The sequence below is a fragment of the Hibiscus syriacus genome, unplaced genomic scaffold (assembly GCF_006381635.1).
Source record: "Hibiscus syriacus cultivar Baekdansim isolate YM2019G1 unplaced genomic scaffold, ASM638163v2 tig00008013_pilon, whole genome shotgun sequence".
Classification (NCBI taxonomy): domain Eukaryota; kingdom Viridiplantae; phylum Streptophyta; class Magnoliopsida; order Malvales; family Malvaceae; genus Hibiscus; species Hibiscus syriacus.
The window spans coordinates 542,070-607,245 of record NW_024062150.1 but is presented as its reverse complement, the minus strand read 5'-3'; the positions used below and the strand labels follow the sequence as shown (position 1 = coordinate 607,245).

General features: G+C 35.1%; 3 pseudogenes; 1 reads left to right on the top strand and 2 right to left on the bottom strand.

Annotated features, from left to right (window-relative positions):
• The first annotated feature begins 21,878 nt into the window (after window positions 1–21,878).
• LOC120201933 lies at window positions 21,879–27,371 on the top strand (annotated as a pseudogene).
• A 6,798-nt stretch (window positions 27,372–34,169) lies between these two features.
• LOC120201831 lies at window positions 34,170–39,510 on the bottom strand (annotated as a pseudogene).
• Window positions 39,511–40,306: 796 nt separating this feature from the next.
• On the bottom strand, window positions 40,307–45,485 carry LOC120201833 (annotated as a pseudogene).
• Between the last annotated feature and the right edge of the window lie 19,691 nt (window positions 45,486–65,176).

The following is a 65,176-nucleotide window of genomic DNA, read 5'->3' as shown; positions in this document are numbered from 1 at the left end:
AAAGCTATTTTCATCTCTTAATAAAGGTATGTATCGATGCACTCTACAGTGTATCAATGCATTCCTTAATGTGTGCATCGATGCATTACCTGTGCATCGGTACACAAATTACATTCGATGTTTTCTTCTTAAGGGGGTGCATCGATTCACTTTTGTTGAAAACATTTTGATGTTTCGATATAACAAATTAAATTAAAAGAATTTTAATTTTGAAAATGACTTTTCTAAGCATATTCGATATATTAAATCGAATATCAAAATATTACTCAAAGTATTTCAAAGTTCATTTTAAATCCTTACTAAAGTGTAAAATTAAGTTTTAATCTTAAAATAATTTCAAAACAATTTTACAAAGTATTTCAAACCGTTTCAAAGCCAAAAAGTAAAGTTTGTCCAGAGGGAACCAATTCCCCCCCAAGGGGTACCGATTCCCCCTGAATGGTTTGGCTCCGAGAAATTCCACTATGCTCGGAGGGAACCGATTCCCCCCAGGGGTATCGATTCCCCCCACTGTTCAACAGTCGAATATTTGAATTTTACACTTAGGGAACCGATTCCCCATGAGGGGGTACCGATTCCCCCACGCTCCAAGCAGAAATATTAATTGTTTTCACACTTAAACGGCTCCAATAACTTCATTAATGATCCCCCAACATTCAGAAATGATTCAAGGTGTATTTAAACAAGCTTAGAAGCCATTGATCAACAACAAGAAACATCAAGCAACTAGAATCAAGAGAGAATCAAGGAGAAAGCATCAAACCTCAAGTTTGAGCATTTCAAGCCTATTTTTCATTCAATATTCATTTTGCTTTCAAGAATACTTATTGTGCTCAATTGTATCTACTCTTGAGTGTTCTTTCTTTGTTCTAGAATTGTGCAAACTTATTTGTCTTGTGAGGTTTTCTTGTAAGTTTGCAAAATTTGTAATTTTCTCTTTGAGAAAGAGTGTTCTCAAGAATTGGGGTATAATTCTTGAGGGTGTTGTAAGGTTATCTTTTTGGCCTCAAAAGAAAGAACAAATTAGTGAATTTGTTGGAAAATCCTTAGTGTAGATAGCTAAGGTAGTGGACGTAGACTTTGATTGAGAAAGTCGAACCACTCTAAATCGCTGTGCAATTACTTTCAATTTTCTGCAAAAGCTTCCACAAAATTTTAATTGCCAATTCACCCCCTCTTGATCGATTCCGTCAATCGATTAAATCAACAATTTGCATCATAGCCTAACTCATTTGAAGGTTTAATCGCCTCTTGAGTCGATTCGGGAAGAGTTACATCGATAATCAAAGTCATCAATGGCCTCTACTTCAAACTTTGACTCCGATCTCGATTCGATGCCCGTCAACAAGCCTCTTTTCTTCAATAGGGCTAACTATGCCTATTGGAAAAATAGGATGATGTACTTCATTCAAGCAAGTGACATGGGAGCATGGAATACCATAGAAGAAGGATACATCAAGCCTCTCACTCATCCAAGATTGTGGAGTGAAGGAGAGACAAGAATGTTCCAGCTCAACTCCAAAGCCATCCATATCATATTTTATGCTCTTGGACCAGATGAATACGGAAAAGTTTCATTTTGTACAACCACCAAAGAAATATGGGACAAACTTCAAGTCACTCATGAAAGTACCGATGAGGTAAAGAAATCTAAAATTAGTATTCTAACGCATAGCTATGAAAGTTTCAGGATGAAACCAAATGAAGATATTAAAGCTATGACGGATAGATTTTTAATGATTGTCAATGGTCTCAAATCATATGGAGAGATCATTTCAAATGAAAAGCTTGTGAGGAAGTTAGTCTACTCCCTTCTAAAATCGTGGCAATCAAAGAAGACGACAATCATCGAGTCTAAGGACCTAACGTCCCTAACTCTTGAAGAACTAATTGGTTCCCTTCTCACTCATGAAATGATGCTTGAAGATGAAATGGACCTCGATAAGATTGACGAGACAACAAAAGAGAAGGAGAAGAAGAAAAACATTGGAGTTGCTCTCAAATCCACAAAAGATGAGAGTGATTCGAATGACGATGATGATGACGAGGAAATAAATTATTTGACAAACGATTCAGAAAGTTGATGATGCCCAACCGAGGAAGAAAATTCAAACGTCATGAAGGCTTCAAAACTGAATCGAAGGAGAAAGACCCGATCATTTGCTATGAATGCAAAAAGTCGGGGCATGTCAAATATGATTGCTCACAATTGAAGAAAAAGGGTCAATCCAAAAAGAAGCACAAGGCTCATGTAGCTACATGGAGCGATGAAGAAGGTTCCGATGAAGAGGAACAAGAAGTTGCAAACTTGTGCTTGATGGCTATCGGGGAAGATTCTAAGGTAACCTCTAACTCATTCGATTTGGATGAATTATCTTATGATGAGTTATTAGAGGATTATAATGGGTTGGCTTCAGATTATAAGACTCTATTTTCAAAATACAAAAATGATATTTCAAAATTGAAAAATGAAAATAGTCTTATATCCAAGACCAACAATGAGCTTGAAAGTAAGATCAAAGAATTGCAAATCAAAATTAATGATTTTGAAAAGAAAAATACTGATTTGCATAACTTACTTTCAAAAGTTCATTATGATCATCAAAAGAAGATTGATGATCTTAAAACTTCTTTTAATAAGGTTGGAACAAAAAGTTTTGAAAAAGGTGAGATTTCAAAATCCAACTTTGTTAAGAAAAGTTTTAGAAGCTACAATCATAGAAGTCATCAACGAACCTTGAATGATAAAATTGTTAGGAGTATATCCTAAAGAATTCATTACTACTAAAGATAAGGATGTCCTTCATAAATAGATACCAAAGGGGACAAGGATTTTAGAAACTAATGAATGTAGACCCAAAAGAATTTGGGTACCAAAAATTAGAAATTAATCTATGTTTGTAGGAAAAGGAGCATTGCTACAAGGCATGATAAACAAATCCAAATTCATGGTACCTTGATAGTGGATGCTCGAGACACATGACCAGAGATAAAAGTCGGTTCATAGAGCTTAACGCCAAAAATGGAGGAGAAGTGACTTTTGGTGATAATTCAAAAGGTCACATTGAAGGTATTGGTACTATATGTAATACCTCCTCCATACAAATTAAAAATGTGTTATATGTGAATGGATTAAAGCCTAATCTATTGAGTATTAGTCAATTATGCGATAAGGGATTCAATGTCATGTTTGAAATTAATGGTTGTAAAGTCATTGACATTGCATCTAATCAGATTATGCTTGTTGGTCATAGAATAGGAAACATATACATGGTGCATTTAGATTCTATTGATATGACTAATTTGTGTCTAGTTGCTAAGGATGAGCATGATAGTTGGTTAATGCATAGGAGACTAGGACATGCTAGCATGAGTGTTTTGCAACGGTTAGTTCAAGGAGAATTGGTTCTAGGGCTGCCTAAACTAAAATTTGATAATGATAAAATCTGTGATGCTTGTGCTAAAGGAAAACAAAAGCGAGTTTCTTTTAAATCCATTAATGATGTGTCAACTAGTAGAGTATTACAATTGATCTATATAGATCTTTTTGGGCCAACTAGGACTACTAGCTTGGGTGGAAAACAATATGCATTTGTCTGTGTAGATGACTATTCTAGATATACTTGGGTTCTATTCTTAAGTACTAAAGATGAAGCATTAGAAAATTTCATCACATTTTCAAAAGTAATCCAAAACGAAAAAGGTTACTCTATCACTAGTGCTAGAAGTGATCATGGTGAAAATCTTGGATTTAATGAGTTTTGTAATTCTAATGGTATTAACCATAATTTTTCAGCACCTAGAACCCCTAAAAAATGGAGTTGTTGAGAGGACAAATCAAACTTTAGAAGAAATGGCTAGAACCATGCTTTGTGAAAATAATTTGCCAAAATATTTTTGGGCGGAAGCCACAAATACCGCTTTTTATGTTGTAAATCGAGTAATGATTAGGCCAATTTTAAAGAAAACTCCATATGGAATTTTCAAAAATAAAAAGCCTAACATTAGTTATTTTCATCCTTTTGGATGTAAATGTTTTGTTTTAAACAACGATAAAGAAAACCTTGGCAAATTTGATGCTAAAAGTGATGAAGGAATTTTTTTTGGGTTATTCCTTAAATTCTAAAGCTTATCGAGTATTTAATAAAATAACTTTAGTTGTAGAAGAGTCTATACATGTTGTTTTCGATGATAATCTCCTTCTGAGGAAGGATTCTTGTGTTAATGATGATGTAGGTATTATAAATATAAATGACGTTAGACATGACGTTGGAGAATCATCATCAAAGAATGAAACGAAAGATGAGAAAACTCATGATCCTCTCGAGAATCTAACCATTGAAGAAAGGGAAGTATCTTATCCAAGAGAGTACAACTATGTCAAGGATGGTGAGATTATAGGTGATCCATCCAAAGGGGTAACAACTCGATCTTCTCTTAGAAATATTTGTAATTATGTTGTATTTATTTCATGCATAGAGCCTAAGAATATTAAAGAAGCATTAAATGATGAACATTGGATTATGGCTATGCAAGAAGAGTTAAATCAATTTGAGAGAAGTAAAGTATTGACATTAGTTGAAAGGCCTAGTAATAAATCTACTGTAGGTACTAGATGGGTATTTAGGAATAAGCTTGATGAGAGTGGTAATATAATGAGAAACAAGGCTAGACTTGTTTCTCAAGGGTATACTCAAGAAGAGGGCATAGACTATGATGAAACATATGCTCCCGTAGCTAGGATGGAAGCAATTAGAATGTTATTAGCATTTGCATGTTTTCATGAATTTAAATTATATCAAATGGATGTTAAAAGTGCATTTTTAAATGGTTTTATAAAAGAAGAAGTGTATGTGGAACAACCTCCAGGTTTTGAAGATTCAAAATTTTTGGATCATGTTCTTAAATTGACAAAAGCACTTTATGGTTTAAAACAAGCTCCTAGAGCTTGGTATGAAAGATTGTTAAATTTTGTAATTGAAAAAGGTTTTTCAAAAGGGAAGGTTGACACTACATTGTTTTTAAAGCATAAAGGTAAAGATTTATTAGTAGTTCAAATTTATGTTGATGATATAATATTTGGTTCTACTAATGATGTTCTTTACCAAGAATTTTCTAAGCTAATGCAAAGCGAATTCGAAATGAGCATGATGGGGGAGCTCTCATTTTTCTTGGGACTCTAAATCAAGCAAAGAAAAGATGACATCTTTATCAATCAAGCTAAGTACGTCAAAGATATGCTCAAGAAATTTGGGCTGGAAAATGGCAAGCCTCATGACACTCCAATGAGCTCTTCAACAAAGCTTGACTTAGATGAAGGAGGTAAATGTGTAGATGTTAAATTATATAGGTCAATGATTGGATCTTTACTTTATCTAACTGCAAGTAGACCGGACATTATGTTTAGTGTTTGCTTATGTGCTAGATTTCAATCATGCCCTAAGGAATCACATTTATTAGCTGTTAAGAGAATCTTTAGATACCTTAAGGACACTCCTAGTTTAGGACTTTGGTATCCTAAAGACTCTAGCTTTAGCTTGCATGCCTTTTCTGATGCGGATTATGGAGGATGCAAATTAGATAGGAAAAGAACCTCTGGTACTTGCAAATTCCTTGGAAATATGTTGATTTCTTGGTTTTCAAAGAAACAAAATTATGTTGCATTATCTACCACTGAAGCGGAATACATTTCAGCTGGTAGTTGTTCTGCACAAGTTTTATGGATGAAACAACAACTTTTTGATTATGGAATTAAAGTAGGTACCATTCCTATCAAGTGTGACAATACTAGTACTATTTGTCTCACTAAAAATCCCATCCAACACTCTAGAACTAAGCACATTGAAATAAGACATCAGTTCATTAGAGACCATGTCACTAAGGAAGATGTAGTTCTAGAATTTGTTGATACTTTGCATCAATTAGTGGATATCTTTACAAAACCTTTAGACAAGGAACGTTTTTGGACACTTAGGAGAGAATTAGCTTTAACTGACCTATCTTCACTAAGTGTTTAAAAAATAATTTTAGCATTTTAAAGAATAAATGAAAAATGCTTATAATAGTAATTTCTGATTACATTCATTGCTATTAGTTAGGGGGAGTTTATGATTCTTGATGAAAAATTAACTTTATGTTCAAATGTAGTTTAAGGATTAATTTGATTGATTGAACATAATTAATTTTTTATATATAAGTTGCCAAAACCACTAGAGAAGATTAATTTAGCATTTTGAGTGTTTAAAATACAGATTTTTTAATTATAGGGCAGAGGGAATCGATTCCCCCTATGGGAATCGATACCCCCTGGGGTTCTGGTTTTAACACGGGCATAACCCAATATTTGCTCAAACCCTCTCTTCATTCTCTTCACGCCATTCTCCTCCTCTCTCTCCCCAAATCATCATTTTGATTCAAAAACAACGTTTCTTATATGAATTACTTCAAATGTCATCTTCTAAACCTGTTGGAATCATCAAATTAGTGCAAAAATCATCACATTCTCATAAAATCCGAAAATCTTCAAGGTATTTTTCTAAAACTTCTATTTTATCAAATTTTGAACATATAACTAGTTTTAAATAGTTCTAGATTGAAATAGTGATTGGACATTAATTGTTTAGTGATTAGAAACTAGATATTACAACTAATTTCATCAAAAACACAAGAATTTTCCAAAATTCTTTAAAATTTTCGAAATAAAAAAAATTGTTTTTCAAATTATTGTGTTTTGATTGAATTATGTTGTTGTTATGAAAACTATACATATATTGATTTTCAAAACCTTATTTTTCAAAAACTTTGCCTATTAGGATTAGTTTGGAGATCCTTGAAATATTGAGGACTCAATTGAGTTTTGGGATTGATTATATTGTATACATGTGTTTTATAATTGCAGGTTATTCATTCTATTTCGATTTTCTTAAACCATGTCAAATCCTAAACGTGTTAGGTCTTCATCTAGTCGTTCAAACCAACAACCAAATCCACCTTCAAATCCTCCTCTTATTCCTGAAATTCCTATTCCTAATCTCGTTGATCCTAATATGACTATCCAAAACTCGTGCTTCAATCATCTTGGTCCTAGAAATCATCGTTTTTGGTATTATCAATATTTTGACTCTTACAAAATTAGAGAAGAACATATCCCTTCTCTTCAAGCTATGATAGATATCAATTTTAGATATCTTCCTCTTTTACAAGAGTGAAAATTTGATAAACTTTGTGACCTTGAACCTATAGTTTACCATCAACTTGTTCGCATCTTCTATTCTAATGTAGTTTGTATTAAAAACTGAGCTCAAACCAAAACCATAGGAGTTCGTTCCTATCTCCTAGGACAATTCTTCTATCTTGACTCGACTTACATAACCAATGAATTAGGATTAGATAATGATGGTATATCAAATGAAAAACAGTTTTAGGTTCTCGTTATAAAAGAAGGGATAGTGCGAGTGTCTTAGATCTTCATGATCGTTTTGTTCATCTAATGATTTCTTGGTGGTTTCGACCATCCGGAGGTCGTTACTCAACTCTTAGAGCCTTGGATCTTTGGTGGTTACATTGTTTCCAAAACAATATTAAAATAAACCAACCTCAGATTATTTTTGCTAAAATTGTTGAAACCATAAATCTTGTTCGTAATAAGAAACTATGTTCATCTCTAGTTTATGGTTGCATTCTGAGTAATCTATTTTCTAAAGCCGGGCTTAGAGTTGGTCTAGATGCCGTCTTTCCTCTCAAGAAACAAATTAATCTTCTTTTCTTAACAAGAGCGGGATGTATAAAGAATAAAGAAACCGATGAATGGGTTCGATCTTCTGAGAATACTCCAGGGGCTAGTTCTTCACAAGCTCTACCAGAAGTTGACGACGATCCCGAGCTTGAACAATTAATGCAAGATATTGATGAAGCCGACGATGAGTCGGAGCAGCACGAGGAACAAGCTCAGCAAGAAGATCAAGTGCCTCCATATTTTCAATCATTTATTGAGACATTTGATTTCCGTTATGCATCCTTGGATTCTCACTTCACTTCCATAGAATCTCACTTCTCGACTATGGAAGCTCAACAATTGGAAATTCTCTGGGAGATGCGTGCAAACAATGAAGTAACCAACGCTCGTTTTAATGCACTCACTCATGAAATGGCAGCTATGGGAGCTCATTTCCCTCCTCCTGATCCTCCTACGGATGCTTAAACTTTGATATTTGTGTTGAGTTAATTGATTGACGGAATTGGCCAAGAGGGGGGTGAATTGGCAATAAAATTTTGGTGGAAGCTTTTGCAGAAAATTGAAAGAAATTGCACAGCGATTTAGAGTGGTTCGACTTTCTCAACCAAAGTCTACGTCCACTACCTTAGCTATCCACACTAAGTATTTTCCACAAATTCACTAATTTTTCTTTCTTTTGAGGACAAAGAGTAACCTTACAAACCCTCAAGAATTATACCCCAAATTCTTGAGAACACTCCCTCCCAAAGAGAACAATACAAATTTGCAAACTTACAAGGAAATCCTCACAAGGTAGATTGTTTGCACAATTCTAGAACAAAGAAAAAAACACTCAAGAATGAATACAATTGAGCACAATAAGTGTTTTTGAAAGCAAAATGAATATTGAATGAAAAATAGGCTTGAAATGCTTAAACTTGAGGTTTGATGCTTTCTCTTTGATTCTCTCTTGATTCTAGTTGCTTGATGTTTCTTGTTGTTGATCAATGGCTTATAAGCTTGCTTAAATACATCTTGAATCACTTATGAACGTTGGAGATGATTAGTGGAGTCAATATAGCCGTTTAAGTGTGAAAACAATTAATTAAAAATATTTGGGAGCGTCAGTGCATCGATGCATACCCATGGTGCATCGGTGCATCCGTGTAAAATTCAAATATTTTGACCGTTGGACTCTTAGTGCATCGGTGCACTCTTAGTGCACCGATGCATCAAGTGCATTCGATGTTTTAAAATAGCCAGAGTGCATCGATGCATGGCTGGTGCATCGATGCATTAAATGCATTTGATGTTTTCATAAAATCCTCAGTGCATCGGTGCATGGTATGTGCATCGATGCATGAAATGCATTAAATGTTTAATTTAATTCATGGTGCATCGATGCATGGATTGGTGCATCGGTGCATCACTCTGAAAAATTGATTTTAGGCTTGATTTTGGTTCAAAATACTTTGTGAAAATTATTTCAAAAAATATATTAAGTATAAAACACAATTTTACCCATTTAGTAAGGTTTGAAATTGATCTTAAAAGACTTGGAGTAATAATTTGATATTCGAGTAATTAAATTGAATATACTTTTAGAAAATCATTTGTAAAATCTTAAAATTCATTTAACTTAATTTGTTATATCGAAATACAAAATGTTTTCAACAATCTTCCCCTTTTTGATATAACAAAACATTTGTGTTATTTTTAAGATTTTCTAAACATTTGAAATCAATTTCAATTTAGAAAAATTACTCCCCCTTACTATAACATTTTCTCATTTTAAAAACATTTTAACACTTAACATTTCTCCCCCTTTTTGTTAAATCAAAAAGACTAAAAATCGATTTGAACAAGTTTTTGAAAAACATAGCCAATTGATTAAATATCTATATATATATATAGCTTAAGCTACTAAGATCACAATCAAAAGAGAGTTAGCCATTAGTTTCATAATCAATATTCATAATAAAAATGTGAAATGGTAAATTGGTTATATTTCAACTAAAAAATAAATGATGCATATGTTTTAACAAACCAAAATATATATAAAATATCAAACAGTCATCAAAGAAAGATAATCCAAAATGTTTTAACAATTCAAGTTCATCCCAAAAACAATCAAAGAAAGATAAGTCTATTCATCCAATGAAGGATCGGGAGAAGGAGGAGGGTAACGTGCTCTCATCTCAAGTGAGAGTGCATCCAAACGATCATTCATATCTTGTTATCGAGCTCCCAAGGTAGAGAGCTAGGACTCAATGAATGTGAAACGCGAATCCACGGACGCATACCGTAAATCAAATATCTCCAAAAACGAACGAAAATACGAAGGCATTTGTTCTTCTTGTGGAGAAGGTTCCAGTGCAGGCTTGTCATCAGGTACATGATCATCGATGTCTTGCATAAGTTGTTGAAATTCAGGATCATCGTCATCAGCCGGAGCTGGAGGAGGAGGAGCACGAGAGGAGCTAGAAGCAGCTCGTGAGGAACTAGCTCCCGGAGTTTGCTTTCTGGGTCTAAAAACTCATTGACCGATAACCTCGTCTTGCTTCCAATCCGCTTTCTTCAAGGATGTGAGATTGATTTGATTTTGAAGTGGGATAGGATTGTCAAGAGAAACGTCTAGACCAAGTTTGATAAAGAGGTTGCTAAGAAGACATTCATAAACTAATGTTTCGACATGTTTTGAAGGAACAATGTTTATGACATCAACTAGTTGACTGAAGATAATGTGGGGTAGATTGATTTTGATTTTATTTTTAAGACAATACATCCACCATAAATCCCTAGCACGAAGTGTGGAGTACCTACCTCCGGATGGTCTAAACCACCAAGAGATCATCAAACGGAGAAAACGATCGTGATGAGATCGTAGAGTACTAACACTTGAGTTTGGAACATAGGGATATTCCACATTTTTACTTTCATTATATACACCATTATCATCTAACCCAAAACGAAAAGTTATAGTCTCGGGGTCAATATTAATATATTGGCCTAAAAGATAGGATCTAATGGCAATAGTTCCACATTGAGTTTCATTTTGAATACATACCGCATTGGAATAGAAAATGCGGACCAATTGTTGATAGACGATGGGTTTAAGTTTAAACAATTTATCAAACTTCCAAGCTTTAAGAATCGGAAGGTATTCGAAATCGATGTCAACCATAGCTTGAAGCGAAGGAATACGCTCTTCACGGATTCTATAAGTTTGGAAAGAGTTTCTGTACCTAGAGTACAATTCATCTCTACGACGCTCAGGCATGTTAAAACAAGATCCTAATAGAGATGAAAGTGGAGGAGGAACGAGATTAGAAGGTTGAGGAACGGGAGGACGGTTTTGGTTTGATCGACTCGAAGATGACCTAGGACGTTTAGGATTTGACATGATTAAAGGAAATTGGAATAAGGAATGTCACCTGCAATTTGAAACACATGTATGCATAATCAATCCCAAAACTCAAATGAGTCCTCAATAATTCAAGCTTCTCTAAACCATATCCTAATGGGCATGTTTTAAAAACTATTTTGATAATCATAATATAGTTTTCATGAAAACAAAACAATTAAATCAAAAATCTTACTAATTTTTGAAATCATATTTTTTTAAAAGTTTCGAAATTAAAAAAAATTTGAAAAAAATTGTTTGTTTTTTGACAAAATTGGTAGTAAAATCTAGTTTAGAACCAACAAACAATCAATGCCCGATATAATGTACATTCTAGAACTAATCAAAACTAGTTCTAAAATTAAAAGTTTGTAAAATAGAGGTTTTTAGAAAAATACCTTGAAAATTCGGATTGAGAAGGATGAGGAGTTGTTTTGCACGATTTAATGATTGAAGCAGGTTTGTAAGTTGAAAAACTTGAAGATTCTGACAAAAAATCGTTGATTTTGAGCAAGAATGGAAATTTTTAGGAAGAGATGGACTAATGGCTTGGAGAGTTTTAGTTTTAGGGTTTGAGAAAATGAAGTAAATGAGGCATTTTAACCCAAAACCCGACGGATGCATCGATGCATGACCATGTGCATCGATGCACATTCAAGGTATGCATCGGTGCATCAACATGATGAATCGATGCACATTCAAAGGGATGCATCGATGCACTGTTAAGTGTATCGATGCACTAAGCATAGAAATGTCAAAAATCCGTTTAAAACACTCAAAATGCTAAATTAATTAGCTCTATTGATATTGGCAACTCAAATATTGAAAATTAATCATGTTCAATCAATCAAATTTATCATTAAACAAAAATTGAACATAAAATTATTTTTTACCAAATAACATAAACTCCCCCTAACTAATAGCAATGAATGCAATCAAAAATTATCATTATAAGCATTTTTCATTTATTCTTAAAATTGCTAAAATTATTTTAAACACTAAGTGAAGATAGGTCAGTTAAACCTAATTATCTCCTAAGTGTCCAAAATCTTTCCTTATCTAAAGGTTTTGTAAAAATATCCGCTAATTGGTGCAAAGTATCAACAAATTCTAGAACTACATCTTCCTTAGTGACATGGTCTCTAATGAAGTGATGTCTTATTTCAATGTGCTTAGTTCTAGAGTGTTGGATGGGATTTTTAGTGAGACAAATAGCACTAGTATTGTCACACTTGATAGGAATGGTACCTACTTTAATTCCATAATTAAAAAGTTGTTGTTTCATCAATAAAACTTGTGTACAACAACTACCAGCTGAAATGTATTCGGATTCAGTGGTAGATAATGCAACACAATTTTATTTCTTTGAAAACCAAGAAATCAACATATTTCCAAGGAATTGGCAAGTACCGGAGGTGCTTTTCCTATCTAATTTGCATCCTCCATAATCCGCATCAGAAAAAGCATGCAAGCTAAAGCTAGAGTCTCTAGGATACCAAAGTCCTAAACTAAGAGTGTCCTTAAGGTATCTAAAGATTCTCTTAACAACTAGTAAATGTGATTCCTTAGGGCATGATTGAAATCTAGCACATAAGCAAACACTAAACATAAGGTCCGGTCTACTTGCAGTTAGATAAAGTAGAGATCCAATCATTGACCTATATAATTTAACATCTACACATTTACCTCATTCATCTAAGTCAAGCTTTGTTGAAGAGCTCATTGGAGTGTCATGAGGTTTGCCATTTTCCAGTCCAAACTTCTTGAGCATATATTTGATGTACTTAGCTTGATTGATGAAGATGTCATCTTTTCTTTGCTTGATTTGGAGTCCCAAGAAAAATGAGAGCTCCCCCATCATGCTCATCTCAAACTCACTTTGCATTAGATTAGAAAATTCTTGGCAAAGAATATCATTAGTAGAACCAAATATTATATCATCAACATAAATTTGAACTACTAATAAATCTTTACCTTTATGCTTTAAAAACAATGTAGTATCAACCTTCCCTTTTGAAAAACCTTTTTCAATTAAAAAGTTTGACAATCTTTCATACCAAGCTCTAGGAGCTTGTTTTAAACCATAAAGCGCTTTTGTCAATTTAAGAACATGATTCGGAAATTTTGAATCTTCAAAACCTGGAGGTTGTTCCACATACACTTCTTCCTTTATAAAACCATTTAAAAATGCACTTTTAACATCCATTTGATATAATTTAAATTCATGAAAACATGCAAATGCTAATAGCATTCTAATTGCTTCCATCCTAGCTACGGGAGCATATGTTTCATCATAGTCTATGCCCTCTTCTTGAGTATACCCTTGAGTAACAAGTCTAGCCTTGTTTCTCACTATATTACCACTCTCATCAAGCTTATTCCTAAATACCCATCTAGTACCTACAGTAGATTTATTACTAGGCCTTTCAACTAATGTCTATACTTTACTTCTCTCAAATTGATTTAATTCTTCTTGCATATCCATAATCCAATGTTCATCATTTAATGCTTCTTTAATATTTTTAGGCTCTATGCATGAAATAAATGCAACATAATTACAAATATTTCTAAGAGAATATCGAGTTGTTACCCCTTTGGATGGATCACCTATAATCTCACCATCCTTGACATAGTTGTACTCTCTTGGATAAGATACTTCACTTTCTTCAATGGTTGGATTCTCGAGGGGATCATGAGTTTCCTCATCTTTCGTTTCTTCTTTTTATGATGATTCTCCAAAGTCATGTCTAACGTCATTTGTATTTATAATACCTACATCATCATTAACACAAGAATCCTTCCTCGGAAGGGGATTATCATCGAAAACAACATGTATAGACTCTTCTACAACTAAAGTTATTTTATTAAATACTCGATAAGCTTTAGAATTTAAGGAATAACCCAGAAAAATTCCTTCATCACTTTTAGCATCAAATTTGCCAAGGTTTTCTTTACCGTTGTTTAAAACAAAACATTTACATCCAAAAGGATGAAAATAGCTAATGTTAGGCTTTTTATTTTTGAAAATTTCATATGGAGTTTTCTTTAAAATTGGCCTAATCATTACTCGATTTACAACATAACAAGCGGTATTTGTGGCTTCTGTCCAAAAATATTTTGGCAAATTATTTTCACAAAGCATGGTTCTAGCCATTTCTTCTAAAGTTCGATTTTTCCTCTCAACAACTCCATTTTGTTGTGGGGTTCTAGGTGCTGAAAAATTGTGACTAATACCATTAGAATTACAAAACTCAGTAAATCCAAGATTTTCAAATTCAGTGCCATGATCACTCCTAACACTAGTTATAGAGTAACCTTTATCGTTTTGGATTACTTTTGAAAAAGTGATGAATTTTTCTAATGCTTCATATTTAGTACTTAAGAATAGAACCCAAGTATATCTAGAATAGTCATCTACCAAGACAAATGCATATTGTTTTCCACCCAAGCTAGTAGTCCTAGTTGGCCCAACAAGATCTATATGGATCAATTATAATACTCTACTAGTTGATACATCATTAATGGATTTAAAAGAAATTCGCTTTTGTTTTACTTTAGCACAAGCATCACAGATTTTATCATTATCAAATTTAATCTTAGGCAACCCTCAAACTAAATCACCTTGAATTAGCCGTTGCAAAACACTCATACTAGCATGTCCTAGTCTCCTATGCCATAACCAACTATCATGATCATCCTTAGTAACTAGGCACAAATTAATCATATCAATAGAATCTAAATGCACCATGTATATATTTCCTATTCTATGACCAACAAGCATAATCTGATTAGATGCAATGTCAATGACTTTACAACCATTAATATCAAACATGACATTGAATCCCTTATCACAAAATTGACTAATACTCAATAGATTATGCTTTAATCCATTTACATATAAAACATTCTTAATTTGTATAGAAGAGGTATTACCAATAGTACCAATACCTTCAATGTGACCTTTTGAATCATCACCAAAAGTCATTTCTCCTCCATTTTTGGCGTTAAGCTCAATGAACCAGCTTTTGTCCCTAGTCATATGTCTTGAGCATCCACTATCAAGGTACCATGAATTTGGATTTGTTTCATGTGCCTTGTAGCAATGCTCCTTTTCCTACAAACATAGATTAATTTCTAATTTTTGGTACCCAAATTCTACCCAAATTCTTTTGGGTCCATATTCATTAGTTTCCAAAATCCTAGTCCCCTTAGGTATCCATTTGTGTAGGATATCCTTATCTTTAGTAGTAATGAGCTCCTTAGAAACCCATATACTTCTAACGATTTTTCCATTAGAGGTTTTCTGGGGACCTCTATGATTGTAGTTTTTAAAACTTTTTCTAACAAAGTTCGATTTTGAATTTTCTCCATTTTCAAAACGTTTTGTTCCAACTTTATCAAAAGAAGTTTTAAGATCATCAATTTTCTTTTGATGATCATCATTGACCTTTGAAAGTAAATTTTGCAAATCTAAATTTTTCTTTTTAAACTCTTCTAGTTTGATTTGCAAATCTTTGATTTTACTTTCAAGATCGTTGTTGGTTTTGGATATGAGTTTATTTTCATTTTATAATTTTGAAACATCATTTTTATATTTTAAAAACAATTTCTCATAATCCGTAGCCAACCCATTATATTCCTCTAATAACTCATCATAGGATAAATCATCAAAATCAGATGAGTTAGAGGTTACCTTAGAATCTTCCCCAAATGCCATCAAGCACAAGTTTGCTACTTCTTGTTCCTCTTCATCGGAACCTTCTTCATCGCTCCATGTAGCCACATGAGCCTTGTGCTTATTCTTTGATTGACCCTTTCTCTTCAATTGTGGGCAATCATATTTGACGTGCCTCGGCTTTTTGCATTCATAGCAAATGATCGGGTCCTTCTCTTTTGGTTCATTTTTGATGCCTTCATTTCGTTTGAATTTTCTTCCTTGGTAAGGTCTCATCATTTTTCTGAACCGTTTGGCAAACAATGTCATTTCCTCGTCATCGTCGTCTTCATCTGAATCACTCTCATCTTTTGTGGATTTGAGAGCAACTCCAATGTTTTTCTTCTTCTCCTTCTACTTTGGTGTTTCTTCAATCTTATCAAGGTCCACCTCATCTTCAAGCATCATTTCATGAGTGAGGAGTGAACCGATTAGCTCTTCAAGAGTTAAGGACGTTAGATCCTTAGACTCGATGATTGCCGTCTACTTTGATTGCCACGATTTTGGGAGGGAGTAGACTAACTTCCTCACAAGCTTTTCATTTGAAATGATCTCTCTATATGATTTGAGATCATTGAAAATCGTTGAGAATCTATCCGTCATAGCTTTGATATCTTTATTTGGTTTCATCCTGAAATTTTCATAGCCATGCGTTAGAATACTAATTTTAGATTTCTTTACCTCATCAGTACCTTCATGAGTGACTTGAAGTTTGTCCTATATTTCTTTGGCGGTTATACAAGATGAAACTCTTCCGTATTCATCTGGTCCAAGAGCACAAAATATGATATGGATGACTTTGGAGTTGAGCTGAAACATTTTTGTCTCTACTTCACTCCATAATCTTGGATGAGTGAGAGGTTTGAAGTATCATTCTTCTACGACATTCCATGCTCCCATGTCACTTGCTTGAATGAAGTACATCATCCTATTTTTCCAATAGGCATAGTTAGCTCCATTGAAGAAAGGAGGCTTGTTGACGAGCATCGAATCGAGACCGGAGTCAAAATTTGAAGCAGAGGCCATTGATGACTTGATAATCAATGTAACTCTTCCCGAATCGACTCAAGAGGCGATTAAACCTTCAAATGAGTGAGGCTCTGATACCAATTGTTGAGTTAATCGATTGATGGAATTGGCCAAGAGGGGGTGAATTGGAAATAAAATTTTGGTGGAAGCTTTTGCAGAAAATTGAAAGAAATTGCACAGCGATTTAGAGTGGTTCGACTTTCTCAACCAAAGTCTACGTCCACTACCTTAGCTATCCACACTAAGGATTTTCCACAAATTCACTGATTTGTCTTTCTTTTGAGGACAAAGAGTAACCTTACAAACCCTCAAGAATTATACCCCAAATTCTTGAGAACACTCTCTCCCAAAGAGAACAATACAAATTTGCAAACTTACAAGGAAATCCTCACAAGGTAGATTGTTTGCACAATTCTAGAATAAAGAAAAGAACACTCAAGAATGAATACTATTGAGCACAATAAGTGTTCTTGAAAGCAAAATGAATATTGAATGAAAAATAGGCTTGAAATGCTCAAACTTGAGGTTTGATGCTTTCTCTTTGATTCTCTCTTGATTCTAGTTGCTTGATGTTTCTTGTTGTTGATCAATTGCTTCTAAGATTGCTTAAATACATCTTGAATCACTTCTGAACGTTGGGGATGATTAGTGGAGTCAATATAGCCGTTTAAGTGTGAAAACAATTAATTAAAAACAGTTGGGAGCGTCAGTGCATCGATGCATACCCATGGTGCATCAGTGCATCCATGTAAAATTCAAATATTTTGACCGTTGGACCCTTAGTGAATCGGTGCACTAAGAGTGCATTGATGCATCAAGTGCATTCAATGTTTCAAAATAGTCAGAGTGCATCGATGCATGGTTGGTGCATCGATTCATCAAATGCATTCGATGTTTTCATAAAATCCTCAGTGCATCGGTGCATGGTATGTGCATCGATGCATGAAATGCATTCGATGTTTAATTTAATTCATAGTGCATCGATGCATGGATTGTTGCATCGGTGCATCACTCTGAAAAATTGATTTTAGCCTTGATTTTGGTTCAAAATACTTTGTGAAAAATGTTTCAAAAAATATATTAAGTATAAAACATAATTTTACCCATTTAGTAAGGTTTGAAATTGATCTTAAAAGACTTGGAGTAATAATTTGATATTCGAGTAATTAAATCGAATATACTTGTAGAAAATCATTTGTAAAATCTTAAAATTCATTTAACTTAATTTGTTATATTGAAATACAAAATGTTTTCAACACTTTGCTTTGCTTGTTTGGATTGAACTTGGATATTTGCATTATTGTTAAAACATTTTGAATGCTTTTGGATTGTTTATTTTTGGTTGTTCGAACTTATGTTTAATACATTTGATTTGGATTTCGTGTTTATTTTGCATCTTTAGACATATATGACCAATTATCCATTACATGTTTATGAATATTGATTATGAAACTAATGGCTAACCTCTCTTTTGATTGTGATCTTAGCAGCTTAAGCTTTATATTAATAAATCAATTGGCTTACGTTTTTTAAAATTCTTGTTTAAAACGTTTTTATAGGGTCTTTTTGATTTAACAAAAAGGGGGAGAAAATGTTAAAGTAAGGGGGAGTAGTAATTTTCAAAATCAAAATTCATTTTCAAATTAGAAAATCTTAAAATGTTTTGTTATATCAAAAAGGGGAGATTGTTGAAAACATTTTGATGTTTCGATATAACAAATTAAATTAAAAGAATTTTAATTTTGAAAATGACTTTTCTAAGCATATTCGATATATTAAATCGAATATAAAAATATTACTCAAAGTATTTCAAAGTTCATTTTAAATCCTTACTAAAGTGTAAAATTAAGTTTTAATCGTAAAATAATTTCAAAACAATTTTACAAAGTATTTCGAACCGTTTCAAAACAAAAAATTATAGTTTGTCCAGAGGGAACCGATTCCCCCCAAGGGGTACCGATTCCCCCTGAATGGTTTGGCTCCGAGAAATTCCAGTATGCTCGGAGGGAACCGATTCCCCCCAAGGGTATCGATTCCCCCCACTGTTCAACGGTCGAATATTTGAAGTTCACACTTAGGGAACCGATTCCCCCCACGCTCCAAGCAGAAATATTAATTGTTTTCACACTTAAACGGCTCCAATAACTTCATTAATGATCCCTAACATTCAGAAATGATTCAAAGTGTATTTAAACAAGCTTAGAAGCCATTGATCAACAACAAGAAACATCAAGCAACTAGAATCAAGAGAGAATCAAAGAGAAAGCATCAAACCTCAAGTTTGAGCATTTCAAGCCTATTTTTATTCAATATTTATTTTGCTTTCAAGAATACTTATTGTGCTCAATTGTATCTATTCTTGAGTGTTCTTTCTTTGTTCTAGAATTGTGCAAACATATTTGCCTTGTGAGGTTTTTCTTGTAAGTTTGTGAAATTTGTAATATTCTCTTTGAGAAAGAGTGTTCTCAAGAATTGGGGTATAATTCTTGAGGGTGTTGTAAGGTTATCTCTTTGGCCTCAAAAGAAAGAACAAATTAGTGAATTTGTTGGAAAATCCTTAGTGTGGATAGCTAAGGTAGTGGACGTAGACTTTGATTGAGAAAGTCGAACCACTCTAAATCACTGTGCAATTACTTTCAATTTTCTGCAAAAGCTTCCACAAAATTTTAATTGTCAATTCACCCCCCTCTTGGCCGATTCCGTCAATCGATTAACTCAATAACTCCTTATGCATCGATGCACTAATTGCATTCTATGTTCATTTATTTGAGAGTGCATCGTACACATTGAATGTGTATCGATGCACACAACCCAGAAATGTTATTTTAAGCACGAAAATCCCTTCATAATTCTCTCAACACTTCATGATTCACCTCCTTAAATATTCCTAATTTTCATACACACACTTAAACTCATTTCTGCTCAATAATCACTTCCTTAAACTCAACATCCTATCCTTTATATGGCATTCAATAATCACACTCAATTTCCAACATGCTCTAATTCCAATTCTAACACCTTATACTTCTTAATTCCACTCATGACAGGTCAAATTTGGTCTTGAAATCTAATTAATATCTTTCTATCAAAATTTCACTTATTCTCTTCTTTTCTTTAATTCCATCTAACTCTCTTATCCTTGAATTTTAAGGTAATTTAAGCTTTCCTTAAGCTTAAGTATAATCTAAAGAAAAAAACCCAACTTAAATTTCAACTAATAATCAACTAATAAGAAATCTCACATTTGTCTTAGACCTTCACGAATGAAGAAAAGAGGAGGAGAAGAGAACTCTGGAAGCTTAGATTTGCTTCCTACCTTTCCACGTGGGTTAATATATAACCATAACCTAATTTAATTATTTCCTTACAAATGACCATCTTATCCCTCTAATCCTCCTTCCTTGTAATTCAATCCTACACATAAATTACAATTAAATCCCTGAACTTTTTACCTGTTTCAAAATTGAGCCCAAGTTTCCAAAATTTATATTTTAGTCATTGACCCGGTTGTTGGGATGTTACAAATTTGCCATACCATTCTTCCATCTTTGCAATTAAGTCCTAAGCATAATTTCCTAAAATTAGTCATTGAACTTTTTAACTTATTCCAATTAAACCACTAAAATTTTAAATTCTTACATTTTCTTTACTGACCGATGTTTGGGGTGTTACACTTAAATTTTTAACCTGAAATGGTAAATAATAGATTGAGGTTTGGAAAGTTTGGTAATACAAAATTACCGAAACTAAATGATAAGTATGTATATGGTAAAGCATAAAATTCCTTAGTGAGCCATACAACTACAGGTTTTGGTGAAGAGTTGAAATTTCATTACTTAGTTTTTCGGGCAACAGTCAGGAAATCTACAGTCCGGAGGAAACATTCAGAGAGATAGATTTAGAAGAATGAGTTGGTAAGTCTAGTGTATTCCAGTAAAACTAGAGAAAATGTAAGATAATGTAAAACAATAGTAGTTTATTCGATAAAACATATTTTAAAATCACATTAATACCCTCTAACCGAACATCGATATGTAATTTCCTAGAATTGCATCCATAAGGATTTACCCTAGGTCTATTGGACGTATGAACCAACCTAAGTAAGCACATTAGGTCCATAAGGACTTACCCTAATCGAAGCGTATGAGCCCACCTGAGGGGTGCCTCAGATATATAAGGACTTACCTTATGCCCAATAGAAGCCATCCTAAAGGAGTGACTTAGGTCCATAAGGTCTTACCCTGAGTCTATTGAGCCTAAGAGTCTACCCAATGGTCGTTTTAAGTCATTAAGGAATTACCGCTTGATGGAAGTTGAACCTGTAAAGACTTCATATCAAATCCCAGATAATATCCTAGTATGAGTTAGATTTAACAGTAACAGTAATATCAGAAATCATGAGTCAAATGTATTTTGTATCATAAAATAAAAATCAGAGATCGTGTTTTTATTTCAGATAACAATGTCATACTTTTAAAATTAGAGAAAATATTCATGTGCATAGGGAACACATTAGATGATCCAATTATTTTTCGGAGATACTTGATAATTATCAGAAAGAGAATGCAGAATTTCAGACAATATCTAACTACTTTCAGAAATGAGATAGATATTGAAAGATATTCAATATCTAACGGACCTAATCAGACATTCACGAAATATATACCTCAGTTTCATTTAAGATATATAATAAGGGTATTCCAAAACTTTTACACAAAAATTATTTACGATTCGGATTTATCAAAGTAATCCCATCAATTAGGCCTACATAGGCATTTTAGTCATTTGATTATAGGAGAGGTTTTTGTAAACCATCCTTATAAGGGTAAACTAGTGATTTGCAATATTCAAGACTTCTAACGACTTATCAGACTTTCAATCCAATCTAACTAAACATATATTAGTAATACAATAAGTACCAAATATTCGGATAGAGACGCTTCACGAATGTTTATTCCTTAGTATTCATTCCTTAGTATTCTAAAACCTAAATAGTTACCTAACTTAGTGGTAAAGACATGGGTAACCATGTTGCAGGTCATGGGTTTAACATTCAGTAGCCATTCATTTTCTCCTCCCTTTGTTTTTGTCATTATATGGTCAAAGGAAATTGGGTAAACTCGAGTTTAAGGCTTTGGATTGATTGGAAGTTTGCAGGAAGACCCCTAAAATTTTAAAGTACAATGATTTAATCCCTAAACTAAATTCATTTTAATTAAAGTAATTTAAGCCATAAAAATTGAGGCGTGACAGAACTCTCGACCTCTCTTAAAAGATTTAGATAAATTGCTTGGTTTTATCTAACTTTTTCATTATTTTCATTTTAGTCACCAGATTTGTTTTATACAATTTCATCATTTTAATCAGTCGACCATCAAATATATTGTCTATTAGACCTCTAACCAAAAATAAAACCCATTTTGACTAGTTATCTTGAAGCTCTCTTCGTATTAAAATATTTATCCTGATACATTTTTTTTATTTCTCTAAAATATAGTTTTAACTCAATTAGTTAAAATTGCATAAATTAATTTACTTTAGTGGTTAAAAGAATCATTGTTGTTCCTAGAGGTCATGAATTTAAACACCAGCAACTGTAGCGAGGTGATTAAGAATATTTAAAATAGATAATAATATATTTTATTCATATAGCTTGTAACATTTTTTTCTTGAATCCGATCATCAAACCCAAATTAAAAATGTCACAATACAATTTCAGAATATTAGGCTAAACTTTCATGCAAACAAAACCAGTGCAATTCCCAAAACAGAAACAAAATTTCCCTATTTTGCTTTGACATATCATAACCGATGGTTCTGTTGTGCCATTTAGGTATAATGGGATTTATCTGATCTATAGCTAAAAAAATTTACCACAAACTTGTGTCGATGCAACTTTATGTTAATACTTAGCTTTTAGTTATTTCTGCAACTTTATTTTACTCTAAACCTTTCTATTGTTCTAAATCTATAATCAAGTTGATGTCACGAGCTGATCAGAGAGAATGAGATATTTAGTTGGAAAAAGACGGCTGTACAACGGCAAGGAGAAGATGGAATTTAATAAGGACTTCAAATATTGGAAACGTGGATCGGTCTTGTGATGATAATATTGTATCCAAGTAAATAGGCCATTGACTTTTTTTGCCTCCAACTTTTATATTTGGGTGAGGGAGAATGTCCTGTCTAACTTCACATTTCAAATCAACCAACTCATTAAAGAAATGAGCATTATGTTAAAAAGTTTTGGGTTCGAACATCAACGACCGCATCAAGGGTGACTGAATGTTCATTATCAAATGATTGAAATTATTTAAAACATATACTACTTTATAATCATCTTAGCTTAAAAAACTTAGCCTTTCAAATGATATTTATAAGTTGTTAGGACAGTGATTTATGTTTGTAGACAGTTAATACTATTGAGTTTAATATGAATTAATCTGTTGGTTCAAATGGTAAACAGTTTGATATTATTTAAGTATCAATTTGAGTTAAAAAAATCATAGTTGGAATACTCACCCATCAAAATCAAGCATCTTAATTCCTCCACTGTTATGCGCAACTGAAGCCACCTTTGTAGCTTTGCACTGAAATACAGAAATAACCCATTGACTTCGTTAACAAACAATTGAGTTTATTTATGCAAGAAAATGAGCATGACATTACAGAAAATAATGCAAGAGTTACTTTTTTTTCTTCCTTTCATTGCTTTCTTTTCTTCTTTGAAAAGTTCATGTAAAAGCTTTTGACAAACATCCACATTACTAGTGCTGCACTAAAAAAAGTAAAAAAAAAAAATTGATTATAGTTATTTTCTTTTTAAAATATTCATTTTTTATTTTTTTATCACTATTTTAAAAATCAAATATTTTCCATATTATAAAAATTAAGTTAAATAAAAAATCCTCTAACTTGAAAACCAAACTTAACCAAAAAAAAAAAACAAAATGTTATAACTCGAATAGCTTTTTATCAGCCTGTGGAGCTTGGAGTGCTTGTATGACGAAATGTTCCATTAGCTAAGATGCTTGATGTCCCACTGAAGTCACACCCCTTGGGTTGAGCATCTACTCATTTAATAAAGCATAATGGGATGGATGGAAAAACATACATTTTAGTCCCTCTATACATCATTTCCCCCGCTGACTAAATATCCATTTCCACTTTGGCTTAAATGCAGAGTCAACTGATTTGGATTACACAACAATTTCCTTGAACCATTTGTCACTCTCAAACTTGGTCGGGCATTTCTGTAATGCAGGTAAACTTGTAGGAGAAGAAGGGAAGTTTGTTATGAAGTTGCCAATATATCCCTCGTGGCATGCATACATGAGACTATTTTTCATTCTTCTCCTGAATTTTGTTTCAGCTTATCATCATCATCATTCTTTACGTCAAGACAAGGCTGCACTTCTGGCATTCAAGAAATCCATACACGATCCGGCATCATCACTTGCCAACTGGAAAGATGAAGTTCATGTTTGCAACTTCACTGGTATCGTATGTAACAAGCATCGTCACCATCGCCGTGTGATTGAAATTGCCCTGTCTAGCTCCCGACTTGTGGGGAAGATTCCACCTCTTCTTTCAAATATAACCGGCCTTCGAAGCCTAAAGCTTGATGACAACCAGTTCTACGGCACTGTCCCCCCACAAATATCCTCCCTCCGACACCTCACTGTGTTTATAGTTTGGAACAACAACTTGACAGGTACCCTGCCGCCTTCCCTTTTCTCCAACTGCACTAAATTAAGCATCATAGATGCCTCTCTCAACTATTTCACAGGTCAAATCCCAACCCAAATTGGAAATTGTCAAAGATTATGGTCCTTTAATTCGTACGATAATTTTTTTACCGGCCGACTTCCTGTCTCCTTAGCCAATACTACTATCTTGTCTCACCTTGATGTGGGATACAATCTTCTATCTGGTGAGCTGCCTTCAGAGTTGGTACGTAATTGGCCTAACCTTGAAAGTCTCTATTTATCAAATAACAACATGAAAAGTCATGGGAACAACACCAATCTCTATCCATTCTTTGCTGCACTGAGAAACTGCACTCATCTGAAGGAGGTTGCATTGGTTGGCATGGGGCTTGGAGGAAGATTACCTAGCTCCATTGCTCATCCGGCTCTTAACTTTCTAGACTTGCGAATCAACCGCATCTTCGGGTCCATTCCTCCAGAAATCGGGAACCTTCGTAATATTTCAGAGCTGCACTTGACGTCCAATCTTCTAAATGGAACAATCCCTGAACAGATTAGTCTATTGTCAATGTTGGAGCAACTCTTTTTGTCCAATAACTTTTTCAGTGGCAGAGTCCCTATAACATTAAGAAAACTCGGTCATCTTGGTCTCATTGATCTATCAAACAACAAACTCTCTGGAGAAATTCCAGCCGATTTCGGAGATTTAGCACAACTTCGTTACTTGTTTCTTAATAACAACCTCCTTTCAGGGTCAATTCCATTAAAACTACTAAATTGCAAAAATCTGATCAAGCTTGATCTCTCCTACAATCAGTTAACGGGAAGGATCCCCACTCAGATAGCTGAACTGCGTGAAATCCGAATATCCATAAATCTGTCACACAATCATCTCCAAGGACCATTGCCCCTCGAACTCAGCAAGTTAGCAAATGTTTTAGAAATGGATCTTTCATCAAACAACCTCAGTGGGAACATCTTCCCTCAGATATCAAGTTGTTTCGCAGTGACTATGATAAATTTCTCCCATAATTCACTTCAAGGACAGCTTCCAGATTCACTAGGTGACCTGAGGAACCTCCAGGTAATTGATGTTTCAAGCAACAATATTTCTGGAAAGATACCAATGAGTCTGAGCAAAATCAACCTTACATTTCTGAACCTTTCGTTTAACAACTTTAATGGAATGATTCCCTCTGGTGGGATCTTTGATTCAACCACAAACATGTCATTCTTAGGCAATCCGCTTCTATGTGGAGTTGCTTCAAGTGTGCCAATTTGCCCTCATAAGGAACACTGGTTTCGATCACGCGTGGTCTTGATTATCTTTATCACAGTCATTGTCGTTTCTGTGCTGTTATCAATAGTATGTTGTATGATCGGAATCCGCCGCATTAAATTGATGGTTTCTTCAAGGAAAACCGAAAGATCAAGAAAGACTGCGGCACCGAAAATAACACAGAATTTCCCGAGGCTGACTTACAAAGAGTTATCATATGCCACCGGAGGATTTGATGAACATAAACTAATCGGGACAGGTAGCTATGGACGCGTTTACAAAGGAGTTCTTCCGGATGAGACAATCATTGCTGTAAAAGTGTTACATTTGCAGTCAGGAAATTCAATTAAAAGCTTCAACAGAGAATGCCAAGTTCTGAAGAGGATTCGACACCGAAACCTCATTCGGATCATAACAGCCTGCAGTTTACCAGATTTTAAGGCCTTGATTCTTCCTTACATGACAAATGGAAGTTTAGAAAGCCGTCTCTATCCCCGTTCTGAACAGGCACTTCAGATCTGACTCTAATTCAAAGAGTTAGCATCTGCAGTGACATTGCTGAAGGGATGGCCTATCTGCACCACCATTCCCCTGTTAGAGTCATACACTGTGATCTAAAGCCCAGCAATGTTCTTCTAAACGATGATATGACGGCACTTGTTTCCGACTTCGGGATTGCAAGGCTGGTAATGACAGTAGGAGCTGAAAATGGTGGTGGTGGAGGGGCTATCGAGAACATGGGAAATTCTACTGCAAATATGTTAACCGGATCCATCGGTTACATTGCACCAGGTAAGGGTTCTTTTTCTCCAAGACAAATAGGCCATTACAGAACATGATTTAGTATCATAGTTCATAGAGAAACCCGATTCTTTCATGTTTCTTCAACGTATAAATCCCAAGATTTATAATCCAACTTTGTTCGAATATTGGTTCCGGTAAGGATTCATCCTTTTTCCTATTGTGTAAACATTACAAAAGATGACAAAGTAAGGCATGGTCGCATGTCATTTAACTTATCAGTATATCACAGATGGTGTCTTAAGATGAGTCAACTTTATGCTGCAGAGTATGGATTCGGATCAAATACATCCATCAGGGGAGATGTGTACAGCTTTGGGATTGTAGTTCTTGAGATGGTGACAAGGAAACGACCCACTGATGACATGTTCGTTGGGGGTTTAAACCTGCAAAGATGGGTGAAAAATCACTACCGTGAAAGGCTAGAAAAAGTGGTTGATTCATGTTTGATAAGAGCTTCAAGGGATCAGCCAGCTGGGGTGAAAAGAATGTGGGAAGTGGCCGTCGGAGAATTGATTGAATTGGGCATTTTATGTACCCAGGAAACTCCATCTAATAGGCCTACCATGCTTGATGCTGCTGATGATTTGGATCGCCTTAAAAGATACCTTAACGGTGATACAACTCTCACGTTCGCCTCATCTCTCGAAATTTCTTCTTCCACTCTCAGTATTGACTAACATCTTTTCTAATGATTTTACTTGGACACACCAAACATAATAATTTATAATTGATGACTAGTTGATGTATAAATAAAATGTTATATTTTCTTGAATCAAGTAGCTTTATTCATTTAAAAATATATATACAACTATGTCATAAATGTTATTCAGCAAGACCTCCACATTCATCTTCATGTTTCATTTGTAGCCAACAGACCAACAAAAAGTCAACAAGAAATCATTGGTAATCACAATCATCACTTAAGAAACTGCACATTTCTGAGGCTAAAATTCCACTTCCTCTTTGTGGTTGCTCAGGCAACCACTTAAGCTGACAGCGTCATTCAAATTCACAACCATGACATGCATGGTCATTTGAAGTATTCCGTGAGTAACGGCTTGTAAAATAACTAGTATCAAGTGCACTCTCAGAAGTGGGAACAAAGGCAACCTGTAAAATGTGGGAAGCAAGGTGATCAATGCAAGACGCTTGGAAACAATCACATGCCTCATAATTTTATAATTTATGGCCAACACATTCTCACCTTTTGCCTTTCGAGGGTGTCCCAATTGATATATTTGAAAAATACATGTTGCTTCACCTGATTAAAAATTCCGAATCAAAACATCTAAGACAAACAATCAAGAAAATCATGCACCCATAAGTATAGAGAAAAGGGGAATAAAAAACAACCAAAGGTTGTACTCATCTCGGATGCTCCTTTGGCTCCAAATTCCTTATGAGGATCTTCAGTCAAATATGGCAATTGAATGCATTCATAAAATTAAAGTCTATACTGACCAGTTGAATCAAGAAAAATACTAATGCAAGAAAGAACATTACAAAAACTAGGACACACTTCTTGAGATGCTTGAGCTTGATAATAGCGACTTTGAAAAACCTTTTGGATTAGTCTCGTGAATCAAGCTTTCTGCTCGCTCAATAACTTGAGCTGTAATAGCTTTAGTCAACAATGACACAACATAATTCAAGTTGCTCTTTTTCCGATGTGGAACCCAAGTAGCTTGTGTGTCTCATATACATTCTTAGCCACATCGATACATATATATGAACTATTATTGAATATGAATTTCACGTACAAATATTGCACACACACAAAAAAAGTATGAGCAAGCAAGATCAGCTTCATCCATCTTATAGAATTAGTTGAGTGAATGTTGGTAGCTCTTCACATGGTAGATAGTCAAACCTTCCAACATTCATAAGCTTTAATACACCCTTTGGAGTTGCCTCTGCATCATGCATTAAAATAATGAGTTTTTCCTTACTCTGTTCTTTGACGATGAATTTATTCATGACAATATATGTCTGAAAATGCGTTGAAAAAGAGTTGAAGAAAACCAAAGAGTCAGTGAGGGACAAGATCACAAGACCTACTTACTTTGAGGGCCATCAAGCTTGGCCTGAACAAAACGCTCATGCAGCTCTGGATTCCATCTCATTTTGGCTTGTGCTGCTACAGAAATATGGTGCAATGGTAACAACAAGAATTCCCAGTTTAATAGTAACAAACTGTGAGAAAGGGGCATCGGTGGTAAGATACGAAGAATGGCTGGTGGCCGAAGTATGTGGAGGAGTTAAGGAAAGTAAATATACTGAAAGTGCATTAATGAAAAATTACTTCAACCCATTACAAACCGTGCTTATATAGCACTACCCAAACAAGCTTAACAGCTTTGACTCAACGGACTAACCAACATCTTACAAACTCAGCTAATTCTGACTAACCCAATATCAACTAATTACATTTTATTATATTATATTTCTAACATTCACTCTACTTTCTTCATTCTTCTTGAACTTTCTTAGAAAATTTAACTTTGTGAATAAAGAGTTGATCAAATAATGTTACAACTTGCATGCACGTTGAGCTGGAAATTGCGAGCTAAGAATACCAATTTTTCTTCTTCTTTCACACTACTACACTTATTGCAAACATTTCATGTTATTTTCCTTCTTCCATCTTTACTGTCATTCTTCTTCTCTTATACGGATAATCTTCTTGTTGGGACGATCTTTATGTTTTTTTTGTTAGAGTATAAGATTGAATTAGTTACGATTTGTTAATCTGTTGATTTATTTTGTTATTAATTTGTTGGTTCAGCTGAAGCTTAATTAGGGGTATAAAGTCTCATTGATGTAATGGGTTAAAGACCCAAGCATTTTGTAATAAAAGAAAACCCTTTAATAATTCTAGTCGCCTCTTTCACAGCTTCTCATCTCCATTCACCACCGGTTATCTTCCGGCCATCATGCCTCTTTTCTCACACAAACCAATCGTAAAAACAGAAAAGCTAGTTATTAGCCTCAAAAGATAGACATTCCAATGTAGCATATGAGCTCACAAAACAAATAGGAATCCCAAATATAGACATTTTCTTTTGTGGGCAAAGACGAACACTATCAACTCAACCACCCTTCTGCTTCTCGGTGATGAAGACTTGAGCTTTGCTGTCGTCTTGTTCTGCAAACTAGTCTTAGCGGTGGGACATGTCGAAAATCCATTTCCAATGAAATTTTAACTATAATAATGAGAAAAGCTAGTATAAATATGGGATCACCCGGCGGAGCTTGGAGTGCTGGTCTGACAAAATGTTCCATTCCATTAGCTAAGATTTACTACTAAATTTGCTTGGTGTCCCACTGAAGTCACAAAGCGATTCCCTTGGGTTGAACATCTACTCATTTGATAAGCATAATGGGATGGATGGAAAAACATACATTTTAGTCCCTCTATCTATCATTTCCCCTCTGACTAAGAACACATTTCCACTTCGGCGTAAATTCAGAGTCAATTAATTGGAACTAGGAGTTGGGTTACACAAAATAATTTGCTTGAACTGAAGTTTCTCTCGGAAAAATGTGCTAAATTCATCGATAATAATTGAATTTTATTTAAATATCAAATTGAATATTCCGAACTAAAAAAATATTACGCAAGTTCTTTAAAATTTGAATATTAATAAGGTAATGTTCTATTATTTAAGGATTTATATTCGATTGAAATATGAATATATTATTTATAAATCTATATTTGATTAAATACATATATATTATTTATGAATTTATATTCAATTTATTATTATAAATTTATATATTCGATTAAAATATAATATTGTAGTTCAAAAAAGATTGCTTTACTTAAATTTTCTTATGAAAAATCCTATAAATATTATGCAAACCTTATAGGTTAAAAACAAGTTTCACAAGCTTTCACAATTCAATAACGTGAAAAAACTCAGAAAAAATTTCTACTTTAGTTTTTCAGTGATAGATACAAGGGTATATTTCGTGATCTTGTGTTATTGTCTGTTGATCATCTAGTTGTTGTATCCTGAGAGGCAAACAACCGTCGATCTCAAACACCAATGAAGTGGCTGAAAATATGTCTTAAAGAAACATGCAACATCAAACTCCTTTAAGCGTGATTCAATTGCTTCAAGGTTCTCCTTTGAATCCGTCTTCAACTCATTGAGAACACGTTTCTAGTCATCGAACTTGTACCTCACAAACTCTACTTTATAAAGATATAACTCGAAAACTCCTCATGTCTCCTTGGTCTCGTCCTCTGATTCTTCAAGTCTGATAACCTTCTTCTCTAACGATGTTGAAATTTTCCTTAGATCCTCCACTCAAAATTAGGGAATGAGTCATATTGACCAAACTGTCAAGAAGATCATCCCTCATCATTGTCCACTTCTATTTCTCACTATGGCTCTCCACACCTTCATGTATAGAAACACCATCACTTTCTTATGCCATCTCGATCATTCCTGTACCACAAACTAGCTCGATAACCATCATGATTAACTCGAACACAAACAGTCACTAAACTTCTTGATTGCACTACAAGTTGCATCAATCACAAGTCCCCTTGACTTGCTTCGGTACCACTTGTTACGATTCTAGAGTTTTGGTCTAACAGAATGTACGACCTTAGATACTTCTAGATACTTTTTTGTCGGTTGGGCGCCTAAATAAGCTTGAAAACAAGCTTTGTGAGATATTAAGCTCTCCAAAAGCCATGAACAAGATCAAAGAAAACAAAAAACAAAGTGACAAGAGAGAAGTAGAGTAATGTTCAGAGTTATATTACTCTTTTAAAGTAAGAATGAATGGAATGAATACAAATGAGGTGGGGAGTCCTTATTTGTAGTTGAGTTCCAACACAATTAATGACCTATATCAATTTACATCTATTGCTAATTGCTATGTGAGCCCAAATCTCCTAATCTAAGGAATCAATGTCAATTATCATCTAATTACATCAATTAGTCTCTAGATTGAAGATCTCTATGGATATGGAAAGATTCCTCAATCATCCTTGATATAATTCTACTTGTTTCTACAAGTCCAATGTGAATAGACTCTCTAGCATTCTTCAAGTAATGGGTCAGGTTTGGTGGTCTTGGCAAACTCGATACTCCGCACACAATCATTTTGACGGATACTTACGCACATGTCTCGAACTCAAATCTGTGAGTTGTGACAACATGAATAGCTTATCTCAGGTTTGTGTTTGATGAGCAGTTTTTTAATAATTACGAGGCATAAACCATTACATCAAGATGTAACTAACGACCATTGGGAGGGCCATAAATATCTCTATAGAGAACATCTAGTATATATGCGGGAGCAAAGTTTTAGATCGATAGATGATCAACAGAGTTGGTTTTTGTGATTGTCTGCTGCTTCATTTGCTTCACGGCGTATGAGTGCGATATCCACACACAGTTTTGTTGATGAAATCTGCAATGGCTCAGACAAGTTTGAAAGGATTGTCAGTAGGATCCGATGTTAAGAGCTTAAAAGCATCGACATTATCAATTTGGAGCGGAACTCTCTCAAAACCATGGGATCAAGCAAGTTTGGTACCTTCGACAATCAGGGCCGGTCCTGATATTTTAAGGGTCCTAGGTCAGGAGGTGATGACAAGCAGATAAGTGGGGGCTCACGTTTAGTTTTCCTTCCAATCGTTAAAATGGGGCCATTGGATCATCATATTTTCGAGTTTTTTTAATAAAAAATGATTTTTAAAAATATTTTTTAATTATTGGGGCCAACTAAATTACTATATTTTCGAGTGTTTGAAAAAAAAAAATACGTTTAAAAATATTTTTTAATTATTAAACTTAACAAAATTTTTAAAAAATGGGCCCCTTCAAGCTTGGGGCCCTAGGCGGTCGCACCCCTGGCCTATGCCCAGGGCCAGCCCTTTCGACAATATCCCAAAGTTCGGCTTGATGCATCATTTTGAATCCGAGTCTTTTATTGAAGCCTAAAATGAAGTTTTCAAGATGGTCTCGGAAGATACCACGGCCACCAGCTGCACCAAGCTTAGTATTCATAGAAACAACACCGTTTGTGTTGAGACGAATCCATCCTTCTTGATGGGGCTTCCATTGGACACATGCAAACTTGGTCTCCTTTAGAGATGACATATGTTTTGGACTGTTGTAAGTCTTTCGCCCAGGAGATGCAGGTTTTGAGTAACTGGTTATCAGGGATGTAATTACCATCGAAAATTGCGGAGTTGCGTTTTTTCCAAATTTGCCAAATCGTTGAGGCAAACAAGATGTTCCGGGTAGTATCCGAACGGTAACGAATAAATCTGGAATTAAGGTTTGTTGTGATCCACTTGTCCAGATGCAGCTCAAAGAACCTGTTACGCTGCTGATTGTGAAGAATGGGCTCCCAAAGCCTTGTCGAATCTGGGCAATCACGAATAATGTGCAATGTGGATTCAACATGAGAGCCACATCTCGAGCAGGACTGGAGGGATAAGCCCCTTTGTGTAGTGCACTTCATTCAATAAGATTTTATTATGAGCAGTGAGCCAAATGAAACATTTAACTCGTTCCGGGACTGCAAGTTTCCAAATTTTGGACCATTTAGAATGAGGGCCGTTCCATGGGTCTTTGGCGAGGTGGATGTTGGCGCTTTTGATAGTGAATTTCCGATTGGGAGCTCCGTTCCAATAGCAAATGTCATTTCCGTTTTAAGGGTTTGGAGGAAGGATGTTATGGATGTGAAAGACGACAGCATGAGGCAGGTAGCAATTGATGGAGAAATGGCCAATTCCACGAGCATACCTAAACTACTAATTTTAGTTCATTTTGGTAACTAAACTTTTATTATTTTCAAAATTATACCTAAAGTTTAATTTTTATTTCATTTTAATACCACTGTTTGAAATTTAACGTTAAATTTTTTTAAAAAATTAAAAGTTTAAGTACTAAAACGGACCAAAATCGATAGTTTAGGTACTACACGCATTAAATTTTTAACAATGAGATATTAAAATAAAACAAAAACTAAACTTTATATATGATTTTGAAAAAATTAAAAGTTTAGGTACTAAAATGGACCAAAACTGATAGTTTAAGTACTAAATATAATCCCCACCCCCCAAAAAAGGCAGAACCAAGGGAAAAGGAGCGTCAATAATACGTATATATTCCTCTTGGCCTTTCATTTTTTTTCCTCTATATTTTGGACATATATTTCAGACATAGATACTCCAATAATCCTTCCTTCAAATATATATTATAAATTAGAAGGAAAAAAATGAAGTATTACCTATATCCATGTAGAACGAAACTTATATTAATGTCAATATTTTTCCTAACGTTCGGCCTAAATGTAAATTGCCAACTTTTATAGTAGAGGGACTTATTTGCTCCTAAGTTGATAATAAAGGAGTCTATCAGCTAATTTAACCTTTACACTCCAAGCTAAATAGGGATAAAAGTACCAAACCAGTATGTTATCCATAAGTTCTGAATGATCTCTTAATATTTACAAGGAGAAGCAGACATCAGCTATATACATATATATCTCCGAAATCCAAATGTCAGAAAACATAAATTTCAACAGCCACAGCAGAACTGGCTTAGGGATAATCTAACGTAGATGTATACGTGATGATTATCTTAGGGATAATCCAACTCTTATGATACATAATAGGATACATGCAGTGGGAAACAGCTTCACCATCCGACCCAACCGCAAACTCACTACCACAACAGCTTTTTGTTGTGGGAGGCATATATACATATAACATTCTATAATTACCCTTATTCAGTCCTGCTTGCTAAAGAATTCATGACACTTCATAAAATGCAGTACAATGTGCAACATTGTCTGGTTTTTAAGAATTACACTCGTGGCAATCGATCAGCTCACTTATATCATAAGATTATTCGATATGGAACTTACCAGGAAACAGCATGTGCAGTAGTGTTTCGATAACAGGGTAGACTGGAATTCTTCAATTTGTTGAGAGCATCATTAGCTGAATCAGGTGGCTATAGGTGATGTTCATGCACAAACCATGCAACCGGGATAAGCAACGGCTTAGTAAATAATGGAAAAAGAACTCGGGTTGAATTTTTTGATGGTCTAAAATTTTGGGGATCTCAAGGGCTAACCTAATCATCTCTCTTTGAGCCTTTCTGAGGTACAGGAAGTTCGAGGATGATTAAGAAATAACATCTTTCCGACTCTCTGATATATTGCACCTCACCATTCATAAGCTTTAAGATTTTTCGGCACATGCTCAACCCTAAGCCCTCTTGTGTCACCCATCGACTGCTGTGGAACATGTCTTGAACCAATTCAGGAGGAAGGCCTTCACCGGGGCATACCATCCTTCAGAAATACACCGATGTTTGTGAAATTAGCACCATAACATTAAAGTATTCACATAGTCCAAGAAAAAGAACAAATTGAAAAGAAACCACAAATAAGAGCTATAAATAAGATTTTATGAAGTAAATTGTCACTTACTTCAGCAGGTTTGAATTCTACATGAATTTACACTAATTTGCAAAACCAAGTTGTCTTTAATGTCTATTCGATAAAATGATACCATAGCTTCTCCTTTTATTTCCCTTGTATTAGCATAAACATTGTTATTTATCTTACAAAATGCATAGAGAGAAAGCAAAATACCTGAATTCTGTACGAACAATAGCAAGTCCGTCAGAATTTTGCTTCAGAGTTGGGCGAACGTGAATCTCTACCCAACCATTATCCGATGGCGCATATCGCACCATATTCAACAAAAAACCAGCCAATACCTGTTGAATTCTTGCTTGATCACCATAAACAGCCAATGTTTTGATCTCCTCCGGGATATCCCGAATTAACTGCAAATTTCTTTCCCTCAGCAGTAGCATTACTTGGCTAACAACAGCATTTATGACACCCCCGAGAAAAAATTCAGCCTTTTCAATCTCCATAGAACTAGGTCCAACACACGAAGCGAAGAATTAGATCCTGTCTCCTAATTGATGATATCATGCCAGATACATGCCAATAAAAATATTAATGTATGCTCGATCTTAACACAAAATATAAGGCACAATAGAAATACAATTTTGGTTCAAAGATTAACACTCGTCCAAGAAAAAAGAACAGTAACTAGCATTCGAGTTAGATTCCTATGCAATTGAAGCCATAATCAATAAATTATCTAACAGATGTACTCGCCAAAGATGAAATAGAGTTCAATAGCCTGGCATCAGATGTATGTTCCCTCAAAGTTCTAGAAATCAAACAATTGAGACCATATATAATTCCAGATGAAAATGCAAGGTCAAAGAATTTAATATTTGATTGCAGTAATAATTAGGCTAGGAGACCTACCCATTCTCAATGCTCTCCAGATCAACATCTCTGATAATCTTCAACATTTGCTTCTCACAAGCAACACTAGTCTCAAGAAACTGCTTTTGATCTTCGGTCATCTCTGTAGCTTCCAAAAGTGAGGTGGTAAAGCGGATTCCATTCAAAGGACTCTTTATTTCCTGGCAAATGTAGGTTAACTCTTTCATCCTAGCTAAGCACTTTTTCTCTTGTTGCCTCTGGACTCTCAACGCTTGCTGCAACTCAGGAGTTGCAATCTGCAAGAAGCAAAAGGCTCCAACAATCTGGCCATCCATATTGACCCTTTTGTTTGCCGTCAAGAGTGCCTGGACAAATTTTCCATTGCGGTCAAAGAAGGAAAAAGGGGACTTATCTGCCTCCTGCCCTCCAATGGCACCGTGTAAAACAATCATGAATTTTGTCAAAGCATCTGGACCCTTAAGGCGACAGCAGCTGCCAAAAACCTCACCAACCAACATTTTCCCTATGACTTCGCCTCGAAGCCACCCGGTAAGCTTTTCCATGGCAGTGTTCCACTCCAGGCAACATGTGTTTTCATCTGACACAAAAATTGGTGGGATCAACGGATTGGGACTATGAACGATGGCCTTGTAATCACCTTGTATGTGGATGAATTTGTCCATCACCACTTTTTCACCAGTCACATCCTGACCAACAAAGCAAACACCAACTATACTATTGGTATAATCCTTACTAGAGCAAGCATTGACCACCACATATATAGCCTTGTTATGATCTTCAAAGCCAAAAGTCCGCAGTTTTATCTCTACATTTTTATCTTCTTCCCCTGCATCAATTGAGGCAACATAAACTAAACTTCAAAGCAAGCATTAAGCTGTTTGGAAACATAAATCATCACTTTGATGCATGGTGTAAGTAGAGGAAGGTTATATATTCCCATAAATGAAACATGTGGAAGTGAAACCATTAATATAATCTCAATTTAGTGCTTTATGTTTGAACAATTCGATAAAGCTTTCAATGTGCATGAAGGTACTATCAAAATGCAAAACTGCAAAAAAGTAGAACTCTCTCGAAAATTGATTCTTACTTTTATCTACTTGGTCTCACTCTGATTGGTATAGTTGCATGTTTATACAAAATAAAATAAAAAAGATACTAGTTTACTTTATCAGATTTTGAGACTAAGACAATCACCTTGCAAAGCATGACTAAGAAGGCTGTCAACGGTTTCTTGATATTCCTTGTAAACAAGATCATGAACCAAAGACTTTCCCATTGCTTCCTCGACTGAGAGCCCCGTCAATTCTGCAACTTTTGCATTCCACCCGTTAATGCGACCATCAACGTCTACGGCAAATATGGGAGCAGTTGCAGTCTCTATTAACCTCACCATTTCCCTTGCCACTGAACTGAGTTCATCCACTCCTTGTAGCTGTAGATCCCCAAGCTGAGCATGTACAACAGCTTTAGAATTACTTGCTTCAGCATCCTTGAATGAATCGCGCAGGATAAGCTGAAGTGAGTGAATTGCATCCATTTCGGCATTCTCCCATGGCAAACTCCGACTTTTGACCACTTCCAGAAATGCCTTAAATGAAGACCGCGGGTGCATTCTCTGTCCATCATCCTTCTCCTCCGGGTGATGCTTGGCACCACCCCATTTGACCTCTTTTGCTGTGTGGGACCGGAACCAGAATAGAAAATCGCTTTTAGTAATATAAGCAACAGCCATTCCACGAACTGCATCCCCAAGTGAGGCTGCCCCAGGGTAACCGGCATCAGACAAACTGTCTGTGCTTAAACCAGTAGAGTCTCCATGGAATGCCAACAACCACTCAACGATTTCTTTTATCTGGGCTTCATTCGGGGTCACACCTAAAGGGTAATATTTACCTTGATAATAAAGAGCAGCCCCATCACATTTCACAAGATCCATAATGCTGGGACTTTGAGTAACGATACCCGTCAGAGAGTCACGAAGAAGCATATCACACAAAAGAGTTTGAGTCCTTAAAACACGTTTCTCCGACATCTGTGCTGCCAATTGCAATTCCATATTCAATTGAAGTGCAAAAGCTTGCATTAAGAACTCACAAGCATACCGGAGAGGAAATGGAATGCAACGTGAAGAAGTATGATGACAAACAACCAGACCCCAAAGCCTCATCTGATTTCTTCCCCCGGTAGCTTCCTCGTCATTTCCATTGATGATAACCGCCATTGCCAAAGAAGCAATTGACCCCATATTAGCCATATACTGAGCATGGCAATCATGAGGGGCACGGAGAGTGGAACCAACCAAACACAGAGGTTGCATTAACCCATCATCCTGAACCACACGCACCGGCGTGGCATGGCAATCCACTATCATCCTAACTCTATTCTGCTTAAACAAAAACCTCGAGGCTTGGGGAATATCCGTTGCCGGATAATGTAAGCCTATGTAAGGGTCCAAGTCGGGGCGTTTACTCTCGGCCACGACCTCCCCATGCTCATCCTCATGAAATTTATAAACCATTACCCTATGATATCCAGTAAGCTGTCTCACACTTTCCACAACAGTGTCACACAAAAGCTTAATATCGCCGCCGGGGAGGGACTGCAACCCGGAAATCGCCCGCACGGCTAGTTTCTGAGACTGGACAGCACCGGCAATGGACAGCGCAGGGTCCTCAGTTCTAGCAGGTTCTAGATCAATCACAACTCCAACATCAATCCTATGTAAAATACCGTAAAAGGGCTTGCCGGAATTCTTGGAATGGATCCAAACAGGGTTCAGCAACGTGATTTCGCGGGCAGCAAAGGCTCTCTCCAACAAAATTGCGCTGGGAGGAGTGAAAAGTGTACGGACATCGGTACCAATGGTATGGACCTCGGTCATCTCCAAATTGGGAACCGATTGAGGGGTAATCCCAAGCATCTCACGGGCGTTCTCGCTGTAGGCGATGATACGGAAACTAGGTTCGTCGACAGCAATCATGCAGCCAAAGGGCTGGATATGACCGCCCCTCTGGATTTTAGACAAGTAAGCTGTGATTTGTTGCTCGGGGACGGATTGGGTAGGGGTTCTGACGGACTGGGAGTAATCGAATGACTTGCCTGACTCCCCCGACTGCTCGAAAACAGCATGGAGTCGAGCATCGACTGTGTACTGAGCAATGGCTTTGTTTATGGAGTCGGCTTGGTGGTGGGCATGGGGGGGTCTCATGTTGCTGATGCCTGAAGACTGAGCTTGCTGCTGCTGCTGCTGCTGCTGGCGTTGATTATGGGAGTGAAGTGCTTTGCTGCTGCTGCTGCCGCCTGAAGCCATGAATGTGTTTTTTGGGGTTTGAAGAAGAAGTGTTATTGTTAGAAGGGATAGAGGTATTTGGGGAAAGGTAGCGTCGACACTTTGACAGACCCACGTGGGCAAGGAGATGCTGCTTTCATCTTCTGTGTTGTTTTGCAGTCTTTCTTTCCTCAGTTTGATTTGATTAAAACAATGTTTAGATTTGATTGCATCTACATCTCCTCAATTTTAACCTTTCAACAAAATCTTATAATCTTATCTTCACACTTTGTGAGCTCTTCATCTTTATTAATGCATTGAAATAAGTTATTAACATGGATCTCGAGTAGGCGTTATAGTGTTACTGATCCCATGCTTAGGTTATGTTGCTGTCATTGGTGGGGTCCAAAAATATCATTTTATAATATTTTTAAATTGGATAAATTACACAATGGTCGCTTATATTTTTGATTCATTTGATTTTGATCACCGAGTCAAAAAAAATCAGATTTAATCTCTTACATTATCGATCTGTTCAATTTTAGTTCATTGACCATTAATTTTCTTTAACTCAATAACAGAAGTTTAATTTGATAATTAAAAAATTAAACAAAAGCCACCTACATGACTCAGCTACACATGGACTTAAAAGTTATTTAATTTTTATATTATATATATCTTATTAAAAATTCTAAGACAAAAAAGAAGAAGACCAAAATCACTCTTTTTTTTTAATCGGTGATCAACTAAAAACATAAAACACAATCCGTTAGTAGATGAACCAAAAACATAAGAGACCAAAAACACGTGGATTTTTTTATTATTATCAACTTAGATTTCTATTAAGAGATTAACATAAGTTAACTGTTTGAGAAATTAAAATCGATAACGTAAATGACTAAAACAATTATTATTTTGAATCAGTAATCAAAATCAGACGAACCAAAAACATAAGGTACAATCCATATAGTTTATCCAATTTATAATTACACCTTTTGTATCTTAGAATCATCATTAAGTGGACTAGGAAAACTCAGGTCGGTACATCGTAATATAGAAGTGCCGTATTGCGCATCAAACAGAAAGTTGAAACCAGATAATATAGGGGACCCGACTGATCCAACTTTAGGGGAATTGGGAAATGGGTTTTAAACTGTGCCTAAAATAATTTCAGACTGAATGATTCTTAATCTGAAAATTCTCATAAAATATTACAATAAAATATACTTCTTTTGGCACCTCTCTTATTTCCCCACGAAACTGGTAAAAACTGAAAAAGAATCATGCAACATTTTGAGACCTTTTCTCTACTTGGTGAACTTTGAATACAACTTGGAAATGATTGTGATCCACCATTTAGCGTTACAAACAAATAATCTAAGAACTAAACAACCATACCCCCATGGAAATGCAAACGCAAACAAGAATGGTTGAGGAGATTGCACCTGCTGTTAATGATATCCTCTCACTTTGTGTGCAGAACATCCTCCCATGGATGACGGTATAGCGGCTGCTTCAGTCTCTTCTGATCGAAAGTGTGCCTGACAGACATCAAACAATGGAAATATCAGGAACAAGGAAACGCTGACTAAAACAGTCTTTTCCAACATCTAGTTTTGTTATCCAATCAAACCTCGAAAATTAATTAGTTATGAAAACTCTGAAATGCATTTCAACTTACCCAATCAAACCAATGGATCGTGCCAGCACAAAGAGCCCATTTAGGTAGCCGATCTCAATGATCTCGTCGATCTCTTTCTCGGGGAACATTCAGCTACCAGCAAGAAGATCCAAGAAAAGTGACCCAATGGCGCCATCAACGTTTAGAACAAGGTTGTTAGCCTTTGAGAGTGTAGGTTTCAACTTGAACAGCATATTCCATGTACTTCACAGACGGGAAATTCGTGCGAGCAAACAGTTGGAGAAGCTCTACTCTCTTATCTCTGTTGTCCCCTCTTTTGATCCTTTACACAGGAAAGAAAGTAAGCATTTGTAACCATTAGGAAATGGTAGAAAAGCAGATCTTGTGATTAGTAGCTTTTTAGCGATTTAAAAACAACGTGACCATTAAAACCATCTGTACCTGTGGCCGATTCCCGGAACACGGATGCCCTTCTTTTTCATGCCTTCAACAAACTCATAAGGTGTAAGACCCTGTAAAGACACAGCAAAGAGGCAACATCTTAGAATGTACCAAAAAAAATTCATCAGATGATGCCTAGCAAGTCAAAATTTTTACAGGTAACAATATTGCAACTTACCCGGTCATAAGCATCTTTAAAGTATCGGGCAGCGTCATCAATAGCACCACCAAATCGAGGACCAATAGTAAGCAAACCTGAAACAAGACTGGATACAATGTCCTTCCCAGCTTTTGCAGTCACAATAGTATTGTGGGCACCAGAGACACAAGGGCCATGGTCAGCACAGAGCATGATGCATATCTGGCCAGATCAAACATATTAGTTAAAACAAAACAAAAATTAAGCTTTCTAGAGATGAAGACTGTCATAAAATTAAAGCATAATGTCAAAAAATACCCCTAACGTTTGACTAAATAGTTACTTTGGTCCCTATTCTTTCTTTTTGAAGCATTTTGACCCCTAACATTTCATTTTAGGGTAAAAAGGTCATAGATGGAAACTGTTAGTTAACAAACAGTCGACGCTCTAAAATAGGAGCTTTTTTACCCTAAAATGAAATGTTGGGGGGCAAAATGCTCCAAAAAAAAGAATAAAGGGCCAACGTGGCTATTTAATCAAATGTTAAGGGACTTTTTACCATAAAAGGAAATGTTGGGGGACAACATTCTCAAAAAAAAAAAAAAATAGGGGCCAGAGTGACTATTTAGTCAAACGTTATATGCACTTTTTGACATTATGCCTAAAATTAAAAAGGAAAGGATTAAGGTGAATTGAGCAGTCACAGGAGGCGTAACTGATAACAATTGTGAAAAAGTGGTGGGAGATATAGGTCGCTGTGGAGCAGGGGGTCATAACTCATAAGAAGTTCATAGGTTTCAGTAGACTACCTCAATAAATTTAGTACAGTATCGGAGAAGGCTACGTTTGAACCACAAGAGAGAAATGACATCACCAAAACCTTGCTCCACAATGGAAGACATGGGCACACCAGCGTAGCATGGTTCCTCACCTGCAAATTGGGTACAAAGAAAAATTTTAACACTCCTTGTATCCACGTCATCATATGTCTCATTTAATTGGATAATATATGTTGATTAAGACAAGTTACCCCTGTCATCAGAGATGGTCGAAATAATATGAGTTGGAGCACGAACTTTTCCACTTTTAATTGCACTGTTAAGATCTTCTGGGATTTGTGGAGGTTTAAATTCCTTGATGGGTCTAATCTTCCCTTCGTCAACCTAAAGAAACCAATCAAATGTGTTAATGTAGCTAAAAGCATAGAACTGTCCAACTTTTGGCCAAAACAGAAACTCACCAATTTGTCAAATGTTTCTTTGATCACAGCTTCAAGAACTTCATAGGAAGTAGGAACAACAGCTCCAGCTTCCTTTAGTGCTTGATTCTTTGCCTGTGCAGATTCCATCTCACCACCACTCTTAGCTCCCTGAATTATTAATAAGGTAAAAGGTATCATTGAAGCGGTAACACCAGAGCTTGAACACAAAGGGATAATGGATTTCAAGAAAAAGTGATAACTTACAGCATGGCCAAACTGTACTTCTGATTTGAAGAGTCGTGCACAAGTTCCACTGACCCAAGCAACAACTGGCTTGTTCACTTTCCCCTGTTTCAGGGATTCAACTAATGAATACTCATCTTGTCCACCAAGTTCCCCAAGGATAACCATCATCTTTACCTGTGGACCAAAAAAATGTCAGGAATTTTTTTGCAATGCCAAAGATGCTTCAATATGAACTACGAATTTTAAACCGTAAAAATTAGGAAAATGGGAGTTGGGAGGGCAAGTCGTTTGCTTCCCTAACCATGAATGCTTTGACTGTAGAAAGAAATAATAGGCAGGAAATCACAACGAATTGAATTGAAACTAGAACATACCCGTGGAATATTGTTAAATCTCAAAATATGGTCAGACAAAGTGGAGACTGGGAAGACATCTCCTCCAATTGCAATGCCTACATTATTTTTCAATATGTACCCAAAATTTATATATTTCATTATGAATCAGAAATCTGTTTGGCAGGTAAGAACATAACGGTAAATGTTAAGATAGCTTATAGTTACCTTCGTAAATTCCATCGGTAACACGGGCAATAGTGTTGTACATTTCATTTGACATGCCACCCTGCAACGATTTTACAAAGATACAAGTTAAAAACAATTCCATGAGTAGAGGTTCACATTCCGGACAAAGCCACAAGACAAATGCCAAATTAGTGATAGGAAATTGTTCCACGAAGTGTGAAGTTGTGATTGCTTAAGCAGAAGAGAAAGAGGCATAATTGCTCACAGAAATGTGTGCACGCATAAGAAAAACTGTCAAGATAACCTACCGATTTGGAGACAAAGCCAACTGATCCAGGCCTATACAGCTTGCACTGAACAATATTGTCAATTGTTCCAGCAGTGTCACCTATCTTGAAAGCTCCAGCTTGAATTCCTCCAACAGTAGCAGGGCCAATAACAACCTGCAAGTCCATAAGTACCAAAATCAAATAAAGAGGTAAATAAGAACAAATAGCTAAAAGCGTTTAATCAAATCTTTGCGAGTGCAAGATCGCAACGAAACACATGTATATATTGGTTAATCGTTTTCATTGCCTGGGTTCTATTCTCATCATCTTGCTTACCTTGTTGTTGGGTGTATGCAATTAACTGTTTGGTGTCTGATTCAGGAACACCTTCAGCAATTATAGCAACAACTCGAATGGTTGGTTGTTTCAGAGCAGACATTGACGAAGCAGCAGCACTGTGAAAAAATAATACCAAAAAAATTAAGTTATGCATATAAGGATTCTTGCTCTCAAAAGAAGCATCAAAGAAATGAAGGCAAACCTTCGAAATGATGCAAAGTTAATAAAAACATCGGAAGAGGATGTGCAGCACATGCTGCCTCAATGCTGCAAAATATATCAATTCAGGGGATAGAAAAAATAGAGCCAGGGGAATACAAACTATCAATCAAACAACAATGTAACTATGTAAGCCATATAGCATTATCCTAAATCAGCAAGGATGTAAAATCAAATTATGCTATTTGTTCAATGTCCTCTCTCAAGACAAGATTAGGTTATTTAGAAAATCAATAACCTGTTTACAACTTATAATAGCAATACAAAACAATTGTCCGACATACAACTAACACAATAGCCAATGCCAATTTTACATACTCAAAAGTAGACGAAGCTATAGTATATATTGAGAAAGAGAGTAATGGATCGTCTATCATCCTATAATGGTGGGATTCACAGGCAGGGTTTTAAAAAACGGTCCGCGACCGCGATTTCGTCCGTGATATAGCGGTTTCGTCGCCGTCCGAGTTACCCGCGATGGCCGCAATAGCGTCCGCGACGGCCGCAATAGCGCCCGCGATGGCCGCAATCACGGTGAACCCGAAATAACCGAAAACACGACCACGACCGCAATTTGAAACCCTGTTCACAGGCTTCACAAGCAGGTTATATGCTGGCCATGTGTCCTTTAACTAAATTATGTTAAATAAATGAATCGTTGTTGGATTCCTTATTCATAATTGAATTTACACGTGGTGATCACATGTGCATGTTAAACTTTGCAGGCCAGTTTATAGGATTTTAATTCACAAGGTAACATGCTAGATAGTAGATAGTTCATTTACTCTATAAAACTTTCAACCTACAGATCAAGTAATATTTACAGATATAAAGTTGATGTACGAATAGAAGCTGAAGATAGAAGCATCTTACGTTGAATGTACTGGGATCGCGATTTCCTCCTGACCGAAGAAGAGTTTCTGGAATCCCTCGGCCCCAGGATTAATGATACCAGCAACAGATGGTGTTTCCCTCCCTACAAATTCAAAATCAATCAAAAGAGAAAAGGAAAAAGAAAAAAAATAGTAAAAACAACATAATTTGAACAATTCCATTGAAAAATATAACTACGAATGCTGATAAGCTAAAAACAACATGAAATCAACCTGGGATCAGTACCGCAAAGGAAATCGAAATCAAGCATGCGTTGAATAGAAGTTGTTTGTAGTTATAGAACAAAGCTTGAGTAGTTCGAGAAAACAACTGTCCAGTTGACATGGCTTCGGCACAAAGGGAGCTGTTAAACAAACACATCGACAACCAATTAACTCAAGTTGTTATCTAAAAGCAAATAATTAGCAATAAGAAATAAAAACAGCAGGATCCAAGGCTACATCTTACTCGAACCTATACCGAATCAGATTTCAAACAAAAAAGAAGATGAGCAAATCGAATCAAATTACGGCAATGCAGTTACGATAGCTTTATAATAAAAGAAGCACAAGATCTCTAGCTCTCGAGCTTCATATAGTTGATTTTTCAGCAAAAGAATACAAATCAAAGTATCTTAAATTTCCCTCGAAAGCATCAATTTTTACATGAATAAAAAAATGGAAGAATTCGTAAAGCGACAAAAATTGGAATTGAGAAAATAAGGGGAATGGAATCTTTACCTGAGTAGAAGGTAGGAGGAAACGGAAAAGATCAGCTCTCACTCGCCTCGTAAAATTTGAAAATCAGAAATAGGAAAAATAAGAGTAAAATGGAAAGGAAGGCTGGAAATGAGGGAGGAATGGGGTAGGCCGGAATTTATATAGAAAGGAGAGGGAAAATGGAGGTAGCTACAAGAAATTCACCAGACCGGAGGGAGAACTGGAAAGAGAGAGATGGTCACGTGGCGTTTGGTTGTTACCTCACTCGCTTTACTTTGATTTTTCTTTGGATAAACTACACGTTTAGCAACTCAGCTATCACTTTTATATCATTTTGGTCATACAGCTACTATTTTATTCAAAATCATACCTAAAATTACGTTTCGATTTCATTTTGATCATATGTAATTAAAAAATTAACATAACTATTGATGTGGCTTTTTTAAGAGATATTCAATGAGAACATGGTATTACCTTATGGTGACACATCAATATCACTATTATTTTGTTAACAGCGAGTCATCAAAATGAAACTAAAACGTAATATTTTGTATGATTTCCAAATAAAAAAATAATTAGGTTACCTAAAAAGAAGAAAATTAATAATTGGGGTGCTAAACATGTAGTTTACCCTTCTTTCCCCTATTTATATAACTTTCTCAAGTAATAATTGGAAAATAATTAGGTGATCCAAAAAAAAATGCACCTGACTCAAAATCTGACTCTTTATCTGAACAACTACAAATATGTATGATTATTTTAATTTAATAAAACTATTACCTAATTGAAAAAAATATAAAGGAGTGAGGATCATTATAATTGTCTCTAAATATATATAAAGAATAACTACATTATTATCTCGATTTGAGTCAAGTATAAAATTTTTCATTCTAAATTTAAATTAAATTTAAAATAAAATTATCTCTATAAAACTAAATCGGGTTGAAACTCATTGAATCTTGATTCTATACCCATCGCTAATCATATTTATTATTTTGTTGGGAAAAAATCAAACAACATATACTTGAATTTAGAGTCATACTTTGTAAAGGTGAAGCATATCTAAATATACAGGTGTGCAAACTAATCGAATGAAGGTGAATGAGAATATGTTCATAGTCATACGTTTGACTTTAATCGAACAAAAGAAATAACACGAATAATTAAATGAACGGAATTTATTGTTCAACTTCGTTCATTAGGGAATGTATGTTTTCTTGTTCATCCATGTTTGTTTGTTAAAATGATAAGCGAACACAAACGAACAAACGACGAACGAAAGAACATACAATTAATTGGGTTTATATTCATTTGAGAAGAGTTTTTTTTGTTTCAAATAATTTTAGGGTTTATATTTTCTTTAATTGATTTGGGTGTTTTTATTTTATTTTAAGATTAATTGAAAATTAAAATATTAATGAGTTTAAAGTTAAAATTTATCAGGTTTTAATATTTTAAAAAAGTGGGGATTAGACTAAAAATAAACGAACAAACGTAAACAAACATAAATAAACGAACGTATTAGTTAACATTCACGAACGTAAATGAACAGACGAACCATTTGTTTATGTTCATTCTTTTAATAAATAAAAGAACATAATCAAACTTTCTACCGAACGATTCATAAATGATTCGAATGTTCCAGCTCGTTTACACGCATATTAATATAGTTAATATGATATTCGCTCCGGATAAAATGTTACTAGTCTTTCGAATATTTAAACTTTAATTATCTAAAATCAGTTAAAAGAAAAGAAACCATATAAAATATTTACAAATACTTAAATTAAATTAATAAATAATACTTTATCTTTTCGTATTTTTATTTCTTTCTAGATAAATTATCTAAATTAATAAATAATATTTCATTTATTGTACAATTATAAAATGATCATTGCAGGGTTATAATAAATGTAAAAGAATGACTATTTATAATAGTTCGATAAAATTTGATGATTATTTATAATAATTCTATAAAATTGAATAATTGTTTTATAATATTTTGATAAACTTTTTTATAATTTTTAAAAATTGAATGAATAAAATGAAAATTTAAAGTATAGTCCAATAAATTTTTGGTGTACTCTGCCATTTTATTATAATACTATGCATGACAATAGATTATAGGCCACAGTTCAAAAATGATGGCATGCACATTCTAAATGGTCAAATAACGTTTAACGAATATTAAAAAAAACTAACATAATCAATGATGAAGCAGGCAAAATCCACGAGATAATGTTCTCGAACTTTTTATTTCACGAGATAATACTTTGGACATATTATTTGCTGAGATAGGGTGAATTCTACATTGATAAAAGGAGGTCATCATGCACTCTGGGCGACCAAGGAGGTCGCCATGCAATCCGGGCGATCAAGGAGTGATGCATGTGGGAGCTATGGGACCAAGGAGTGATGCATGTGGGAGCTGTGGGATGCATGTGGGAGTTGTGCATGGGTCATGCACGTCGAATGGTGTAGGTCGGGATGCACGTGGGAGTTGTGCATGGGCCATGCACGTCGAATGGTGTAGGTCGCCATGGAGTCCCGACGACATGGTAGGTCGCCATGGAGTCCCAGCGACCAAGCTCCTGGGAGATTCTGCACCACGACCAAGCTTTAACCCTCTGCATCCCTCATGCGTTGCATCCATAGCCTCATGCATGCGTTTCATCCATAGCTGGGAGATTCCTGCATCCGTAGCTACATGCGTTGCATCCATATAGAGGTGGTATACGGGCTACCCGCCCGTTTAGCCCGCGGGTTTTGACGGTGCGGGCTTAAACAGAGCGGGCTAAAAAGCACGCATTCATAAACGGTTTTGAATTTTAAGGCCTGCGGCCCGTCCATTTAACCCGCGGGCTAAACGGGCTTACCCGCGGCCCGTTTAATAAAAATAATTTTAAATGTTTTAAATGCAATAAAAAATAATGTTTTAACTTACTACACCTTTAAAAATGATCGAGCAACTTGAAAAGGAAGGTAGCACCGTCAAAATAATAAATAATATTTTATTTTTATTTTAAATAGCCGGAAATGATTATAAAATAATATTTTTTAAAAAATTTTAATCATTAATACATATATATATAATGATATAATTACTTAAACTCAAATTAAAAAAACAATATTCACTTATATCACCAAATTGAAAAACAAATAAAATAATAACCACAATACACTTTTATAAAACACGATTATTCAAGGCTATAATATGAAGACACAGAAGTGTCTGAATTCTGAAAGCATAAATTTAAACATAAAAATTCAATAAAGTCAAACATTATACAAATCTAACAAGAAAGTTGTCAAGTGGTCCTAATAATTGTATTTTATGGATACTTTAGAGAAAGACTAAAATATAATATGAAAATATATAAAATACTTACAGTATAAGAGTAAATTTGAAAAATACAGTTATACTAAAATTGATAAAATATAAGTAATTAATTTGTTAAAATATATTTATTTTGTAAAAGTCTTTAAAAGTTGAAAATGATGTTTTCAATTTTTTCTTTTACTTTTTTTTCTTATTTTTAATCCAAATATTACGTGTCATGTGATATATTATTAGAATATCACGTGACTTTTTATAATTAAAGAACAAAATGGATAACATACTTCATGAAAAAAATAAAGGTTAAAATTAAATAAAATAAATCTTTAAATACCAAAATGATAATGATGTATATTTAAATGAAAAAAATATCAAGCATCGGTAAAATTATGACTAACGCCCTAATAAATTTAAGAACTACAATAGTTATAAGTAACATCATATTTATAGGTAATTTATTTTTTTCTATAAAATTCTTTAAGTTTATTTTATCTAAAATTTTATGAATTTTAAATTAAGCGGGCTTTAGCGGGTTTCGCGGGTAGCCCGCGGTTATACCTATTAAACCCGAGGGTTTAACGGTCCGTGCTAAAAAGCCCGCAATTTAAACGGTCTTCAATTTTTGAGGCCCGAAGCCCGCACGGATCGCGGTTAACGGGTAGCCCGCGGGCCTTAGCCCGTATACCCAGCTCTACATCCATAGCTGGGAGATTCCTGCATGCGTTGCATCCATAGCTGCATTATTGCAGCGTTAATTTAGCTGCTAAATACAACAAATATTATTGTTCAATTGCAACCTTTCAATGCTCAATAGTTATACGATTCAATGCTAATATTATTTGCTTCAACAGTCAAATTTAATGACTCTGTCCAACGCTCATTTGCTTTATATAAAGGATATGGGGTTTAGGGTAGAAGCATAAGCATAAGCATAAGCATAAGCATAAGCACATATAAACTTTGTCGAGAGAAAGATGATGGTTTGAAGAAGAAAAGAAGATAAAGGCTCAAACATAGTTCGTGAGGTAATTTTTTATTGTTTAATTTAGTTTATTATATGAAATTATTAGTTTGTTAGTTTAGGGTTTAGGGTAAAACTAAAATCTAGTTAATTAGTTTGTTAGTATAAATTATTAGTTTGTTAGTTTAAGTTATATTATATTAGTTTGTTAGTTTAAGTTATATATTATATTATATAAAAAATTAGTTAATTAGTTTCTTAGTTTAAGTTATTAAATATAAAAAATATTAATTAATTTGTTAGTGTCTTTAAACATATATTAGGTTGTTCGTTGAAGTTGAAGGTATATTATAAAAAATAATTAATTAGAGCTTAATTAGTTTATTATTTTAACTAAGTTATATTATAATAAAGAAATAGTTTATTAGTTTAAGTTATATTATAATATATTAGATTATATAAAATTAATTTGTGGGAGCTATTGTTGTTTAAATAAATATTTTGTTTACACATACAAGGCATTATTCCACAACATTTGCCCACGTACAGATTGATTCGAAGAAAGAAACAAGGAAGGAAAAGAAAGGAAATGAAGAAGGCATAAATACGTGAGTAATTTATTATTTTTTGTTGTCCATTTTTTGTTGTTGTGTATGTGTAAATTAGTTAGTTATTAAGTTTATATTAGATTATATAAACTAATTTGCGAGATAATTTCTGTTTAAAAAATATTGTGTTTAAAAATATTTAGTGTTGTTTTAAAAAAATATTTTGTTTAATTTATATTGTATGTGTAAATTAGTAAAGAGTAAAAATTAATTGAATGAAATAATCCGGCCAACGCATTATCTCGCGAAATAATTCTTTCGAGAACATTATCTCGACAGTTTTGCCTAACAAATTTATTTGATATTTTTAAAAAATAAAAAATATTACAAAACTAATCATTATTATTAGTAATAATTACTAAATGATTAGTATCAAATCTAAATCATTAAATATTTATAATAAATAATTATTAGTAATCATGACTAAATCATATTATTATTAAATCATTAAATATCAAATCATTAAATCAAGTTAAATAACAAATTTTATTTGATCATTAATATAATAGTATATTATATTATATTTAATGATTTATGAAATTATCTTATTTAATTTTTTAATCTAAATTAATTTATTTTTTATTTGTAGAGAAAATGAGCAACAACTTTTTCACGATTGTCCATTATAATGGACAGATTATGGAAAATGAGGTCGAAGTAGTTTTTCAATCTGAAAAACCAATAAATATGATGTTCAAAAAAGACATCACATTTATAGAAATGAAGCATAAGATAGAAAGAAAAATTCGAGCTGCAGTTGATGGTTTGAGGTATATGTTTATGATATGCCCCAACCCAGTCAGATATACTGCAGTTCCACTTGAAGAAGATGATGATATTGGAACCATGGTTGGATTACATGAGTCAACCAATATAGCAGTTATTGAGTTATTTGTTGATGTGCGTAACATATGTGATGTTCCTGGGTCATCTAGAGGTGTGGCTCAAAATCCATCTGAAATGGCTTTATATAGTCAGGTTGAGGAGTCGATATACAGGTTCCCAAACAGTTTTATGGCACTATTGGAAAGTGTAAATGAAGTCAGGGGGACATCTGCAACAGCAGAGTATGAGACGAGAAACATACCGGAATTGATTGTTGATATTGACGCTGAAAATCGATGGGGAGAAATTCATGATGATTCAAGCGAAGATGAAGAAGCCGAAGAACCCGTTTTGGGTGGCGACGAAAATATTTTTAGTGGAGGTGCAATTGATGAAGTTCTGGCACCGTATGAAGCTACTTCTCACATGTACGAGATAGACTATGATGTGATGAGGGCACCTGAATTCCCAGACATGCCACATTTACCTCCGTAATGACTGAATCATTCGATAATTCTGGTGAATTTTCAGTTGGGGTGCAATTCAGAGGAAAAAATGAAGTTACGCTGGTGATTAAAGAGTACTGTATCAAATGCCATGTTGATGTCCATGTTGCAGAGTCCAACCAGAAAACCCTATACGCGAAGTGTGTAAAATATGGCCCAGAGTGCAAGTGGAAGATCAGAGTGTCGAAAAATCAAAGGCACGATGTTTGGGTCATCACGAGGTACAATGGTCCGCACATATGTTTGCGAAACTCCATCGAACAAGGCCACCGACTATTGGACTCCGATGTAATATGTGAATACGTGAAGGCGATGGTTGAAAATGATCCAAGGATATCTTGTTCAGTGTTAGCTGCATCTATTCGAAGCCAATTTGGATATCAAGTAAAATATGGCATGGTGTGGAATGCGAAGATGAAGGCAATGAAGCTGACGTATGGAGATTGGGATACATCGTACAATGAACTACCACATTTGCTACAAGAAATAAAGCGATTTATCCCAAGAACCATAGTGAAGTCTCAAACCATGCCCGCATATGACGAAGAAGGTCAACTTCTGCCAGGGAAGAAAATATTTCATAGACTATTTTGGGCATTCAAGGCATGTATTGAATGATTTCCATTTTGCAAACGTATGATCCAAGTAGATGGTACGTGGTTGTATGGTCAATATAGGCATGTACTTTTGATGGAAGTTGCTTAAGATGGTGAGTGAAATATCTTCCCAATTGCATTCGCCATTGTTTAGGGAGAGACAACAGAGGCTTGGGATTACTTTCTGACCAATCTACGTCAATATGTCGTTCGTGAAGATGGAGTTTGCTTGATATCTGATAGAGGAACGAGTATTTTGGCATCAATTGAATGACCAGGAAGTTGTTGGATACCTCCGTATGCATATCCGACATTTTGTATCCGTCATATTGGCAAGAATAGTATCGACCAGTTTCATAACGCACACATTCGTAGCGAGATAGTCAGCATGGGTAAGTTTTATTTTCAATATTTGTGCATTTTTTACGTGGTTTTTTTAATTGCAGTTTAACACAATATATTATGAAACAGGATACGAACTACGTCGACCAAATTTTGACAAGATATTGGAGAATTTGAAGGTATTTTACGATGATCAGCGTGTTTGGAAGTGGGCTTCAAAAATACCACGAAAAATGGTCGCAAGCATACGATGAAGGTTAGAGATACGTACATATGGCCACAAACCTTACTGAGGCCATTAATTCGGTACTAAAAGGTACACGCCATCTCCCAATAGTGAGTGTGGTGAAAGAGACGTACTTTAGATTGGCTAAAGTTTGGTCGGACAAAGGAAAGGAAATTGAGAGTCTCATAAATAGAGGTAAAACTTGGGCTCCTACAGTGGTGGAATCAATGGAAGCAAATGAGCGATTGGCAACATCAATGGTTGTTCATAATTTCGACCAAGTTGGCCATACTTTTGTCATGTCGTGCATACGCCGTAACGTCGGAGGAGAAGACCAAACATTTAGAGTTGATTTACGACATAAATGGTGTGATTGTGGTCGTTTTCAGGCATGGAAATATCCATGTGCTCATGCAGTCGCTGCATGTATGTATGCTGGTGTAAGCGCATACACTTATGTTGATGAATGATTTCACCTACGTAGGATATTAAATGTCTACAGCTATGCGTTCAGACAGATCCCGAATGAATCATATTGGCCCAAAAAGGATCATGATGAATGGCTACCAAATCCAATGCTTCGCAGAAGTCCAAAAGGTCGACCTGAGGCCACTCGTATTCATACCAGTATGGATTTCCATGCTAGAGAGAGAGGTCAAGCAAAGAGATGCGGATTATGTAGGGGTAAAGGCCATTCAAAAAATAATTGTCCTAATTTACCAAGATATAGGCCTCATCATCAGTAATCATATATGTATTTCTATGTATTTATCCGGATTTAATTTTGTAATGATTTATAATTCGAGGACTTGAACAGATTTGAATGGACGTGTGATTCAATTAATGCCATTTTCGTTACATAACTAATATTGTTCCGGCATACATACCAAAGTTTGTGCAGTCTGAGGCACCCATTTATTATTAATTTTTAATGATTTGATAATAACGATTAGTAATAATGAAATTATTATTAATATTTAATTATTTAATAGTAATGATTAGTAAGTATTAATAATAATGAAATTATAATATTAATTTGATACTAATAGGGTGATAAATTATTATATCTTCACATTAAAGTTGAATTTATGTAATTTTTGTCGATAAATTATTCGATCAAAGTTTTTAAATAGAGGGACCTAATTGATATGACATTTATAATTCGAGGACTTGACTAGATTTAAATGGATGTGTGGTTCAATTAACCATAAAAATTATTTAATAATGATTTAATAATGAATTTAATAATAAATTTAATATTTAATGATTTAATGATTTAGTAATGATTTGATAATAATCATTATAGTAATGATTTGATAATAATCATTATAATAATGATTTGATAATAATCATTATAATAATGATTTAGTAATAATCATTATAATAATGATTTAATAATGATTTTAATATTTAATGATTTGATGATTTAATAATGATTGGATAATAATCATTATAATAATGATTTAGTAATAATCATTATAATAATGGTTTAATAATAATGATAATAATGACTTGATAATAATTATTATAATAATGATTTAATAATAATGATAATAATGATTTAATAATAATCATTATAATAATGATTTAATAGTAATGATTTAATAATGATTTAGTAATGATTTTATAATAATGATTTAATACTAATGATTTAATAATTATTACTAATTATTATAGAATAATAACAAATGAGTGTACAAGTGTGGACTACTCGAATTTAAATTGTAGATGCTCGTTTTTATCCGGGGCTAAGTAGGAGCAGACCCGAAGCAATGACAGGCCTAAAGAAGAACCTAACCCGTTGAAGGCCCAGTTCAAGCCCAATGAACCAATAGTTTTATCATCCAAGCCTCCAGTCCGTGAAGTCCTGCAAAAATGAAAAATGGTTATCGGGAGTTTAAGAAAACTGTAAATGGGTGAGGGTCGTTCAAAAAGATTAACCACCAGAGAAAAATGGGAGGATATTATCAAGGATAAAAAAAAATTACACAGGAAAAAAAACCAGAAAGGGAATATCAGAACAAAAAAAAATTTTGAGAAAAGGGAGCACACGTAAAAAAGAGAAAAAACAAAGACCATTTGCTGGAAAAGCTGAAGAACACAATAACAAAAACACGGGGAAATCGTTCGTTTTTTTTCAGAATAAAACTAATATAAAAGAGCGTGTAAACAACTAGCAAATTGGAAATTCAAATCTTGTAAGATTTTCTTTCCATGATCATTTACAATTACATTTTTGTTATATTTGTTTTAAGAGAAAATAACCTCAGTGACCAAAAATCCTAGATAATATACGATTTTGACCAACTTTTTTTGGATTTGCGAAAATGACCAACAAAATCGCAATGCGATCTCTAATTCGCATTGCGATCTCCACTATCGCAAATTCGCGTTGCATTTCGCGTTGTGATAGTTGAAAATCGTGTTGCGATTTTCCATTTCGCGTTGTGATAGTTGAAAATCGCAACGATAGTCTACAGTTGTCGTTGCGATTTTCCAAATTCGTTGCGAAAATTCGTTGTGATAGTTTAAAAAAAAGATTTTGTTTCTTAAGAATTTTCTCTAAAAAGATAGTATCTGCGCGGACGTGTCGAAGACACGTATTACCACGACCACGACCCGAGACGACACAGACGGCGACGGCGGCGCGCGAGAGTCCCCCTTGTTCTCTATCACTCAACAAGAAAGTGGGAAAGTCAAGCCTTAAATACCATTCCCAATAGTGTTTCCAATACTATGTGGGATTTGAGCATTACCAACACTTGTTCCCAATACTATGTGGGATTGAGCCTTAAATAGTGATATTATTTTTTAATGTTTTGCTTAAAATTGGAATAATCGCGATTGATTATAGATTGACTTTTAATTATGACATATTTAATCGTATAATACTAATGCAATTGGTTGCTGATTCAGTTTTTTTAAGGTGCATGATTGTTAATTGTTTCTTGAATAATCATATTTTATTGGAAACAAATGTTGGAAATGCTCAATCCCACATAGTATTGGAAACACTATTGGGAATGGTATTTAAGGCTTGGCTTTCCCACTTCCTTGTTGAGTGATAAAGAACAAGGGGGACTCTCGCGTGCCGCCGCTGCCGTCCGTCTCGTCTCGTGGTCGTGGTCGTGGTAATACGTGTCTTCGACACGTCCGCGCGGATACTATCTTTTTAGAGAAAATTCTTAAGAAACAAAATCTTTTTTTTAACTATCACAACGAATTTTCGCATCGAATTTGGAAAATCGCAACGACAACTGTAGACTATCGCAACGCGAAATGGAAAATCGCAACGCGATTTTCAACTATCGCAACGCGAAATGGAAAAGCGCAACGCGATTTTCAACTATCGCAACGCGAAATGGAAAATCGCAACGCGATTTTCAACTATCGCAACACAAAATGGAAAATAGCAACGCGATTTTCAACTATCGCAACGCGAAATGCAACGCGAATTTGCGATAGTGGAGATCGCAATGCGAATTAGAGATCGCATTGCGATTTTGTTGGTCATTTTCGCAAATCCAAAAAAAGTTGGTCAAAATCGTATATTATCTAGGATTTTTGGTCACTGAGGTTATTTTCTCTTGTTTTAATAGCTTTCATAATAAATTCAAAACAAAAGGAACAAGGTGAATAGAATTTACCCTCGATTTTAGGTTGGCGTTCGAAATAATTGAGTCGTGGGTACCTGAGTCTTAGCGTCAAGGTTGAAACGTTGTTGAAATCAGGGTTAAAGTGTTGAGATTCTTTTGTATAACCTGCGTATGGTTCAAAATGTAGTCTTTAGATTATAAAAAGAGGGTTTCAAGATAGAAAAAAGAAAAAGATTTGGTTTATTACCTGACTGGTTCGAGTTTACTGTCGAAATAGAGAGGTCGGTAGTTGTTGGGTCCCTTCGTCGGAGTTGTATAGTAGTCGCAGTCGAGAGAATTCCATATTCAACCTTCATCGTAGTTTCGTTTTTTTAAGCTTTGGGTCTGTAATTTAGAAAAAGAGGAGAGCGTGTTTGAGCCTAGCCAATGATGGAACTCGGGTGAATGTTGGGCATTGGGGCTCTCGGTAGCTATCCGAGCACGAAGAAGATGAGTGGAGAGATGCTTGGGCGAGCTGTAGTGTGCGAGAGATAGAGAGTGGAAAGTAAAGTCGAGTGAGGCTTTGTACGTAAGATTCAGGTTAGGTATAGTTTATTTAGTTTTTATATTAAATGTTTAGGGTTAATTTGTTTAAGGTCCCTGAAAGTTCATTAAGTTTTTATGTTTTAGTCAATGTTACCATGTTTTTTATTCTATTTCAGCTTTTTGGTGTATCGAATAAGTAGTTTTGTCGTTTTTTGTATATTGATTATTTACTTAGGCTCCTATTTGAAAATAATTAAGTTTTAGTCCTCTCAGATTTGCAATGAATGTGCATTTAGGTCGCTGGCTTATTTCGAATTTTACATGCTTAATTCTGTATATATTTAAATTTAGTCATTATTTTTATATGTATACACTTTTTAAAATTTATAGTTCGGCATGTTATGATTTTGTTTTTATATTTAGGTCACATGTGTACATAATATGTTAATATGCATAATTTATAATTTTTAATTAAAATATACGTATGTAATTTTTTGTACGTCACGTTGTATGATGTTTTTAATTTTGTTTAATTAATTTTGGCACGACATCCTTTTTTTTGTACTATTCGCATGATAACCTCATTTGCATAACTCGACATATTATATAATCGGACTAAAGGGTAATACCCTTTTAATTTAAAATTATCCTAAGTGGCCTGTCTTAACTGATTAGAGGGTCGTTTTGACGATTTTAAATTAAAAGTGTATCCCGAAAGTGAAACAAAAAAAATTGATTCGTCACCTAAAATTTGGGAACGAGAGAAAAGGAAATGTTCGTTTATTTAAATTTATAGAGAAAAAGTTGTTATATCTTTAAGATATGGTCTCGATATTTGTAAATAATTGAACATTTTTTATCTTTCTAAAACGACTTGGAAATTTTAATTTAATTTATTTGAGTGCTTTTGAATGTTTTTTTAAAATTTACATCTTTGTTTTATGGGATCAAAAGCTAAATTAAGTTCGAATTTGTAAAGTTCATTGCAAAGACGTTAATTAATCGATTAGGTACCGATTTAGGGCGTTGTGGGGGTGCTAATCCTTCCCCACACGTAACCGACTCCCAAACTCATTTTTTGATAACGCATACCACCATTTTTTATTTTAATTTAAATTAATTTTTATTTAAAATGACAAAACATTTTGGGTGCCCAATCACACCCTAATCAAGGATTGGTGGCATTTTCGATTGACCGAAATCTGTTCCTTATAAGGGGGATATACAATGGTGTTTTCAATGGGAGCGAGCTCAGGCGAGAGTTAAGCAAAGAGAGGACCTTATTGCTTGTTATCTAGGACACGCGCAGATAATAGCTCAATATTTGGTCATTTTATCTTAGGAAGCTGCTGATGTGACTGAAGAACTGGATCCCGAGGCAGAAGAAAACCAGAAGATCGTGGAGTTGCTAGCACATGTACAGAAAATAGGAGAGATGGTGTATATTTATTTGTGATATGTTTCAACTTTGTAATTGAACATCGTTCTAATATAAAGAGTTTTTCTAAGGAGTCGTTCCAGGATCAACACTCTGCATTTTTGCATATGCATTTTTAATACATTTAAATTTTTGCATCTCATTTTATTCATTCATAATCATATATTTTAATATTCATTAATAAACATCAACATTAATAAAAGGACTCTGTGACAGAGTAATACTGGAAACTATCAAGAAAGGGGAACCGGTTTTGAAAAAAAGGAAGAAAAGCATGAAAGAGTTTGTTCTCAACGGGTTTTTATGCAACAGAGCAACAAGATCAAACAAGTGTAACAAAAGGATACGACAAGAAACAATAGTGTAATCCTATAATTCAAAAACAGTAGAAGCAATACAAGAGAGGAATACTGGAAAATCCCAAGCATACCTACAGAACCAGGAAGAAAGTTATGGAGGACAAACTTGCCCAAATTGAGAATGCTCAATTGGAGTTACAAGATAATATCAAGAAAATGCAAGAAGATATGATGAATGCCCAAAAAGAGATGTTTGCCAAGTTTGTGAGTATGTTGGACGGAAGAAATCCAGAACATGGGAAAGGTCCTATGCTGGGAGTTGTAACTGAGGACTCACTTTATCCTCCAGGGTTAACCCCAAAACAATCTCACAACGTTCAAGTGACCCCTGTTCATGTCAGAAAGGTGCACATTAATCCAGTCGGTGCTTCTGTTAACGTACAGCCTGGATCTAGTTCGTATCAGGAAGAACATCAGTATCATCAAGTTCCAGACCTTGATGAAGAAGCCAAGAAGGACCAAAACAATCTGTTGGAAGAGAAATGAAAACAGCTAGAAAGACAAGTCAGAGCCATAAAGGAAGATACTAGTGTCTATGGATTCGACGCAAAGGAATTAAGTCTAGTTCATGATTTGGTTTTGCCTCCAAAGTTCAAGGTTCCTGACTTTGAGAAGTTTGATGATACTAGGTGTCCTTCTGTGCATATCACGATGTTCTGTAGGAAGATGACCGGATACATAGGGGATGATCAATTGTTGATACACTGCTTTCAGGAAAGCTTAACTGGCTCGGCAATACAGTTGTATAACCAGCTGAGTAGAGCTAATGTTAAATCAGGGAAAGACTTGGCCAATTCCTTTCTTGAGCAATACAAACATGTGAAAGATGTTAGGCCCAACAGGATGATGTTACAAGGAATGGAAAAGAAGTCTAACGAGAGTTTTAGACAATATGCTCAAAGATGGAGAGATGTAGCGGTGCAAGTCCATCCACCATTGGAAGAGGAGGAAACAAATATTCTTTTTGTCAATACCTTAAGGGATCATTTTTTCTCGCATCTTATCGATAATCCTTATCAAAGTTTTGCTGATGTGGTTACGGTGGGAGAAATGATTGAATGGCAGTTAAGAGTGGAAAGCTCGAGGGAGGAGAGTCTAGCAAGAGGCCACCAACAAGGAAAAAGGAAAATGAAGTCAGTAATGTGAGGCAGTATGATTCTAATAACATCATTGTTTCCCGTCCTCAAGAAGCAGGGTAGTCAACACAAAATGACAATAGACAATGGGCAAGGGACCAGAGGAGAGAGAGGCCTCAATTTGACCCCATCCCGATGACTTATAAGAAATTATTTCAGATTTTTTATGATCGACATGTGGTTTCACCATATCACGTGACACCAATGCAACCTCATTTTCCAAAATGATATGATGTTAGTGCTCAGTGTGAGTACCATACAGGGAATCCCGGGCATTCCATTGAGAATTGTACTGCGATTAAGAAGGTTGTCCAAGCTTTGAGAATGAGGAATGTCATCAACTTTGGTGATAGTGAGCAGCCGAATATAGCTCAGAATCTGTTTCCAAGCCATGCAGGAGCAGGAGTTAACGTGATTACTGAAGAGAAAAGAAAGAAAATTGTAAGGAATGTTAGTGATGTGGTATCACCCATAAGTTGGGTATGGTGCCAGATGGTCAATGTAGGATTGTTGAATCCCAGTTTGATGGGTGAACAGTTTAACAGTGGATAGGTATGTCAGTATCATAACAGTGAAAGACACAGTATTCAGCAATGTCCTGACTTCCTATCTTTGGTACAAGACATGATAGACAGTAAAGAAATTGAGTTCTTTAAAGAGATTGTTGAAGAAGAGGAAGCGAAAGTGTGCGCTTCAGAATGATCGTCTAAAGGGGTATACAATGCTAGTTGTCCCCTAATCATTACTCCCAAGAATTGATTACCTGAAAAGATAGCTCCGAAAGTGGTTATTACACCTCCATCTCTATTCCCATATCGGGATAATAAACAAGTGCCTTGGAGATATGATTGCCAGATGGGAGATATAACAAAAGAGAATGAGGAAGTAGATGAGGTGGGACACTTTACCAGAAGTGGTAGGTGTTATTCTCTTAATCCACCTTAAGAGTCTGAGAAGAATGTTGCGGTTGATAAGGGGAAAAAGGTTGATATTCAGATAAAAGAAGATGAGCATGTTATCAATGAACCAGTAACCGAGAATGAAGCGGTAGAATTTTTGAAGTTTCTGAAGCACAGTGACTACAGTGTTGTGGAACAGTTACACAAGCTGTCTGCCCGTATTTCTGTTTTATCATTACTTTTGAGTTCAGAGGCCCATAAGAATGCTCTGTTAAAGGTTTTGAGCCAGACTTTTGTTACGAAAGAGTTACCCATTGAAAAGTTAGACCAGTTAGTTTCCAATATACAAGCTGATAATTTCTTATCTTTTTCTGAGGATGAGATCCCTTCTGGAATGATTGGTAGTCAGAAGGCTTTACATATCACAGTTAAGTGTAAAGGGCATGTGTTGTCTCGAGTTTTGGTTGATAATGGTTTGGCTTTGAATGTGATGCCCTTAGTGACTTTGAAGAAGCTTCCATTAGATAGTATACTTATGAGAACCTGCCAAAGTGTGGTTCGAGCTTTCGATGGGACTAAAAGAGAATTGTTGGGCAAGATTGATGTTCCTCTAACTATTGGTCCATCAACTTATGAAGTTGAATTTCTCGTAATGGACATTATGCCTACGTACTACTGTTTGTTAGGAAGGCCTTGGATTCATCAGGCCGGTGCAGTTCCATCCACATTGCACCAGAGACTGAAATTTGTGATTGATGGAAGGTTAGGATGTATTCACGCTGAAGAGGACATTATTGCTTCTGTTTTTACTACTGCTCCGTATATTAAAGTGGATGAGCAAGCGGTCGAGTGTTCTTTCAGATCGTTAGAGTTTATCAGTGCTACGTTTGTGGCTGAAGGCAGGAAGATACCAAAGCCTATATTGTCAAATTGTACCAAAATGGGACTCAAGCTAACCATTGGAAGAGGAGCAAAAGTTGGGAAAGGGTTAGGAAGTCAGTTACAAAGACCAGTGAATCCAATATGCCCTGTTACTAAAAGAGATCGATTTGGTTTGGGGTATCAGCCAACCCCGAAGGATAAGCTGAGGGGAATTAAGAAGAGTCATGAAATGAGAAATACCAGATTGGCTGGTGAAGACCTGAGCTGGGAACCCATGACCTTCCCGCCATATAGCAACATTTTCATATCTGGAGGGCATATGTTTCAAGGGAATTCAAGGAGTAATGAGACGATGGTTGAGAATGCCTTGAAATATTTAGGCATTAATGTTATAACTGATGGTGAGTTTGAGGAAATGATAGCTATGGGCATTTATCCTGCACCGCCGGGCTTCATGTTGAACAATTAGACCGTGAAAGAACTGCCTGTAGTTTACAAACCTGTTACAGAGTAATGCATTGGAACTTTCTCCATGTTGTTCATACCCTGGGGCAATAGATGATTTTATGTAAAGGGTTAAGCTGTTTGTTTTTTCTTGCTTTCAATATAAGATGCATTCTGTTAGTTCTAAATGGCAAACATTCTCCCATGCATTTTATTCATTCATTATTTGTTGTATATATGTATGTATTTATTTATTTCTATTTATTTATATGGGAAAAGATCCTCCCATATGTATATATGTGTATATATCTTCTCTTTCGTTTTTCTTTCAGGAACTCAGATATCAATAATATGAATGCTAATGACTCTGACCCGGATATTGATTTTGAGAAGCCTATATGTCAAGGGGAAATCGAGGATTGTGATGATGATGAGGGATGTGAACTACCTTCTGAATTGCTAAAAATGGTGGAGAATGAAGATAAGTAGATTATGCCTCATAAAGAGTCTATTGAGATTTTGAATTTGGGGACAGATGAGAATAAGAGAGAAGTAAAGATTGGTACCACTCTGTCAGTTGGAGGTCGACAAGATTTGATAGAATTACTTCGAGAATACAAGGATGTGTTTGCTTGGTCATACGAAGATATGCCAGGTTTAGATACAGAGTTGGTTGTCCACAAACTGCCAATAAAGCCTGAGTGTAGGCCGGTACAACAAAAACTAAGAAGAATGAGACCCGAGATGCTGCTCAAGATTAAAGAGGAAGTGAAGAAACAATTTGATGCCAGGTTTCTTAAAGTGGCTAAATATTCTGAATGGGTGGCGAATATCATCCCAGTACCGAAGAAGGATGGGAAAGTTCGAATGTGTGTCGACTACAGAGATCTCAACCGAGCTAGTCCAAAAGATAATTTTCCTTTGCCACATATAGACAATTTAGTGGATAATACTGCTAGAAATTCTTTGTTCTCTTTTATGGATGGTTTCTCTGGCTACAATCAAATTAAGATGAACCCTGAAGATATGGAAAAAACGATGTTTGTTACCATGTAGGAAACGTTTTGTTATAAAGTAATGCCGTTTGGATTGAAGAATGCAGGGGCAACATATCAAAGGGCCATGGTGACGTTATTTCACGACATGATGCATAAAGAAATAGAAGTTTATGTCAATGATATGATTGTCAAAGCTAAGACAGAGGAAGAACATATTGGGAATTTGAGAAAACTCTTTAAAAGACTAAGAAGATGACAGTTAAAACTAAACCTAAATAAATGTACTTTTGGGGTGACATCTGGGAAGTTATTGGGATTTGTAGTAAGCCGAAAAGGAATTGAAATAGACCCAGATAAAGTAAAGGTTATTCAAGACTTGCCACCCCCACGAACACAAAAAGAAGTCAGAGGATTTTTTGGGGAGATTGAATTATATAGCTCGGTTTATTTCACAGCTGACAGAAAAGTGTGATCCCATATTCCGCCTTCTTCGCAAGAATAACTCAGGGGAATGGAGTGAGGATTATCAAAGAGCTTTTGAAGCAGTGAAAAGATATTTGTCGAGTACTCTAATCTTGGCGCCACCCATCGCAGGCAAACTATTGATTTTGTATTTGTCGGTTTATGAAAATTCAATGGGGTGTGTGTTGGGGCAACGTGACCAAACTGAGAAGAAAGAAAGGGTTATCTATTATCTCATCAAGAAGTTCACTGACTGTGAGACTAGATACTCACCCATTGAAAAGTTGTGATGCATTTTAGTATGGGCTACTCGAAGGCTTAGAAAATATATATTGTATCGTACTACTTGGCTTATATCCAAGCTTGATCCCTTGAAGTATCTTATAGGTGTACCTGTATTATCTGGAACATTAGCTCGTTGACAGATCCTATTGTCTGAATTTGATATCCAGTATATAAACCAGACAGCAATTAAAGGAAGTGCTATAGCGAAATTCATTGCAAGCAGGGCTTTGGAAGAATATGAGCATTTGAGCTTTGATTTCCCAGATGAGGATTTAATGTCTATTTCGGTAGAAGAAGCAGTGGCATCCACTAGTAAATATTGGAAGTTGAACTTCGATGGTGCTTCAAATGCAATGAGACATGGAATCGGGGCAATTTTGGTCTTACCAGAGGGAGAGCATTATCCTTTCACCAGTCAGCTTTATTTTGATTGTACAAACAATATGGCCGAGTATGAAGCTTGTGTTCTGGGTCTTAGAGCTACTGTTGAACGCAAAGTAAAAATGCTCAAGGTGTATGGGGATTCAGCTTTGGTAATTTACCAGCTTAGAGGAGAATGAGAGACAAAAGATCCTAAGCTTATAGAATACCATAAGTTGGTTATGGAACTTGTTGAAGAATTTGAAGAAGTAACTTTCAATTATCTCCCCAGAGAAGAGAATCAAATGGCAGATGCCTTGGCCACACTAGCTACAACATTTAAGATGAACGAGCATTCAAATATGATGCCCATTGAAATGAAAGCTTATGAGTATCCAGCCCATTGTTTTAATATTGAAGAGGAAGAAGATGGAAACCCCTGGTATTATGATATCTTACAATATATAAGGTATCATAGTTATCCAGTACAGGCCACCGAGAATGATAAGAGAACCATTAGAAGAATGGCATCAGGGTATGTACTTGA